This window comes from Bos taurus, chromosome 1, assembly GCF_002263795.3.
Source record: "Bos taurus isolate L1 Dominette 01449 registration number 42190680 breed Hereford chromosome 1, ARS-UCD2.0, whole genome shotgun sequence".
In the NCBI taxonomy this organism is placed as follows: Eukaryota; Metazoa; Chordata; class Mammalia; order Artiodactyla; family Bovidae; genus Bos; species Bos taurus.
The window spans coordinates 124,648,451-124,720,539 of record NC_037328.1 but is presented as its reverse complement, the minus strand read 5'-3'; positions in this window follow the sequence as shown (position 1 = coordinate 124,720,539).

Below are 72,089 nucleotides of genomic sequence, written 5' to 3'. Positions count from 1 at the left end.
TAGTAAAGTAATGCTCAAAATTCTCCAAACCAGGCTTCAGCAATATGTGAACCATGAACTTCCAGATGTTCAAGCTGGTTTTAGAAAAGACAGAGGAACTAGAGATCAAATTGTCAACATCTGCTGGATCATCAAAAAAGCAAGAGAGTTCCAGAAAAAAACATCTAGTTCTGCTTTATACTATGCCAAAGCCTTTGACTGTGTGGATCACAATAAACTGTGGAAAATTCTGAAAGAGATGGGAATACCAGACCACCTGACCTGCCTCTTGATAAACCTGTATGCAGGTCAGGAAGCAACAGTTAGAACTGGACATGGAACAACAATCTGGTTCCAAATAGGAAAATGAGTACATCAAGGATGTATATTGTCACCCTGCTTATTTAACTTACATGCAGAGTACATCATGAGAAACGCTGGGCTGGAGGAAGCACAAGCTGGAATCAAGATTGCCGGAAGAAATATCAATAACCTCAGATATGCCGATGACACCACCCTTCTGGCAGAAAGTGAAGAGGAACTGAAGAGCCTCTTGATGAAAGTGGAAGCGGAGAGTGAAAAAGTTGACTTAAAGCTCAACATTTAGAAAACTAAGATCATGTCATCTGGTCACATCACTTCATGGGAAATAGATGGGGAAACAGTGTCAGACTTTATTTTTTTGGGCTCCAAAATCACTGCAGATGGTGACTGCAGCCATGAAATTAAAAAATGCTTACTCCTTAGAAGGAAAGTTATGACCAACCTAGATAGCATATTCAAAAGCAGAGACATTACTTTGCCAACAAAGGTCCTTTTAGTCAAGGCTATGGTTTTTCCAGTGGTCATGTATGGATGTGAGAGTTGGACTGTGAAGAAAGCTGAGTGCTGAAGAATTGATGCTTTTGAACTGTGGTGTTGGAGAAGACTCTTGAGAGTCCCTTGGATTGCAAGGAGATCCAACCAGTCCATCCTAAACTAGATCAGACCTAGGCATTCTTTGGAAGGACTGATGCTAACGCTGAAAGTCCAGTACTTTGGCCACCTCATGTGAAGAGTTGACTCATTGGAAAAGACTTTGATGCTGGGAGGGATTGGGGGGAGGAGGAGAAGGGGACAACAGAGGATTAGATGGCTGGATTGCATCATGAGTCGATGGAAATGAGTTTGGGTGAACTCCGGGTATTGGTGATGGATAGGGAAGCCTGGCGTGCTACAATTCATGGGGTCGCAAAGAATCGGACTTGACTGAGTGACTGAACTGAACCGGAGATCTTAATTGTGGCACGTGGGCTCAGTAGTTGCACTGCACAGGCTTAATTCCTCCATGGCAGGTGAGATCTTAGTTCCTAGACCAGGGATCAAACTAGCGTCCTCTGAATTAGCAGGCACATTCTTAACCACTGGACCACTAGTGAAGCCCCGGTTTCATAATTTTTATTAAAATATTTTTAAAAGCATAGTTACTTTAGAGTAATTGGTGCTTATTTTGAACAGAATGTTTGTGCTCTCACAAGATCCAAATGTTGAAGCCCTAACACCCAATAAGATGGCATTTGGGGATGGGGCCTTTGATAAATAATTAATGTTAGATGAGTTTTAAGAGTAGGGCTTTAAGATGGGATCAGTGTCCTTATAAGAAAAAACACCAGAGAACTTGTTTGCTGTCTCCCCTCTCACATGCACAAAGAAGATGTCATATGAGCATACAGAGAATGGCTGCCTGTAAGCCAAGAGAAGAATGGTATTTACCTTGCAGCACCCTGATCTGGACACCCTAGCCTCCAGAATGATGAGAGGCATGTCTGTCCTTTCAGCCACCAGCTCTATGGCATTTTGTCTTGGCAGTGGGTGCTTACTATAAAATATTCACTAAATAAGGAAGTATAAAGCAGAGGCCCTGAACTGGAGAGTCTGCAGGCAATGTCAGGCCTGCAGATATGTTTTGTTTGGCTCATTGGTGTTTTGTTTTTTTTTTTTTTTAAGTTGTACTGAGCTATGGAGAAGGCAATGGCACCCCACTCCAGTGCTCTTGCCTGGAAAATCCCATGGATGGAGGAGCCTGGAAGGCTGTAGTCCATGGGGTCGCTAGGAGTCAGACATGAGTGAGCGACTTCCCTTTCACTTTTCACTTTCATGCATTGGAGAAGGAAATGACAACTCACTCCAGTGTTCTTGCCTGGAGAATCCCAGGGACAGGGAAGCCTGGTGGGCTGCCGTCTATGGGGTCGCACAGAGTCGGACACAACTGAAGTGACTTAGCACTGAGATATAGTTCGTATAGCATATAATTCACCCATTTATGATACACAATTCAGTGAGTTTTTTAGTGTATTCACACAGTTATGCATCCATCACCACTATCAGTTTTAGAACGTTTCCATTACTTCAGGCAGAAGCATGTGCCCCCTCCTCCCAACCTCTGGCAGCCACTAATCTGTTTTCAATCTCTATTGGTTTGTCCATTCTGGACATTTTGTTTAAGTGGGAACATACAATATGTGGTCTTTTCAGAGTGACTTCTTTCACTTAGCACATTTTCAAATTCCTCTACATTGTAGGATATATCAGTACCTCATGCGTTTTCATTGCCAAATTATATTCCATTGTATAGATATAATGCAGTTTAGCTTTTCATTCATCAGATGATGGACATCTGGGAGTTTTCTACTTTTGTGAATATTGTGTACAAGTTTCTGTGTGAATGTTTTGTCTTGGGTATTTACCTAGGAGTGGAGTTGTTGAATCATGTGGTAATTCTATGTCAAAGCATTTAAGAAACTGCCAGATTGTTTCTGAAGCACTGTTTTCTATTTCTACCAGAGATGTATGAAGGCTGCAATTTTTTCACATCCTCACCAACACTTGTTATCTGACTTTTTGATTCTAGACATCCTAGTGGGTATGAAGTGATATCTTCTTATGGTTTCAGATTTGCTTTTCCCTGATGGTAAATGGTATCCTTTTTCATGTGTTCATGACTATTTGCATTTCTTCTCTGAGGAAATGTCTATACCTCAGATATGCAGATGACACCACCCTTATGGCAGAAAATGAAGAGGAATCAAAAAGCCTCTTGATGAAAGTGAAAGTGGAGAGTGAAAAAGTTGGCTTAAAGCTCAACACTCAGAAAACGAAGATCATGACATCCAGTCCCATCACTTCATGGGAAATAGATGGGGAAACAGTGGAAACAGTGTCAGACTTTATTGTTTTGGGCTCCAAAATCACTGCAGATGGTGACTGCAGCCATGAAATTAAAAGATGCTTAGTCCTTGGAAGGAAAGTTATGACCATCCTAGATAGCATATTCAAAAGCAGAGACATTACTTTGCCAACAAAGTTCATCTAGTCAAGGCTATGGTTTTTCCTGTGGTCATGTATGGATGTGAAAGTTGGACTGTGAAGAAGGCTGAGCGCCGAAGAATTGATGCTTTTGAACTATGGTGTTGGAGAAGACTCTTGAGAGTCCCTTGGACTGCAAGGAGATCCAACCAGTCCATTCTGAAGGAGATCAGCCCTGGGATTTCTTTGGAAGGAATGATGCTAAAGCTGAAACTCCAGTACTTTGGCCACCTCATGCGAAGAGTTGACTCATTGGAAAAGACTGTGATCCTGGGAGGCATTGGAGGCTGGAGGAGAAGGGGATGACAGAGGATGAGATGGCTGGATGGCATCACTGACTCGATGGACATGAGTTTGGGTGAACTCCGGGAGTTCGTGATGGACAGGGAGGCCTGGCGTGCTGCGATTCATGGGGTCACAAATAGTTGGACACAACTGAGTGACTGAAATGAACTGAATTGAACTGAACCCATTTTTAATTGGATGTTTTTTACCTTTGGATGTGACAAAATCTCACAACTGGATGTGAAATTTGGAGTATAAAGAAAGATGAGCACCAAAGAATGATGCTTTTGAGCTGTGGTGTTGGAGAAGACTCTTGAGAGTCCCTTGGACTGCAAGGAGATCCAACCAGTCCATCCTAAAGGATACCAGTCCTGAGTATTCACTGGAAGGACTGATGTTGAAGGTGAAACTCCAATACTTTGGGCACCTGATGTGAAGAGCTGATTCATTGGAAAAGACTCTGATGCTGGGAAAGATTGAAAGCAGGAGGAGAAGGGGACGACAGAGGATAAGATGGTTGGATGGCATCACTGACTCAATGGACATGAGTTTGAGCAAGCTTCAGGAAATGGTGAAGGACAAGGAAACCTGGCATGCTCAGTCCATGGCATTTCAAAGAGTTGGACCTGACTGAGCAACTGAATTGGAGAAGGCAATGGCACCCCACTCCAGTATTTTTGCCTAGAAAATCCCAATGGGTGGAGGAGCCTGGTAGGCTGCAGTCCATGGGGTCGCTAGAGTCGGACACGACTGAGTGACTTCACTTTCACTTTTCACTTTCATGCATTGGAGAAGGAAATGGCAACCCACTCCAGTGTTCTTGCCTGGACAATCCCAGGCATGGGGGAGCTAGCAGGCTGCCGTCTATGGGGTCGCACAGAGTTGGACATGACTGAAGCGACTGCTGCTCTGCAGCAGCAGCAGCAGAGCAACTGAATGATGATGAAGTCACTTCAGATGTGTTTGACTCTATGTTATTATGGACCATAGCCCGCCAGGCTCCTCTGTCCATAGAATTCTCCAGGCAAGAATACTCGAGTGGGTTGCCTGCCCTCCTCTAGGGGATCTTCCCATCCTAGAGATCAAACAGGCATCTCTTATGTTTCCTGCATTGACAGGCATGTTCTTCACCACCAGCATCACCTGGGAAGCATTCCTTTCTATATTCAGTGAATATTTATTGAACATCTACTGAATGTCACAGTTTTTTTCAGCCACTATGGATAGAGTGTTAACAACTGAGTAAACAAATTGTCTGCTGTTTTGGATTTGCACTCAGAATATATAGGTAAGCCACATCTTTTAAATATAATTGACTCTTGAGCAATGCAGGGATTAGGGGCCCTGAGCCTCCACACAGTCAAAAATTTGAGTATAACTTATGGTTAGTCCTCCACATCTGTGTGAGGTTCTAAACTGTGGAGTGTGTAGTATTATCATGTTTACTATTGAAAACACTCATGTTTAAATGCTCCCACATAGTTCAAATCTGTGTTATTAAAAGGTCAACTCTGAGTCAGTTTGTTACCATTTAAAAAAACTTTTTAGATTCTGCATATAAGTGATATCACTTGATATAAAAAAGAGAAATGGACTCACAGATTTACAGAACATACTTACACTTACCAAGGGGAAAGGGTAGGGGAAAGGGATAGATTGAGAGTCTGGGATTGACATGTACACATTACCATATTTAAAACAGATAACCAGTGAGGACCTACAGTATAGCACAGGGAATGCTGCTCAATATTCCACAGTGCCTTAAGTGGGAAAAGTATTTGAAAAAGAACAGATACACACATATGTATGACTGAATCACTTTGCTGTACACCCCAAACTAACAACATTGTTAATCAATTTATTCCAACATAAAATATAAATAAATAAATAGTAAACTCTAGTTGGGAACTGTTTCATTGTATGGTTGCATGACAATTTATTTAACCAATCACCCACTGATGGACATTCAAGTACCCTCTCCACCCTCCTGCAGTGTTTTTGCTATTAAAAAGAATGAATAGATGGAGAGAGATGAAGGAAGGTTTGGGGATTCGAGTCTCACCACTTCTGTTTCCCTTCTGAGTGTACCTGTGCGCTGATCTCTGTCTTGTTGGGCATGCTGGGCTTCTGTTTTGCTGCTACATCTGGGTTTCTCTTTAACACTGGGATCTGTCACTGAACTGCATGCAGAGGTAGAGCTCTGATTCCTGTTTGACCTGCCCTGGAAGCAACTCCTCACCCTCCAGGCACTTTGCCTTGCTGGTGTGATTCAGAAGATCTGTTTGATGCTCTGCTTCCTGGCATACTGGGACTCTCTTCCTCTGCTTGTAGCTTAACCGAAAAGTCTGAAACTGTCCATTGGGTCTGTGATCTCACATTGCATTTCAAGCGCCAGCAGCCAGTGCACTTCTTTCCAAATCCAAAACTTCCTGTTTTGTTTTTTTTTTTTTTCAATATTGTAATTTTTATTTCAAAACATCCTTGAGCTTACCAAAAATATCCAAGTAGACTTTGTTTTTACAGCACCATTCGAGGGTAAGTTGCCGATTTTTGAACATCTTAGTATATAAATCCCACAGTCAAGAACATTCTCACAGGTAGCCATAACAACCATCAAATTCCAGAAGTTAACACCGACATATTGTCAACACTTAAAGCTGAGATCCCACTGAGTTACTTCAGTTGTGCCAATAATGTAATTATGGCAAAACGACCTACTCCAGACTCACGTGTAGCATTAAGTTGTCACGCCTCTTTAGTCTCTTTCAGTCTGGAGCATTTTCTGTTTTCCCTTGCGTGTCATGACTTTAATGGTCAACTGTTTTGTAGAAGACCCCTCAATTTGGGTTGTCTTTTTAATGACAAGATTCAAGCATCTTTGAGGGGATTCTCTCAGATGTGGTGTGTGTGTGTGCTCAGTTGTGTCTGATTCTTTGCGACTCCGTGGCCTGTAGCCCTCCAGGCTCCCCTGTCCTTGCAACTTTCCAGGCAAAAATACTGAAGTCGGTTGCCGTTTCCTTCTCCATGGAATCTTTTTGACCCAGGGGTTGAACTTGTGTCTCCTGTGTCTTCTGCATTGCAGGCAGATTCTTCACCACTGAACTACCATGAAGCCCCTACTGTGTTTGTTCACACTACATCCTATCGTAGGTGGGTAATATTGAATCATCTTATGTCTTATGATCTTCTCTTTGATCGCTTGATTAAGGTGGTGTCTTTGGGTTTGTCCATCATTAAATTATTCTTTTCTTCTTGCAATTCATAAGCAATTTTTGCAAAGGTAATTTGAGACTCAAATATTCTTTCTTATCAAATTTCTATTTATTTATTTGTTTGTTTTGAACTTATGGATTCTTATTTAATGGATTATTTTCCATCACTCTTATTATTTATTTGGTTCCTCAAATGTCCCAGGTGAGTTCATGGGAACCCCATGAAGCTCATAGCTAAAACTCCCAACCCTTACTCCATATCACCCTTCCCTCTAAGTGTAACACATTCTCTATGTAGCTGGTATATTCTTCTGTTATCAGCTTGCTGTCTAAGAGTGCTTTGTCACCACTGAAAATTTTTATTGATTTCCATCCCAGAAAATATGGATAAATTACTGCAGTTAAGCACTGAATATCAGAGTATGCATACTTTTGGCTCATATCAATGTTTATTCCAGCCTATTGTCATAGTATATACATTAAATTACTTAAAAAAAACTAAAATCTCTTAGTTTCTGAGTACTAATATCCCTTGATTATGATGCAATCTGCTATAAAATAATCAGCTTTTCGTTTGTTGTTTCCAACTTGGAAATATTTACAGTATTTATGTGCATATTTGATTCTAGCTACTTCAAAAAAGATAAAAGGAAAATGTTTATGAAATAAGAGAGCTAAAATAAGAAAGTAGGAATATAAACCATTATCAGAGGAGAAAAAATTATGCTTTCTCCCTGGACTTCCCCTACCTGGCTTTTGGAAACCACCAGTCTGTTTTCCGTTTCTATGAGTTTGTTTGTTTGTTCTTTTTTTAGGTTCCACAAATAAGTGAAATCATGAAGAATTTGTCTTTCTCTGTCTGACTTATTTCTCTTAGCATAATGCCCTAAAGGTCCTTTCATGTTATCACAAATGGCAGGATTTCCTTTTCTTATATCTGAATAATATTCTACTGTAAATGTTGGAGAAGGCAATGGCACCCCACTCCAGTGCTCTTGCCTGGAAAATCCCACGGACGGAGAAGCCTGGAAGGCTGCAGTCCATGGGGTCGCTGAGGGTCGGACACGACTGAGCGACTTCACTTTCACTTTTCACTTTCATGCATTGGAGAAGGAAATGGCAACCCACTCCAGTGTTCTTGCCTGGAGAATCCCAGGGACGGGGGAGCCTGGTGGGCTGCCATCTATGGGGTCACACAGAGTCGGACACGACTGAAGTGACTTAGCAGCAGTAAATGTATATACCGCATTTTCTTTATCCAATGGACTTAGATTGTTTCTTGTGTTGACTATTGTAAATAATGTTGCAAAGATCATGTGGTTACAGATGTCTTTTTGATATAATGATTTCATTTCCTTTGTATATATACTCAGGAGTGATATTGCTACGTCATATAGCAGTTCTATTTTTAATTTTTTGAGAAATGTCTACATTATTTTCCAATACATTGGCTACCTGATGCAGAGAACTGACTCATTTGAAAAGACCCTGATTCTGGGAAAGATTGAAGGCAGAAGGAGAAGGGGACGACAGAGGATGAGATGGCTGGGTGGCCTCACCGACTCAATGGACATGAGTTCGAGTAAACTCTGGGAGTTAACAATGGACAGGGAGGCCTGGCATGCTGCAGTCCATGGGGTTGCAAAGAATTGGACATGACTGAGTGACTGAACTGAACTGATACTATTTTCCATAGTCATTGCACTAATTCATATTCCCACAAATAATGATCAAGAATTATTCTATTTTCTCTACATCCTTGTCAACACTTGTTATCCTTTGCCTTTTTTATAATAACTAGTCTAACAAATATGATTTTCATTTCCCTGATAATTAGTGATATTGAGCTCCTCTTCGTGTGCACTTGTTGGGTGTTTAAAATATCTTCTTTGGAAGAATTTACATTTTTGACAAATTTCTATATAATGCTGACAGCTGCTTCACTTACTGAATTTTGATAAGCACTAGCTCTAAGTGAAGTCGCTCAGTTGTGTCCAACTCTTTGCGACCCCATGGATGGTAGCCTACCAGGCTCCGGGTCCATGGGATTTTCCAGGCAAGAATACTGGAGTGGGATGCCATTTCCTTCTCCAGGGGATCTTCCCAACCCAGGGATCGAACCCGGGTCTCCTGAATTGCAGACAGACGCTTTACCATCTGAGCCACTAGGGAAGCCCATACAAGTTGCCAATTCGTGTACCCAAACTCACTATTATTGTTATTGTTAGGATGAATTTTTAGCCATTGAGCCTCTACCCAGACATTACTCCTCACTATCCCCACCTGTCAAAACTCAATGCTCCTTCTCTTTCATAGCTCATTTCAAAGATGTTTCATCAGTAAAACACCTACTCTTTGTCCTAACTACATGGGCTCCATCCTTCCCTGAGCCCCTATTACTGCTTTGATCACTGATTGCACCCTCTTTATTACCCTATCAGACAAAGATGAAAAACAATTGAATCTTAATCCTTTTTTTTTAATCCTTCTAGATTGTTTCCCTAAGAGTTTAGAGCAGAACTTTCAAATGGGATTCAAGGATACAATTATACCTATGTTGCAGTTTGGCTATTTCTTCCACCCTCATCTGTACAACATCTAATATTAACTATGGTTAGACCCAGTATGTACATTTCCCAAGGTTTTCTATACTGGAAGCCAGCCTCATAGGCAACCTATTATATTAAAAATGTCCTATTTGTTCAATGGTTTGGAACCTCAAATCTCTTCTTTAGCATCATGCTTAATCCTTTCTAAAACAGTTTGTGATGGGAAAGGGAATGTCTTTGAAATAATCCAAATTTAATTAGAAATACTGGATGCTAAAATTTGATTTTTAATTTTTTTTTTAGATGAGAGATGCTTTGTTCCATTCTTTATGCAAACTGGTTCTGCCCTTTCTTCAACCCTCTTTTTCTTTTTGGCCATTTCTCCCTGCCAGCCATTAAATACAGGGGTTAAATTCCCAGAGATTTCATTCTTCATGGCAGTGTGAGGCTTTGGACAGTTACACAGACATTTAATTACAAGAAGTCAAATAAGCTAATGTCTGCCATAGGCATTTGCTGGGGAGGAGTTTTGGATATCCCTTCCCTGAAAGCTCTTTCTGCCTGTCACCTGCTTAGACATGGAGAGTCCTGCTCTCACACAATTTCCTCCAAGAAGGGTAAACATGGGGGTCTCCTAGGAGATGGCTTTTTCCCAGAGTTTGAATACTTGCTTTTCCCACCCTTGTCCAGAGGGGCAAACTGCCAGAATGTTATATAGGGTTAGCTCCTTGGTTATCTAGCAAGGGAAAATGTCACCAGACTGTTAACTGTGGGAAAATATTAGAAATAATATTTTTCAAACTCTGCTTAAAATTTTTTACTCATATTGTTGTTAATTTCTTTCAGGCAGGCAAAATATATTTTTACTTGGAAGTTAGCCATTCATTTTTTTTTGGTAAGAAAGAAAAACAAGTTATTTAAAATTGTTTTGTTATAAAGATTAGTAATCTAAAAAACATTAGATTAACTATACTGTCTCCCTACCCTCCTTCCCCAATATATCATTCTGAATGGCAGATTCTTTATCCTTTGACATAGAAACTTGAGTTGGTTTACTGTATATCAAGCCTTTTGGATCTGAGCTGTGCTCCCATAAAACTTTCCCAGAGTCTAGAAGCCCAGTTTGAAAGGCCTCGGATGCTTTCTCAGTGTAATAAGATCATTTCTACTATATGGTGCCAGATATTTTTCAATCTCAGTCTATTCTTCAATGACTTGAAGATTGTTTATGCAAAGAAAATAAGAAAATAACATGGTTAACTTCTAAGATTTAAAAAGTTTGTTTACAAAGATATAATGAAAATGACCTACATATAAAAGTGACTAATTGAATAATGATAAAGAGTATAATTTGGAAAAAAAAAAAGGTTCATTTTCAAAGTCAGAAAAATACATTGAGACACCTCATAGTTCTGATCATTGTCTCGGATTTAACTTTCCAAGCCACACAATTCTTGAGACAATGTTCAAGTTAGAATTTGAAAATGTAGTTGGTATGAATCACTAAGAGGCTGAAGGAAGAAAATATGTAAATAAAGTCCATAGAGTCCAAAACAACCAATGTGTATTACTTATCCACAAAGAAGAAATAAACTTTAACAAGAGCAATGTAGAACACTGTTGATTAAATACAGTAGTGAACAGCCACTGGGTTAGTATTTGGATACTGAGGCCTTTGGGTGAAAAGTTTACCTAGCATCACATGATGTGGCTGGCGGGGACAGGGACAGGAGGCGGGACTGGTGGTATGTGGAGAGGGATATAGCCCGTACATAGGTAATGTGTGCGCTATGCTGGGTTGTGCTTTTACTGTGCATTCCCTGGTAAAACACTGTTAAACTAGATTCCTTTTGGCCTTTCCAAGGTAGCAGCTTGATGAGAGCAGCCTTATGAAGTGTGTTGGATTCTTTCTTCTCATGAAGTCACACAGAGATTCCATTAGCTGTTTGGTCAACAACTTGGTAGAAACTGGCTCTCCTGAAGGCTTGTAAACAGAAATGAGGCAGAAATACTCTGCTTTTTAAGGGACTGTCTAAGTATAAGTTGCCACTGCTGGGATGCAAATGAAGTTCCAAGAACAGTTAAGCTCTGGGTACCTTAAATGGATATCTTTATTATGTCCTCAGCTTTGTAGTTTGTGTGTGTGTGTGTGTGTGTGTGTGTGTGTATAATTTGTACATCATGGTCACTAAAGGAATAATAATAATAAATTTTAACATAGGCTCCTTTCTCTATCTAATTTTTAAAAACTTTCCAATAGGTATTCACAAGAAAACTTTAAATAATTTAGGACAAAGCTTCATGATCAGATGAAGGCTGAATTTGAATTAGAGGCAGCTTTGGATAGTGAAAAAAGTATGGGCTTAGCGGCTATGCCACCCAGGATTCGAAACATATGGTTTTGTTTTTGAAACTTGTGAGACTTGGGCAAAGGACTCAATTTGTTGACCTGTAGCTTCTTCATTTGTAAAGTTGAAATAATCACATCTTCATCATAGAGTGGTACCTTCATTAAATTCAACATGAATGCTCAGCATTCAATATAATGCAGCCTATAATTGATATTAGTTTCTTTTTTTCTTGGATCAGTGGCAAAAGCTAAATGATTAATTTTTTTTGGCTTTGGCCATTAGGAGCTCTTTTGGTTAGTTCATATATCCTTTTGACATATGCTCATCATTGTGGAGATTATTCTTTTTTTTTCTTTTTGAGTACTTTTTTACTTTCTTGGTCCAGGTTTTATTTTATTTTCTGGCCTAGTCCAGGAATCAGCCATTTCTCCAAGAAACCAAGATCTGGACACTAGATGTATTATTATTTTTTAAATATGTTATTCTTTGCAAATATTTTCTCCCAATGTGGGTTTTTTTTTTTAAATTTTGTTTATGGTTTCTTTTGGTGTGCAAAAGCTTTTGAGTTTAATTAGATCTCATTTGTTTGGTTTTGTTTTTATTTATATTACTCTAGGAGACAGACTGAAAAAGATCTTGGTATGATTTACATCAAAGAGTGTTCTTCCTGTGTTTTTCTCTAAGAGTTTATAGTATCAGGTTTTACATTTAGGTCTTTAATCCATTTTGAGTTTATTTTTGTATATGGTGTTAAAGAATGTTCTAATTTCATTCTTTTATGCATAGCTGACCAGATTTCCCAGCACCACTTATTGAAGAGAGTATCTTTTTCCATTACATATTCTTGCCTCCTTTGTTATAGATTAATAGACCATAAGTGCATGGGTTTATTTCTGGGATATGTATCCTGTTCCATTGCTCTATATTTTTGTTTTTATGCCAGTACCATATTGTTTCAATGACTATAGCTTTGTAGTAGTATAGTTGGAAGTCAGGGAGCCTGATTCCCCCAGCTCCATTTTTCTTCTCCAGATTGCTTTTGTTGTTCAGGGTCTTTTATGTTTCCATACAAATTAAAAAAAAATTGTTATAGCTTGTGAAAATACCATTGGTAATTTAATGGAAGTTTCATTGGATTGGTAGACTGTCTTCGGTAGTAAAGTCATTTTGACAATATTGATTCAACAAACAAGGGGTTAATCTTCAAAAGCTACAAACAACTCAGGCAGCTTAATATTAAGAAAAAAACAAAAACAAACAAACAAACAAACAAAAAACCAAGCCAATCAAGACATTGACAGAAGACCTAATAGACATTTCTCCAGAGAAGAGATTCAGATGGCCAAGAGGCACATGAAAAAATGTTCAACATTGTTAATTATTAGAGAAATGCAAATCAAAATTACAATGAGGTGTCATCTCACACCCATCAGAATGGTCATCATTAAAAATCTACAAATAATAAATGCTGGAGAGGGTAAGGAGAAAAGGGAACCCTCCTACACTGTTGGTGGGAATGTAAACTGGTATAGTTGATATGGAGAACAGTATGGAGTTTCCTTAAAAAACTAAGAATAGAGCTACCATATGATCCAGTAATCCCACTTTTGGGCACTTATCTGGCATAAGCAATACTTTTGAAAAGATACAGTCACCCCAGTGTTTATTGCAATACTATTTACAATAGCCAAGACATGGAAGCAACCTAAATGTCCTTAAACAGAGGAATGGATAAAGGTTGGTACATATATACAATGGAATATTACTCAGCCTTAAAAAAATGAAATAATGTAATTTACAGCAACATATATAGACCTGGACATCACCATACTAAGTAAATCAGACAGAGAAAGATAAATATTATATGATAATACTTATATGTAGAATCTAAAAACATTATATGAATGAGCTTTTTATAAAGAAGAAACAGACTTACAGACTTAGAAATAAACTTATGGTCACCAAAGAGGGAAGGTTCAGGGGGAGGGATAAATTGGAAGTTTGGGATTGATATGTACACACTACTATATTTAAAATAGATTACCAAAAAGGACCTACTATATAGCACAGGGAATTCTGCTTTTCTGTGATAACCTAAATAGGAAAAGAATTTGAAAAATAATAGATACAAGTATAACTGAATCACTTTGTGGTATACCTGAAACTAACACAACATTGTTAATCAATTATTGTTGTTGTTCAATTGCTAAGTCATGTCTAACTCTTTGCAACCTCATGGACTACAGCATGCCAGGCTCCTCACTTCACTGTCTCCTAGAGTTTGCTCAAATTTGTGTCCATTAAGTTGGTGATGCTATCTAACCATTTCATCCTCTACCATCCCCTTCTCCTTTTGCCTTCACTCTTTCCCAGCATCAGGGTCTTTTCTAATGAGTTGGTTCTTCACATTAGGTGGCCAAAGTATTGAAGCTTCAGCTTCAGCAACAGTCCTTCCAATGAATATTCAGGGCTGATTTCCTTTAAGATCAACTGGTTTGATCTCCTTGTTGTCCAAAGGACTCTCAAGAGTCTTCCCCAGCACCACTATTCAAAGGCATCAGTTCTTTGGTGCTCAGCCTTCTTCATGGTCCAACTCTCACATCTGTGCATGACTACTGGAAAAACCATAGCTTTGACTATGTCAGACTTTTGTCAGCAGAATGATGTATCTGATTTTTAATAAGCTGCCTAGGTTGGTCTTAGCCTTCCTTTGAAAAAACAAATGTCTTTTAATTTCAGACTGCAGTCACCATCCACAGTGATTTTGAAGTCCAAGAAAATATAGAATTTGTCACTGCTTTCCCTTTCTATTTGCCATAAAGTGATGGGACCAGATTCCATGATCTTAGGTTTTTTTTTTTTAATGCTGAGTTTCAAGCCAGCTTTTTCACTCTCCTCTTTTACCTTCATCAAGAGGCTGTTTAGTTCCTCTTCACTGTCTGCCATTAAAGTCATATCAACTATGTTCCATGAAATAAAAATTTAAAAATTATATATATACACCTTTTCTTTTATATCAGTTTTAGATTTACATAAAAATAGAGAAATTAGTTCAGGAAATGTCCACATACTCATGACTTTTCCTATTATTAACATATTAATATGGCATATTCTTTATAATTCATGAACCATTATTGATGTTTTATGAGCTAAAGTCCATAATTTGTTCAGATTTCCTCAGTTTTTACTTAATTTCATTTTTTCTATTCCAGAATTCCATTCAGGATACCACATGACACTGGGTTCTCATGTCTCTTCAGGACCTCTTGGTTGTGATAGTTTCTCAGACTTCCATTGTTTTTGATGACTTTAATGGTTTTGAGGAATACTGGTCAGGTATTTTGTAGGATGCTGCTCTAGTGGAATTTGGTTGTTTTTCTCATGATTAAACTGAGATTATGGGCTTTTATGGGAGTAATAACCAGAGGTGCCATTGTCATCATAAAATATCAAGGGTGCATACTATCAGGATGAGCCACACTGTTAATACTGCCTGTGGTCACCTGGCTGAGGTGGGGTTTGTCAGGTTTCTTGACTTCAGAGTTCTTCTCTTCTTCCTCCTTGTTCCTGGAGAACACTGTGTTCTTTGGAAGAAGTTACCATGTGGATCCCACACAAGCAGTGGGGTGTTACACTCCCCCTTTTTGAGGGCAGAGTATCTATGTAAATTATTTGGGCTTCTGTGCATGAGATCTTTAATCATTACTTTTTGTCTTTTTTTTGGGTTTTGTTTTCTGATCTCTGTTTTTCAGTGCTAGAAGTGAGGTGTCTATATTTGGGCAAATATTAATTAAACAAATATATAGGGCTTCACTTGTTAATATTCAGAACAATTGATGATAGATAAGCACTTTTAAGGACTTCCCAGATGGCTCATTTGGTAAAGAATCTGCCTGCCAAAGTAGGAGACAGGGGTTCGATCCCTGAGTTGGGAAGATCCCCCAGAGGAGGAAATGGCAACCTGCTCCAGTATTCTTGCCTGGGAAATCCCCTGGACAGAGGAGCCCGACAAGCTACAGTCCATAGAATTGCAAAGAGTTGGACATGACTGAGCACACGTGTGCGCATGCACACACACACACACACACACACACACACACAAAGCACTTTTAAACTAACATTGCTCAAATCTCAGTTATTAAATCTAGAGGGATATAGTGAGTTTGACTCTGTTTTTCCTACTTGAACATCCATTTCCTAAGTGTCTATTTCTGCTTAAATATATCAGAAATATTCCTACTAATGAAAAGTCACTTTTCATTTTTAATGTCTCTCTGAATTTCTACATTGCTGAGTTTCCTGATGGTTGACCATGAAAAATTAGGCTCTGATCTTACTTTAAAGAATAATTGGCCACTAAAGACATGAGGCAAACTAGACATACTGTGAAGAGCACATTTCCCACAATAATTACTAGGTTGTTTCCTATTAAATGGCAGATCACATTTGTGCAGCATCACATTTAGTATGAGAATACATAGAAGCTGAGAGGAGTTTAAGGTTAAAAGGAAAACAAAGTACTCCCTGAGGTTTTAATCACTAATTACAGGTCTATAAATAGCCATTTCTTAGGTTCAGGAGGCATTTGGTCTCCTGGATATGATTTAGTTTGGCATATGGGCTTGCCAGTTTTTTCTCCTCCTTCCCTTTGTGAACTGCTTGAAATGATCAGAGAGGTCAGACATGAAGACAGGTGGTGAAAATGTTAGGGGGGAAATACAAAAAGTGATTGTCTTGATTTGCCGGCAGTCCTATTTAGTGACCTACAGGAGTTGACCCAGCACTATATTTAGATTTCGCAAGATGATGTACCACAACATACTGTTGATAGGCTCTCATTTTCTGATTAATTATTATCTTTTCATTGAAAAGGTTTATACTGGTTTGTGTATCACCTGGTCCATGCAATATATAAAGAAATTATACATAGTTGATGAGAAACACTGAAACAGAAAATTCAAACCAGACAGAAGTGTAGCTATTTTCTCTTATAATTTTGAACAAAATTTGCTTTGCATTTAAAAATCAGTAAAGAGTTAATATGTTTATGATAACAAGCATAGGTTCTTCTGGAAATAATAATATTTTAAAACTGAATTTGCATAACTGGAATAAAGTGCTGTATGGATACCTGCCAATATTTATACTCCTTGTTTTATAATCATTTTTCTGTAATTTGGGATTATGTCTATTGTTAAGGTCCCACTGGCTCCAGGATCATTATTTGTTTCCTACTATTTGAAAGAAACTTAATACCCAGATACTAGTTCTGTCACCTATTTTGATAGAATCTAAATTCATGTAAAACATAATTGGTTTCAAGGCACTTCCTGCAGAATCAGAAAATCTCATCTTGTGCTTCAAAGGGAGAAGTGGTTGAATGTGAGTTAAAAGTTCCACTCCAATCAGAAAATCATACAGTTCCTTTACTTCATAAAGTTCAGTTTTCCCCTCAAGCTACTCAGTGTTTTACATATATAATTTCATATGTTTGAAGAGGGGCAAAAGTTTAAATTTTTATTTTTACATTATTTAGTAGAAAAAGAGCTTGAGGCCCTGAGAGGTTTAAGTCAATGGGTTTGCCACAGACTAATCATTTTGAATTTTAATCTAGGATTCATTCAGCTAGGATTTCATACCAAGATTTTGAAAACTTTACAGTAATAGAGGTAGGATAGGAATCTTCCATAAGATTCTCTCTCTTTTGCTTCTTTCTCCCTTTCTCCCAACACATTCTGGACTTTCAACATTATAAGAAAACAGGAACAAGCTGTTGATCCAGTACAGCTGAGTTATTTAGACCTCTGTAGTAAAGAAGAAAACCACGGTGACAATCTTAGCAGTATCTTTGAAGTCAAGGATGATATTTATTGGATTTTATTAGATATTTATTTTTATTAGATTATTGGATTTTATTGGATTTTCACCAATTTTTAAGGTGAGTCTTCTAAGGCAAGAAACTGGTTGAGATTAGACAGAATTTATACATAATAATTTCAGTTAGGCTATTATGTCAAGGTTATTGTTCTGAAGCTGTTAGTCTTGATGGGTAAGCTATTTAATTGGTTCTATAATTTCATGTTTACATGAAAGTCACTCAGTCATGTCTGACTCTTTGTTACCCCATGGACTGTACAGTCCATGGACTTCTCCAGGCCAGAATACTGGAGTGGGTATATCATGTTTAAGAAGCTAGTATTTTCTCAAGCAATTAGCTAAGTTATTTCATGCTTGTTCTCATTACTATTTAACATGGAGAAAATAAATTATGCCTGGTTCTGGATCCCTAACACAGGGACCAAGATTATGTTGGTTCCAGTCCGTGGAATCAGTTCAATTCAGTTCAGTTGCTCAGTTGTGTCTGACTCTTTGTGACCCCCATGGACTGTGCCAGGCTTCCCTGTCCATCACCAACTCTTGAAGCTTGCTCAAGCTTAAAACTCTCATTCTTGCTGACTTCACCTCTTCCACCCATACTGCTACTCCTGTGGATTCATCACCATCATCTCTCATCTGGAATGCCTTATAACTTTAAAATTTTTCTTCTTTTGCTTATATTTTTTTCAAATCCATTTTCTACACAGTTGTCAACGAATCACTTTTGTCTCCCACTTAAAGTCCTCTATTACATTTGTTTTTGCTTTTCTTTTTAAAGTAGTGTTAGCTTATTTTTTAGAAATGATAAAAGGTGGCAGAAATACATAGATTATTTCAGTCAATTCATTGATTTTTTAAAATAATGAGTAAGCATATAAAATGCTTTATTTTCATTAGTAAACAAAGAAGTACAAATTCATGAAAATCCATATTGTTTTTTGATTTTCAAATTAGTACAATATTTTTTGAAGATAGTGGTATCTAATGCAGGGGAGAAACATGTTAGCATCATTTCTGGCATCAGAGTAAACTGGTCAACCCTTTAGGAAAGCAATGTGTCGTTTTTTGACAAGAGAGTCATTAATAGTCTTACCCAATTAACCCAGCAATTCTAGTTCAAGACTGATTCTAAGTGAGGAAATGCTCTGTACAAAGAAATCTAATACAATCACATTGCACTTGTTGAGCAAGTGTTATCTGTTGCCTTTCTGCCTGTGGTGTTTTGTTAGCAGAGTCTCTGTCAAGCCCTGGATGGAACAATGCTTTACTCAGAGAAGAGACAGAGCGGGACAGAGCTTCAGTGGTGAATGTCATACCTGCAGGTCCAGTAGGTTCCTTCCAGTAGCCACTGCTGGGCAGTTGGCCTGCACTCATCCTTCTTGTGCTGCAGGAGGACTGTGTCCTCATCCTGCAGGGAACAGATATAGCAGTGGGGCTGACCACATGTCATATGACCCACACCCTTAAGCAGAACAAGGCAGAACCCAACTGTGTCTGAAACAGGGAAAGATATTCCCACATAAGGTCATAAGCCCATCAAGGACTATAAGGTTGTGAGGCTCTTCTGCTCTTGGTAAGGAAAGGTTCCAAGTTCACGGCCCATTCTTTTTTTAAATTTTTATTTATTTTAGTTTTGGCTGGGCTGGGTCTTCGTTGCTGTGAGCAGGCTTTCTCTCGTTGTGGAGAATGGGGACTACTCTTCATTGCGGCACACAGGATTCTCATTGTGGTGACATCTCTTGTTGCAGAACATGGACTCTAGAGCACATGGGCTTCAGTAATTGTGGCACAGGGGCTCAGTGGTTCCACAGCATGTGAGAGCCTCTAGGACCAGGGAAAGGACCCATGTCCCCTGCATTGGCAGGCAGATTCCTATCCACTGTACCACCGGGGAAGTCTCATGGCCCATTCTTATGTGACTGAGAGGGGGTTGAATACTGCATGCATGAGACTGATTTCTTCAACAACACTAAGGACTTCCCTGGTGGTCCAGTGGCTAAGAGGCCAGGCTCCCAGTGCAGGGGTCCTGGGTTCGATCTCTGGTCAGAAAAAAACAAAACAAAATGAAATGAAACACTCAACATGAAACCAAAACTTTTTACAGTGACATAGTAGGTCCTGGCTATCTTCTCTGACTTGAAGTAGTCTTACCTTTGGTCCAGAAGTGTGTTCTGGCCTCAGTGAACTTCCTTCTGTTTTTGCCTTGAAGCCTGTGATGGTTCCCTTAAGTCTATCTAGAGAGGCTCTGCCTCCAGTCTTGGGATGATTGTCCCCTTGCAATTCAGATCTCACCTCAAAGATCATTTCACCTGAGAGAACAGTAGTTTAAGGAAACTACTGAATCCAAAGTATTCCCCTTTGCTCCCATATGTTATATGATCTGATTCTACTCTTTTCATATGATTCTACTTTTTTTTTTTTAAGTGTTTGTTTTATTTAACCACACTGGGTCTTAGTTGCTACATGCAGGATTTTTTGGCTGTGGCATGTGAATTCTTAGTTGCTGCAGGTGGGATCTATTTCCCTGACCAGGGAACACACCTAGGACCCTGCATTGAGAGCACAGGGTCTTAGCCACTGGACCCCCAGGGAAGTCCTTGATTCTACCTTCTTCATATGATTTATCATTATTTGCTCACTAGTCATTTGCTTATTTATTCCCTTCTTCCTTCATATAGAATGTAAACAGGAACCCTCTGCCTTTTTAATGTTATATGCCCAGTGGACTCTTGCCTTCTATAGTTCATAGTATATGTTAGAATATTTGTTTTACTGTGTCTGTGGGGATTTAGGGAAATGCTCTCAACCACTGCAAGTGCTGGTGTACATTGGTACAGTTTAGTAATATCTATTAGGATTGGAAATGTTCATGTTTTTTGATACAGAATTTTTGCACCTAGGTATTTATCCTACAGATATACTCATACATGTGAAAAATCAGGTACATGAAAAGATATTCATGGTACAGAAAAAAGTTAGTATAGTAAATCTGAGGCTGCTATCTTAGAAATATTTGCTTACAAGGTAGCTGTTGGCTGGCTCTGAGAACCTGGCTGGTAATTATTTTCCTGCACTGATATGAAGATTTCCTAAGTGATAAGGCTGTTATGCCCACCTGGAATACTGATCAACTGCTTTCCTTCTAGAACTGTGGAATTTTGGTAGTGGCTAGGCAGATGGTACCTATGTGACCAGTCCTCAGTAAAAACCTTGGTATTGAGTTTGGGTAAATGGTTTTCCTGGACAGAAACGTTGCACACATGTTGCTACATATTTTGCTGCTGAAGGAAGGTGTACACTCTGTGTGTCCCCTCAAGGAGGAAGAAAACATAGGAAGCCTATGCATGAATTTCTTCAGATTCTGCTTATGTCTTTCCCCCTTACTGAACTTGTTATATATCCTTCTGCTGTCATAAACCTCAGCTGTGAGAGCAACTATTCTGAAGGCTGAGAGTCCTTCTGGTGAATCTTGGACTATGTAGATAGTCTTGGGGATTTCTGAACTACTTATTATAAATTACGTTCACAAAAAATTATTAAAGCAAGTAAAATGTCTATGATCAGAGAGTAAGGGACTCCCTTGGTGGTCTGTTGGGGACGTTCAGCTTTAAGGAATCCAGCATGTTGCACTTTTCTTCCTCTGTGTGCCATTCCTCAAGGATTCTCTGTTGCTTATCAGCTCCTATTCCAGAACGAGTAGAGCTGCATGCAGTTCTCAGGACTGAGATCATGGGAAAGGGTACCTGCTTGGATTCCTTTCAGTAACTCCCTTCTGTGACTCTTTTCAGCGTCAGTGACCTTGTATGTATTAGACTATCCATTTTGTTGCAACTGATGGAATTTCATTCTTAGTAATAGCTGAGTAATCATTTTACTAAAGATATATAAGCCTGCATTTCTGCTAATAAAATACCCTTGCTCCTCTAGAGACCTGGGTCCCCTGCGTCCTTCTTTCTGTCTTCATTCTCATCGGAGCGTGGAAACCTACCGAGCTCACTCTCTCACCTGGGCTTTCAAGACCTCCTTGAGAGGACGCCCTGTGCCTCCATGAGCGGTACAAGTCCTGTGTATGGGCTTTATTGGTTTTCCACGTAACCCAAGAGATTCTGCTCTCTCTCTCTCTTTTTCTCTCTTCTTTTTGTTGACTCCAGACCACCAGGTCCTGGTCTGTAAAGAATACCAACAATGGTCCAGTGGCTAGGATTCCAAACTGCCAATGCAGGAGATCTGGGTTCAATCCCCAGTCAGGAAACTAGATCCCACTTGCTGCAACTAAGAGTTTACATGCTGTAACCAAAAAAAATAGAAAGATCCTGCATGCTGCAATTAAAAATCCCACATGCTACAACTAAGACCCAGCACAGGCAAATAAATAAAAATATTAAAAAAAAGAAAAGAGAACTAGTCATAGCAAACATGCAGAAAGGAATACTATGCAGTACTATATAGTACTTCTATATGAGGCAATCCTATATTCTGAGGTGGAATTATTAACAAAATATCTGAAGGGAAAAACCAGAATCCCAAGTGGTTTGTGTAATCCTCTATGCTTCTATTTGTGCACATTCACATCTATATATGCTTGTAAATGTGTAGAATATCACTGGAAAGATATTCAAGAATCTGATAATAATGAGTTCCTTTGAGGAGAGGAACTTGGTGGCTGAGGGGAAACATTGGGGAAGAGAGGTTTTGCTATCTACGTTATACTAATATGTTGGCCACTAATCATATGTGGCTATTTAAATTTAGCTTAGTTAAAATGTAATAAAATATTCAGTTCCTCATTTGTGCTAAGCATATTTCAAGGTTTAATAGCAACATGTGGATAGTGGTTACCTTATTGGCACAGAAATAGAAAATTTTCATCTTTGCAGAACAATGGTTTGGAGAGTACTGATCTATATTCTATTTTTTAACCATTTAATATTCATGCCATGTTCATGTTTTATTTTTTCAAAAAGTTAACTAAAATGAAACAAAATATTAGTTGAATGAATGAATCATGAATGCTGATGGTAGGTTCTCTACTAACAGACTATTCTGAGAATCTCAAGAACTAAGTTGTCACCCATTTTTGTGGTGGAAGTTTACACCTAGTTATATTGCTGTTGCTGCTACTGCTGCTGCTAAGTCACTTCAGTCATGTCTGACTCTGTGCGACCCCATAGACGGCAGCCCGCCAGGCACCCCCGTCCCTGGGATTCTCCAGGCAAGAACACTGGAGTGGGTTGCCATTTCCTTCTCCAATGCATGAAAGTGAACATTGAAAGGGAAGGCGCTTAGTTCTGTCCGACTCTTCGTGACCCCATGGACTGCAGCCTACCAGGCTCCTCCATCCATGGGATTTTCCAGGCAAGAACACTGGAGTGGGGTTCCATTGCCTTCTCCTAGTTATATTAGGTAAGGTAAACAGCAACTTAAATTCTCTCAACCTATTAATCAAAGCATATCTTCATCTTAGGGGCTGAGGCCAATTCCATATCTTAGAAACTTTAGCAAATTCACCAAGGAGAGTGCCAAGAAACACAGAGCTCTCCTTCACCAGTTCCAGCAATTTATGCTATGGGCATTTGGCTAGCTCCAAGACAGGACTGGAAAAGGTCAGCTTTAGCATCATTAGTTTTCATTTTAGTGAAATTTAGTTTAGTTTTCATTTAGTTTTCAACTTTAGTTTCAACATAAAGTTTTCAACTTTAGTTTTCATTCCAATCCCAAAGAAAGGCAATGCCAAAGAATGCTCAAACTACCGCACAATTGCACTCATCTCACACTCTAGTAAAGTAATGCTCAAATTCTCCAAGCCAGGCTTTAGCAATATGTGAACCGTGAACTTCCTGATGTTCAAGCTGGTTTTAGAAAAGGCAGAGGAACCAGAGATCAAATTGCCAACATCTGCTGGATCATGGAAAAAGCAAGAGAGTTCCAGAAAAACATCTATTTCTGCTTTATTGACCATGCCAAAGCCTTTGACTGGGTGGATCACAATAAACTGTGGGAAATTCTGAAAGAGATGGGAATACCAGACCACCTGACCTGCCTCTTGAGAAATCTGTATGCAGGTCAGGAAGCAACAGTTAGAACTGGACATGGAACAACACATTGGTTCCAAATAGGAAAAGGAGTATGTCAATGATGTATATGGTCACTCTGCTTATTTAACTTATATGCAGAGTACATCATGAGAAACACTGGACTGGATGAAGCACAAGCTGGAATCAAGACTGCTGAGAGAAATATCAATAACCTCAGATATGCAGATGACACCACCCTTATGGCAGAAAGTGAAGAGGGACTAAAAAGCCTCTTGATGAAAGTGAAAGAGGAGAGTGAAAAAGCTGGCTTAAAGCTCAACATTCAGAAAATGAAGATCATGGCATCCGGTCTCATCACTTCATGGGAAATAGATGGGGAAACTGTGGAAACAGTGTCAGACTTTATTTTTTGGGGCTCCAAAATCACTGCAGATGGTGACTGCAGCCATGAAATTAAAAGATGCTTACTCCTTGGAAGAAAAGTTATGACCAACCTAGATAGCATATTGAAAAGCAGAGACATTACTTTGCCAACAAAGGTTCGTCTAGTCAAGGCTATGGTTTTTCCTGTGGTCATGTATGGATGTGAGAGTTGGACTGTGAAGAAGGCTGAGCGCCGAAGAATTGATGCTTTTGAACTGAGGTGTTGGAGAAGACTCTTGAGAGTCCCTTGGACTGCAAGGAGATCCAACCAGTCCATTCTGAAGGAGATCAGCCCTGAGATTTCTTTGGAAGGAATGATGCTAAAGCTGAAACTCCAGTACTTTGGCCACCTCATGCGATGAGCTGATTCATTGGAAAAGATTCTGATGCTGGGAGGGGTTGGGGGCAGGAGGAGAAGGGGACGACAGAGGATGAGATGGCTGGATGGCATCACTGACTCGATGGATGTGAGTGTGAGTGAACTCCGGGAGTTGGTGATGGACAGGGAGGCCTGGAGTGCTGTGATTCATGGGGTCGCAAAGAGTTGGACATGACTGAGCAACTGAACTGAACTGAACTGAGCATACTAGAGTAAAGCAGACCTCTTTGCTGTTCTTCCTCCTTCAATAAATAGAGCTTATGTCCTCAAGTAAATTATCATCAATTTTATATACTTAGATTGAGACATGTCAGGAATGATATTTTTTCTTAGTATTAGTATTTTTTAGTTCACAGTTCAGTATTTATTAAGTCCTACTTAATCATAAATGGTCTGTACCCTTGAAGTTCTTTTGATCTAGTGTGGGAGATGGAAAAAGGGAACAGACTGTGTTGATATATTTTCATTAAATGATGCCTGTGTAAAGGTTTGCTCAAGATGCCCTGGGATATGGGGCAAGGCCGCCTGATCCATCATGAGGGAAGCATAAGGCAATTTTAGGTACAGAGATGGGGGAGTATACTTTAGGCAGAGTCAAAGACAGGAGATTGAGAAGGAGTCCATCTTGTTGGGAGTCCCACAGTAGTTAAGTCCTAGAGTCCAAAACTAACTGTAGAGACCAGGGCAAGGAGTGACAAGAAAGGCAAATAACAGTGAAGTGGTGGGAGGCCTTGTGCTGAATGCTAGGTAGCTAGATTTATCTGTATCTGGCAGGGGTCTGGAAGCCTAAAAAGGGAGGAGTGTCAGATGCATCAGATGCATATTGATATGGATTTAACAAACCAAAATATCTGCCTTCAATGCAGGAGATTCCCGGGTTTGATTCCTGGGTCAGGAAGATCTCCTGGAGAAGAGAATGGCCACCCACTCCCCTGGAGAAGGCAATGGTATTCTTGCCTGGAGAATTCCATGGACAGAGAAGCCTGGCAGGCTACAATCCAGAGGGTCGCAAAGGGTTGGACACGACTGAGTGACTAATACTTTACTTCACTCCTTGAATGCATGTTGATACGGGTTTAGAAAAGCAAAACCTGGGCAAGATGACTCAGTAGGGCACTGCTGTCACAGTCCAGATGAGACTGAAGCTAATGAGGGCCTTTTCCTTTTTAAATTTTTTATTTCTTTTGATGAGGGCCTTTTTAAATGATTGACTTTCTGTGAGCATTTATCTCCTCCCTGTCTCACTTCCTTCTGCTTCCTCAACTGTGTTTCTTGAGGTCATTTTTCAAATAAACTTCTTGAACCCAAATCTTTGTCTTAGCATCTGCTACTGACAGAATCCAAAGGAAGAAAGGTAGTATATGGTGAGTAGAGTCAGTGCAGCTCAGAGAACAAGGAAGAGGACTGAAGATCTCCCCGCTGGCTTCCTCAACGTGGAAGTCATTAGATACTTTTGCAAAGGCAGTTTCAGTGAAGTTGTTTCAGTAGAAACCAGATTGCAGAGAACCAAGGAGAGATTTTGAAGTGAGGAAGAAAGAAATGAATATCATATCCAAAATGTATGGCAAGTGATAAGGTGAGATGTAGAAGGAGACACAGATTCAAGGAGTTTTCCAGAATAGGTGAGGTTTTTATATATGATCCTATCATTCATATAACAACTTCTCAAATAATCTTATCCTGGTTGAAAAGACACCCATATAGTAAAAGAAAGGCAGTGAGCTGGAAATAAATTAGATTATTGACCGCATAATTTGAGTTTCTGGATCCAGTTTTGCCCGAGGCTTCCAGATTCACCTCTGTGGCATGACTTTTGAGTTAAGTAATTTTCCATTTTGTCCAAGTCAGATTGCATTAGGTCTTTGTAACTTGCAAACTATGAGTAGTCCAAATCTTTCTTCTATAAGACTAATTGGAATACATTTCTAGTTTTACAAAACACACTCACACACATATACATGCACACATAGAATCTATTCAAAGTGTTAAAATGATGGAAGAACATGTAAGGAGAAAAAAAGAAAGTGGTATAAAACAGACCAAAAATAGTTCATAATTGATGAAGCAAGGAGCTTGAGAGGATGGTAGCTGATGAAAGCCAGAACTTGAGTAAAATGATTATTTCTAAAAATACTTTTAAGAACTTCTTAGTATGAAGTTTTGAAACATGCAGAAAAGTTGAAAAATCATAAAGTTAGCAATCATGTATCTATCACCTAGAGTCTACAATTAATGCTTTGCTACATTTTCTACTTTTGCTTTATTACATATCTCATTTATCCATCCTTCTATCCATGGAACAAAGCATCTTGTATTTTTGATACATTTCAAAAGAAGTTGCAGATATTTGTGCTTTTCACTTCAAAATATTTCAGCAAGCATATCATTAACTTGACTTCCAAATTTGTTCATAGTTATAAATACCAAATACTTAGGAAAAAACTTACCCATAACACTTCTGTTATTCTAATGAACTATCTCTTTGATCTTTTAAAATTTAAGCATCATTATTATTTTGATGCTTTATTATACATTTAAAGGATTTTTTTTACAAATTCCTCATATTTCAGAGTGTGATCCATTAGAAAATTTTCTGCAAAATATAAATTAGACTTATTCAAGTAGGTTTCTAATGTGATACCTTATAGATGAGTCAGAAATAGTCACACAGAAGAGTATGAAGTTTGACATATGTTTACTGTAGTCCTAAAAATCAATTGCAGGGACTTCTCTGGTGGTCCAGTGATTAAGACTCGAAGTCCCCCTATAGGAGGCATAGGTTCAATCCCTGGTCAGGGAACCAAGATCCTACATGTCATGTGGCGTGGCCAAAAAAAAAAAAAATTAATTGCATACCAGGGGCCCTTTCATTATTATATTACCAATAGCCTTGCAGGGGACCATGCTTGAGTTTCAATTAATATTTTCTTTGATAGGTTACTGACCCTGGAATGCATGGTCAGCCTAGGCCTACTAAGAGCTTTGACTTTGTAACAGAGCCTGGTTGAATATTTTTTTGGAAAATATGGAAATTTAAATATTCCATACAAAAATTCACCTTAGTTCTTGTCCTAGCCTTTTACTGTATCTAAATACTTTGTTCTCTGTAATGTACAGCATAGAGAACTCCAGTCAATGCACTGTAGTGACTTGAATGGGAAGGAAGTCCAAAAGGGAGGGGATATTTTATGTATGACTGATTCACCAGTAGATACTGTCACAACCTTGTGAGTGAAAGTCGTTCAGTCATGTCGACTCTTTGTGACCCCATGTATTATACAGTCCACAGAATTCACCAGGCCAGAATACTGGAGTGGTAGCCTTTCTCTTCTCCAGGGGACCTTCCCAACTCAGGGATCGAACCCAGGTCTCCCGCATTTCCAGGTGGATTCTTTACCAGCTGAACCACAAGGGAAGCCCTCACAACATAGTAATGCAACTATATTCCAATATAAATTAATTTAAAAATACTTTATTCTCTTTATATTAGTAACCCCTGCACTCTGCATTTCATTTCTGGATCTCTGAATATTTATTTCTTGGTCTGGTGTCATTCAATAAATTGCTGCTGAATCCTCCTGGGTGCTCAGTAGCCCACCATTGTCCCCTCCTCTTGACCTCACAAGGGCTTACAGTCCAGCAATATGGGGCTGAAAAGAAACTCCAGTTCTGCTTCATTCACTCTGCTCACATTTACGTGATTTTTTTTTTTTTTACCTTAAGTCGTATGTGCCACGTGTCTTAGTGTCCTCTTTTCTGTGATAGATTGAAAAAAAAAAAAGTTCTGTTGATTGCACATATGTAAAAAATGTGTGGTCTCTGAAAAATGGTCTAACTGGTCTCTCAGAATTTGAAAGAGTGTTCTTCTCATTCCTCTGTGGTTTATTCCTCCAACTGTTCTCTGGATCCCAATTTTCTTCTCCTTCCTATGGGACTTGTACCAACAACACCTATGCCCTTTCCCTCCCGAAGCTTCACTGTAACCCTATCTATTGTCCATTTCCTATCAGCACTTAATTATACACAGAGCACTCCAGTATTCTTGCCTGAAAAATCCCAAGGACAGAGGAGCCTGGCGGGCTACAGTTGAAAGCATTGCAAAGAGTCAGACATGACTGAGCGACCAAGCACACACATCGTAAAATTTTTTGTTTTAAAACTCTTTCTTTAGCCTCTTAGTTCCCTCTGGGAACCATTTTGCCTCTTATCCCTCCTTCTTCCAAGACTTATCCATACTTGCCATCTCTCTTCTTTATCTCATTTAGACCTACATGGACAGGTGCAAGTACAAAGGATTATCACATCCTTTCTAGACGTCGGCCAAGACCAAGAAGGTTGCAACAAGCAGCACCCACTAACACACACACACACACACACACATACACACACTTTTAACATAAAGGAAGCCTGAATTCTAACTCAGGCAAAATGGCTCTTTGGGACATTAGTCTGCCGGGACATTAGTCTGCCATTCTTTTGATCTGCTGGTCTCTGAATAAGGCTGCTATTTGTTGTGACAAAATCTTGTCTCTCGAGCAGTGTGAGCTTAGACTTGGTAAGAATACTACTTAAAAAGGAAAGGCCCCTAAAGCTGGCTTCCCATATCCTAAAATTCTAGCTAGCGAACAGTGACCACTTTTTCATTGACAGGAATTTTAAAATGTTTTTGTTGTGGTTATCTCACCATTTTTTTTTCTCTTCAGCATCCAACTTGGATAACAGAAAAATGACAATTTGGTTACTTCTACTCCAAAAGTGAATATCAACTGAATTGTTACATATTTTTTCCCAAATAATTCTTAATTAATAGGTGGATATATCATGGCTTTAGACATATGTTTGTCTGCAGGCACAATACTAAAATTGAAAATGAAAAAGCCAGATTTTCTTAACTTCCCATGATACTTTAGGAAACGTTCTTAAAAAACAATAACTTTTTCAAAATCCAAGGCCCCTTCTTTTTAAAAATCATGACATGAGTGTTTAATATGTCCCTGAGCTACCTAATAGTGTTCCATAAATTCTTTGCTTTCATCAAAAAATTAATTACATCACCTATAAATACAAGGATCTTATAAAAAAAAAAAAAAACTACTCCAAGAAGTTGCTTTAGGTAAAATCTTCACAAGAATTTGTTTTGTTTTCTTTCTTTCCAAACAGAACTTTAAAATAAATTTGGAGTATGGAACAGAGTATAATTGTGACATCAGTGTGCCTATCAAAAGTTGAATTCTGTGTCAGAAATGATAACAGCTCTGAAGCATAAAACTATCTAGTTCTGTCCTGATTACTAATTAATCAGGTGCTAAAGGCATTAAAACAGTGACCCTGTTTCAGCAATGGAAATTAAAAAGTCATGCTTGAGATTTAAAGAGACACTGGGTTCTTCTTCCCATTCCTGACACCTCCAGAAGGTTAAATGTAGCATTAAAATAATTCCCTATCAGGTGTGCATGTATGCTATCATTTGTCTTATTCTCGATGAAGCAGAACTTAACAGAGAGAGCATCATTTTCTGAATGCTCAGTTTTGAATTCTACTTTAAAGCGTCATATATCATGATCAAGTGGCATTTACTCTGGGGATGCAAGGATGGATTAACATCTTCAAATCAATCAATGTGATACAACACATAAAAAAATGGAGGATAAAAACCATATAGTCATGTCAATAAGCATAAAAAATGTATTTGACAAGATTCAGGACCTATTTACAGAAAAAACTCAGTATAGAAGAAACATAATAAAAGCCAGAGGTGACATCATACTTCATGATGAAAAACTGAAAGTTATCCATTTATCCCATCAAAAGCTATCTAGGAACAAGATACAGAAGATAATCACAATGGTCTGATCACTCACCTAGAGCCAGACATCCTGGAATATGAAGTTAAGTGGGCCTTAGAAAGCATCACTACAAACAAAGCTAGTGGAGGTGATAGAATTCCAGTTGAGCTATTTCAAATCCTGAAAGATGATGCTGTGAAAGTGCTGCACTCAATAGGTCAACAAATTTGGAAAATTCAGCAGTGGCCACAGGACTGGAAAAGGTCAGTTTTCATTTCCAATCCCAAAGAAAGGCAATGCCAAAGAATGCTCAAACTACTGCACAATTGCACTTATCTCACATGCTAGTAAAATGCTCAAAATTCTCCAAGCCAGGCTTCAGCAATACGTGAACCGAGAACTTCCAGATGTTCAAGCTGGTTTTAGAAAAGGCAGAGGAACCAGAGATCCAATTGCCAACATCCGCTGGATCATGGAAAAAGCAAGAGAGTTCCAGAAAAACATCCATTTCTGCTTTATTGACCATGCCAAGGCCTTTAACTGTGTGGATCACAATAAACTGTGGGAAATTCTGAAAGAGATGGGAATACCAGACCACCTGACCTGTCTCTTGAGAAATCTGTATACAGGTCAGGAAACAACAGTTAGAACTGGATATGGAACAACACACTGTGTCCAAATAGGAAAAGGAGTACATCAAGGCTGTATATTGTCACCCTACTTATTTAACTTATATGCAGAGTACATCATGAGAAGCGCTGGGCTGGAGGAAGCACAAGCTGGAATCAAGATTGCCAGGAGAGAATATCAATAACCTCAGATATGCAGATGACACCACCCTTACGGCAGAAAGTGAAGAAGAACTAAAGAGCCTCTTGATGAAAGTGAAAGAGGAGAGTGAAAAAGTCGGCTTAAAGCTCCACATTCAGAAAATGAAGATCATGGCATCTGGTCCCATCACTTCATGGGAAATAGATGGGGAAACAGTGGAAACAGTGTCAGACTTTATTTTTCTGGGCTCCAAAATCACTGCAAAAGGTGGTTGCAGCCATGAAATTAAAAGATGCTTACTCCTTGGAAGGAAAGTTATGACCAACCTAGACAGCATATTAAAAAGTAGAGACATTACTTTGCCAACAAAAGTCCATCTAGTCAAGGCTATGGTTTTTCCAGTGGTCATGTATGCATGTGAGAGTTGGACTATAAAGAAAGCTGAGCACCAAAGAATTGATGCTTTTGAACTGTGGTGTTGGAGAAGACTCTTGAGAGTCCCTTGGACTGCAAGGAGATCCAACCAGTCCATCCTAAAGGAGATCAGTCCTTGGTGTTCATTGTAGGACTGATGTTGAAGCTGAAACTCCAATCCTTTGGCCGCCTGATGCGAAGAGCTGACTCATTTGAAAAGACCCTAATGTTGGGAAAGATTGAGTGCAGGTGGAGAAGGGGACGACAGAGGATGAGATGTTTGGGTGGCATCACCTACTCTATGGACATGGTTTTGTGTGGACTCTGGGAGTTGGTGATGGACAGGGAGGCCTGGCATGCTGTGGTTCATGGGGTTGCAAAGAGTCGGATATGACTGAGCGACTGAACTGAACTGAACTCCCACCACTCTTATTCAACACTGTATTGGAAATCCAGGCAAGAAAAATATTAGATTTTCAAATTGGAAAATAATTGAAATTGTCACTATCTGTGGATGGCATGATTTTGCATATAGAAAATTTTAAAGACACTACCAAAAACCATAGGAAATAACAAGTAAATATGGTAAATTGCAGGGTACAAAATCAATATACAAAAATCTGTTGTATTACTATACATTAACAATGAGCTAGCAGAAAAATAATAACACAATTCCATTTATAATCTCAATAAAAAGAATAAAGTATTTAGGAATACATTTAACCAAGGAGGTGAAAAACCTGTACACTGAAAACTATAAGCCATTGTTGAAAGAAACTGAAGAAGACTCAGAGAAATGGAAAGATATCCCATGCTCATGGATTAGAAGAATTAACCTTGTTAAAATGTCCATATTACCTAAAACAATTGGAATTTAGTGCAAATTCCTGTCAAAATCCCAACAACATTTTTCACAGAAATAAAACAAAAATTCTAAAATTTATAGAGAGCTACAAAAGACTCTGAATAGCCAAAGCAATCCTGAGAAAAAAGAACAAAGCTAGAGGCATCACAATCCCAGGTTTCAAACTATGTTACAAAGCTATAGTAATCAAAATAGCATACTATTGGCACAAAGACTGATTTATAGATCAATGGAACAAAACTGAGAGCCCAGAAACAAACCTGCTGCTGCTGCTGCTAAGTCACGTCAGTCGTGTCCGACTCTGTTTGACCCCATAGACGCAGCCCACTAGGCTCCCCCATGCCTGGGATTCTCTAGGCAAGAACACTGGAGTGGGTTGCCATTTCCTTCTCCAATGCATGAAAGTGAAAAGTGAAAGTGAAGTCGCTCAGTTGTGTCTGACTCTTTCAGACCCCATGGACTGCAGCCTACCAGGCTCCTCCGTCCATGGGATTTTCCAGGCAAGAGTACTAGAGTGGGTTGCCATTGCCTTCTCCAAGAAACAAACCTACACATATATAAATAATTAATTTATGATAAAGGAACAAAGAACATACATTGGCGAAAAGAGTCTTTTTAATAAATGGTGTTGGGACAACTGGGCAGCTACAGGCACAAAATGAAACTAGACCACTATCCCATATTATACACAAAAATCAATCCAAAATAGATTAAAGACTCAAATGTAAGACCTGAAACCATAAAACTCCAGGAAGAAAACTCTGGCAGTGTGCTGTTTGACACTGGTCTTAGCAATATCTTTCTGTATATGTTTTATCAGGCAAGGGGAACAAAAGTAAAAATAGACACATGGATTGCATGAAACTCAAAAGCTTCTGCACAGCAAGAGAAGCCATCAACAAAATAAAATACCTCTTACTGAATGGAATAAGATATTTGAAAATCATATTTCAATAAGGGATAATATTCAAGATGTATAAACAACTCTTATAACTCAACAACAACAAAAGTCAAACAATCGGATTAATGAGCAGAGTTGTTAAAGAGATATTTATCCAAGAAAAACGTAGAGATGGACAATAGGTACATGCAAAGATGTTCAACATTATTAATTAGTAGAGAAATACAAATAAAAACCAAGAGTTATCACCTCACACTTGTTAGAATGACTATTATAAAAAAGCAAGAAATAAGTGTTGGAAAGGATGTGGAGACAAGGGCATGCTGTGCACTGTTGGTGGGAATGTAAATTGGTACAGTCAGCATGAGAAACAGATTTCTTGAAAAATTAAAATTAGAACTACTATATGATCTAACAGCCAAGATATAGAAAAAATGTAAGTGCCCATCGATGGATGAATAGATAAAGATATAGTGTACACACCACCCCTCCCCTCCCCCCCCCTCCCCCCACACACACTGGAATACTCCTCAGCCATAAAATGATACAGTCTTGCCATTTGAGACAACATGGATGGACCTTGAGGGTATTACGCTAAATGAAATGTCAGTTGAGAAAGACAAATATCATATGCTTTCATGTATATATTAAATATAAACAACAAACAAAAACAAACACATAGATACAGGGAACAGAGTCGTGAGTACCAGAGGGTCAGAAGGGGAAGAGAGACATGGGTCAAGGGGAAACTGTATGGTAATGATGGGAAATGCATTTTTGATTGTGAGCACGTCGTAGTGTTTATAGAAGTAGAAATATAATGTGTACATTAAACTAATGTTCAGTTCAGTTCAGTCGCTCAGTCATGTCTGACTCTTTACGACCCCATGAATTGTAGCACGCCAGGCCTCCCGTTACTCCAATTTAAAAAAGTAGTTGAAGGAACACTTTGTCCTTCTTCTCTCTCTCCATACTACCAAAAGGTTAAGTGCAGTATTCTTTTTAGAGGTGTGTGTGTGTGTGTGTGCGCGTGTGTGTGTAAGAGAAAGAGAAAGAGAGAAAGAGAGAGAGACAGGGACAGAGAGAGAATTTGTCTTATTCTCACTGAAGCAGAATTCAACAGAATGCGGTTTTCCAAAGGCTCAAATTTGAATTATAAATGATATCCTTGAATGGGTTCCTAGAGATTATGAAAATTCTATATCCATGTTGACAAAGAAGTGAAATTTATCTTAGTAGATAAGATTTTATTTTTAGGTAATGTATGTTCATTGGTAAAATTTGAAAAATTATCAAAAATAGAGAAGAAAAAAATCACTCATGATGCTAGAGCTTTACGTTTTTGGTGTCTATTTTCTGTATATTTAGTTTTTATTGGTGGATAAATTTATTAAATCACATTAAGAAGGCTATAACCTGGTAGTTATGTAAACCTTTTCATGACACTAAATTTACTTTGTCATATAACATAATTACTGGGTAGTATTCAATTGCATAATGTACCAAAGTTTATTTACTCAATCTCTTATTGGATTTTTAATTTTTTAATTTTTATTTTATATTGAAGTATAGTTATTTTAAAATATTGTGTTAGTGTCAAGTGTATAGTAAAGTGATTCAGTTATACAATAGATATAAATATATCTATTCTTTTTCAGATTCTTTTTCCAAATAGGTTATTTATAAAGCATTGAGTGGAGTTCCCTGTGCTATACAGGTCCTTGTTCATTATTTATTTTAATATAGCAGTGCATATATGTTAGTTCCAACTTCCTAATTTATCCTTTTCCCCTTTGGTAACCATAAGTTTGTTTTTCAAGTCTGTTTCTATTTTATAATTAAGTTCATTTTTATCATTTTTTTAAATCCCACATATAGGTGATACCATATGACATTTGTCTTTCTCTATCTGATTTACTTCATTTAGTGTGATAATCTCTAGGTCCATCCATGTGGCCACAAATGGCATTATTTCATTCTTTTTATAGCTGAGTAATATTCCACTGTGTATATATCCATATATTCTTTATGCACTCCTCTGTCACAGGACATTTAGGTTGCTTCAACGTCTTGGTTATTGTAAATAGTGCTACAGTAGACATTCGGGTGCATGTATCTTTTCAGATTATGGATTTCTCTGTGTATATGCCCAGGAGTGGGATTGATGAATCATATGATAGCTCTATTTTTAGTTTTTTAAAGAACCTCCATACTATACTCATAGTGGCTGTACCAGTTTACATTCCCACCAACAGTGTAGGAGGGTTCCCTTTTCTCCACACTTCTCCAGCATTTATTTTTTGTAGACTTTTTAATGATGGCCATTCAGACTGGTGTGAGGTGATAGCTCATTGCAATTTTGATGTGTATTTCTCTAATAATTAGTAATGTTGAGTATCTTTTCAGGTACTTCTTGGCCATCTAAATGTCTTCTTTGGAGAAATTTCTGTTTAAATCTTCTGCCCATATTTTGATGGATTTATTTATTTATTTATTTATTTTTATATTGAGCTCCATGAGCTGTTTGTAGATATTGGGGATTAATCCCTTCTCAGTCACATTGTTTGCAAATATTTTTTCCATTCAGTGGGTTGTTTTCTTATTTTGTTTATGGTTTCTATGGCTGTCTAAAAACCTTTAAGTTTAATTACTTCCTATTTGTTTATTTTTGTTTTTATTTTGATCAATCTAGGAGGTGGATTGATCAATTATTTGATCAATTTAGGAGATGGATCTAAAAAGATCTTGCTGTGATTTATATAGTAGAGTGTTTCTGCCTGTGTTTTCCTCTAAGAGTTTTATAATATCTGATCTTGCATTTAGGTCTTTGATCCATTTTGAGTATATTTTTATATATGGTGTTAGAGAATGTTCTAATTTCATTCTTTTACATGTGGCTGACCAGTTTTCCAAGCATCACTTATTGAAGAGAGTGTCTTTCTCCTATTACTGACTTTTAGACTGATTCCAATGTTTCACTGCTACAATGCTGCAGTAAAGATCCTTTTATATAATTATTTGTGTACATCTCTATGCAATTCCTCAGGATAAATAGTTAGAGACTGAGTTTGTAGGTTAAAGGGCAAAAATATTTTTAAAACTTTTAATATATTGCTATTCAGAAATATGTACCAATTTCATGACTGTCAGCAGCAAATAAAGGGATTCCTTTCATTAACCTTCAGCAATATTGGATAGTAGCTTTAAAAAAAATCTTTATCAGCAGATAGGAGAACATGGAATTTTATCTCAAATTGCATTGTTTTGCGTTCTATTAAAATTGACACCTATCAAGAATTCCTATGTAATCTTCATTAAATTGTCTATTAATGTTCTTTCTTTTTCCCTTTTGATTGTTCAACTTTTAAATTAATGAGTAGGATACTCTTTACATATTAAGGGTATTAGCATCTTTATCTTATATAATGCAATTGTTTGTGGACTTTCATTTACACTAGAATTTCGTTTGCCCTTTTCTGTACTTTGAAATTAGAATGTGGGTTTTCAGTTATAATAAATATGTAACCTAAAGAAAGGAATTTACTTTTTCTGGTACTCAGTTGCCTCATCAGTAAAATGTATGTGGGGAAAGAGGGATGGGAGTGGTTGGGAGGAAGAACTAGACAGACTAGATGGAATGATCTGTTCCAACTCTTCCAGGTCTAAAATTCTCTGATTTCATTACTTCCCAATTCAATACTAATTACTGCATATAATCAAGCCATATGGCACTTTTTTGATCTTGTATATTTTGGGCAAGCGTTACCATTGCTTATTAAATCACAGTGCTACAAATTCAGGGTTAATTTTCTTTTAATGAAGAAACTTCTGCATGCCTCCAGGGCTTTATTTTCTTCTGTTAAACTGTTATGAACCATTTCCATTTAAAACCCACCAATAGCTTTAATGAGTTAGGCCTGCCACTTTCATAAAATTGCAGCTAATGAATGACCTTGCAGACAGAAATGGGCAACATAATTAGAATTACCAAAGTTTTCTTCTGACTCTGAGCCAGTTTAACTTTTACATCATGTGCATGGACACGCATATAAGGCCTCTGAAAATAATGTGTTTGTGGCTGCAATGTTAATAAAAGAGACAAAAGAGTTAATACCTGAAGCCATCAGCAGTCGCCTGCTTTACAAAAAGACACTGCAGCTTGTTGACAAGTGGTTCTCATGTTCTCATGGTGATTTACAACTACTATGTTTGAAGATGTGTATATTTGTAGATTTATATATTCTATGGCATATTCTCTAGTTTTACACTTTAGTAGGAGTAGCCTGGGGAAGTCCCAAAGCACTTGCCTTGTATCAGAACAGCATTCTTTGCATCATAGTATTGGCAGAGTATTGAACAGGCAGATTTTAAACCTCTGTGTGGCCTACCTTCGTATATCACTGGAGACCTCTTGGACAAGCCAAATGATTCTCCTTATTTTTAGGGGTTTTCTCTTTTTCGTTTTTGGCATTACATTAAAAAAAAATCTTAATCATCACGAACTCTCTAGAAGCTGGCATTTCCTGCAGAAAGTGTCTATTAAAAACTCTGAGGGACTTTCCCGGCAGTCCAGTGGTTAAGACTCCTTCTTACAGGGATGTGAGTTTGATCTTCGGTCGGGGAACTAAGATCCCACGTGCTATGCCAAAATTTTTTTTAAAAAGAAAAAAGATCCCTAATTTCAGGTTGTTTTCATTAAGGTACTTGTTTCCTGTTTTGCTTTATTCATGATAGTTTTGCAAGATCCATCTTATGGTCAATTTTCCCAGAAAATCTTAACTTTATAATTACCTGGAACCAGCAGTTTATTTCTACTTAAAATGTTTCCTCCTGTGCCAAATATCATTGAGGGAGGGGCTGGGACTTTCTCTTCAGGAAATTACTTCTATGAACTGAAATAGAGTGAATTTCTATTACTTCTGTGAATGTTACTCTCAATCCAATATAATTGTTTTTACATTTTTTTCTTCCATTACTAAATATTTGAAGACAGTTCTTGCTGTTTTTTTTAGGTTATAAGCTAGTGTGTGATAAGTATGAATTTTTGAAAGTTTTGTGATGTATGTTTCTTTGTTGGTAAGTTCTCCTCCACTGTCCATCACTGTGGACAGCTAGCTTAGCCAACTAAGCTAGAGGCTGGAAAAGGAAGATATAGTGCAAGGGAAGGAAGCCAGGAAGGAAAAGTAAGAGGAAAGCTCCTGATAGCAGTTTCAGAGGGCTCGTGGAAAGAAGAAGAGAGTGACAGGTGAGAGAGACAAGAGAAACTGAGCCCAACTTTTCTTTGGCATTCAGCCTGGGCAAGGGGATTTCACAAGCCAAATGGAATGATGTGGCCAATATTTCCCTTTGACTGATTCTGGGATTCTAGGAGAAGGCTGCCTCACAGCCTGCCTTCCTGCTGACCTGGTTCTGGTCACAGTTGAGAATGCCCATGGGACAGCATGGGAAGACCACCTATGTTGGCTCTTTGAGTTGCCTTTGGCTGGTGTGTGATCTAAATAGATCTGGAGGTCCTTACATGCTCCTGTGGGAGGTGGAAATAAGCTATCTGGCTGGACACCTTCCTAGCACAGTGGTGACAACAATGGTATTAAATGCTTATATCGCACTTATATGCGCTGTACTGCTAAAAGTATTTTACCGCTATTAATTCATCCTCATAGAAACTCTGAAAGGTAGATACTATTATTATTATCCCCCCTCCACATTTTAGAGATGTGGAGACTGAGGCACAAGGGATATTAAATTGCTTGCCCACAGTCACATATAGTAAGCAGTGATCTGAAAATAATCTGATGTCATACTCTAAGTGATGATCATTCTTCAGAATTAAGTGGTCCTATGCCTAGTGTTAGCCATTCAGTCATGTCAGACTCTTTGTGATTCCACTGACTGTAGCCTGCCAGGCTCTTCTGTCCATGAAATTCTCTAGGCAGGAATTCTAAAGTGGGTTGCCATTGTCTTCTCCAGGGGATCTTCCCGACCCAGGGATCAAACCCAGTTCTCCAGAATTGCAGGTGGATTCTTTACCATATGAGCCAGTAGGTAAGTTCAAAAGTGATCCTATAACCAAGGCATATAGGGCAAGCCCCAATACTTTGGCCACTTGATGAGAAGAACTGACTCACTGGAAAAGATCCTGATGTTGGGAAAGATTGAAGGCAAAAGGAGAAGAGGGTGGCAGAAGATGAGATGGTGAGATAGCATCACCAAGTCAATGGACATGAATCTGAGCAACTTTTGGGAGACAGGGAAAGACAGGGAAGCCTGGCACACTGCAGTCCATAGGGTTGCAAAAGACATGGCTTAGACTGAACAACAGTAACAATAGGGCAAATTGCCAGGGCCAGACCTCAGGATGCCCCCAAATCAACAAGTGTCAGTTAGAGATTCCTGTGGAACCCTGACTGAATGAAGAGGCAGTTAAGTGATAGACTAATCTTTACTATTCAATAGGAGATGCTGGAAGGTTCAGTGATGACAGGGGTTGCGCATGGAACATGAATACATATACATGAGTCCCTTCACATGCTGCTCCAAGAGCCTGTCATTCTCTGTTACATTCCCACTGCCAATTCGAGGAAGGAAGTTCAGTTCAGTCACTCAGTCATGTTCAACTTTTGCAACCCCATGGGCTGCAGCATGCCAGGCTTCCACGTCCACCACCAACTCCCAGACCATGCTCAAATTCATGTCCATCGAGTCAGTGATGCCATCCAACCATCTCATCCTCTGTTGTCCTCTTCTCCTGCTTTCAATTTTTGCCAGCATCAGGGTCTTTTCCAAGGAGTCAGTTCTTCACATCAGGTGGTTGAAGTATTAGGGCTTCAATTTCAGCATCAGTCCTTCCAATGAATATTCAGGATTGATTTCCTTTAGGATTGATTGGTTTGATCTCCTTGCAGTCTGAGGGACTCTCAAGAGTCTTCTCCAACACAACAGTTCAAAAGCATCAGTTCTTCAGTGCTCAGCTTTCTTTGTAGTCCAATTCTCACACCCATACATGACTACTGGAAAAATCATAGTTTTGACTAGATGGACTTTGCTGGCAAAGTAATGTCTCTGCTTTTTAACATGTTGTCTATGTTGGTCATAACTTTTCTTCCAAGGAACAAGTGTCTTTTTGGAGCCCCAAAAGTAAAGTCTTTCACTGCTTCCATTGTTTCCCTATTTGCCATGAAGTGATGGGACTGGATGCCATGATCTTAGTTTTTTGAAAGTTGAGTTTTATGCCAGCTTTTTCACTCTCCTCTTTCACTTTCATCAAGAGGCTTTTTAGTTCTTCTTCACTTTCTGCCATAAGGGTGGTGTCATCTGCATATCTGAGGTTATTGGTATTTCTCCCTGCAATCTTGATTCTAGCTTGTGCTTCATCCAGCCTGGCATTTTCCATGATGTACTCTGCATAGAAGTTAAATAAGCAGGGTGGCAATATACAGCCCTGAAGTACTCCTTTCCCGATTTGGAACCAGTCTGTTGTTCCATGTCTGGTTCTAACTGTTGTTTCTTGACCTGCATACAGATTTCTCAGGAGGCAGGTAAGGTGGTCTGGTACTCCCATCTCTTTAAGTATATTCCTGTTTGTTGTGACCCACAGAAAGTAAGGGAAAAGGGTAAAGAACAGCGTTTATGTAAGCACAATTGTGTGACCTAAGCTGATGGTTCAGCAATGAGTTTGGCCTGGGATTATTCTTTCAAGCTAAAATCTAGTCATTTTCCCTGCCATCCTGTGGGTGGGGCTCAAGAGGGGAGTTGAACCTGTTATAGACAGGGTAAAGTGAAAATCGCTCAGTTGTGTCGGACTCTGTGACCCCATGGACTATACAGTCCATGGAATTCCCTAGGCCAGAATACTGGAGTGGGTAGCCTTTCCCTTCTCCAGGGGCCAACCCAGGGATCATACCCAGGTCTCCAGCAGGGTAAGGTAGCAACATTTGAGTGTAATGTCAACACCCAAAAGACTGAAGTCATTTTCTTTTTCTGGACACTAAAGGTACTGGGGTATAGGTTTGTCATCATCCATGGGGGAGAAAATAAACCCTAAAGTATTATTATTATTTTCCATTAACCAGGGTGAAGTATGACTCAACCAAAATTATCTAAGTGTTTTTGTTTTGTTTTCTCTGTGAAAATTGCTGTAATTACATGAGTCCAATTATTTACAATTACTGAAGTGCATTTTTATTTTAAAGTGACCATTAGAACACAAGTCTCTGTAGCCACACAATTTATTCTGATGGCTAATGTAAGAGCCAATTACCTTTCTATTTCTGAAAGAATATAAAATAGTAAATTATATAAGACAGTGGCTTAATTTAAGAATTGTATATATTTGTCCTTGACAAAGACTCTCTCAAGGGTTAAGGAGATGGTCCAGGGAGTGGGTAGACAGTGCATGAAGGTAAGCCAGAGCCTGACTCAGCAGGGTATTATAAATGCCCAGGGTGCTTTCCGGTGAAAAGAAGTGCTTATTCACACTTTGGCATTCTCAGACAGAATGTACTTTGACTTACTTGAGAGCAGTTTGGACCCTAGACAGACCTGGGGTTAAGGTTTTGATGTTAATTGGATTATGGTCTGGGAAATTTAGGGGTTAGGTGCAGTCTTTCCTGGGCTTTATAGAAGTTTCTAACACTTTCTCATGGAATGTCCTAAGCTTTAAGCACTGCAGGACTATCTTCACTATGACTGTAGGGCTGTGTATTGAATATGTTCGTTTCAATTAATTCAGTGTTTCAGTTCAGTTCAGTCGCTCAGTCGTGTCCAACTCTTTGTGACCCCGTGAATCGCAGCACACCAGGCCTCCCTGTCCAACTCCCGGAGTTCACTCAAACTCACATCCATCGAGTCGGTGATGCCATCCAGCTATCTCATCCTCTGTCATCCCCTTCTCCTCTTGCCCCCAATCCCTCCCAGCATCAGAGTCTTTTCCAATGAGTCAGCTCTTCGCATGAGGTGGCCAAAGTACTGGAGCTTTAGCTTTAGCATCATTCCTTCCAAAGAACACCCAGGGCTGATCTCCTTTAGAATGGACTGGTTGGATCTCCTTGCAGTCCAAGGGACACTCAAGAGTCTTCTCCAACCCCACAGTTCAAAAGCATCAATTCTTTGGCGCTCAGCTTTCTTCACAGTCCAACTCTCACATCCAAACATGACCCCAGGAAAAACCATAGCCTTGACTAGATGGACCTTTGTTGGCAAAGTAATGTCTCTGCTTTTGAATATGCTATCTAGGTTGGTCATAACTTTCCTTCCAAGGAGTAAGCATCTTTTAATTTCATGGCTGCAGTCACCATCTGCAGTGATTTTGGAGCCCAAAAAAATAAAGTCTGACACTGTTTCCACTGTTTTCCCATCTATTTCCCACAAAGTGATGGGACCAGATGCCATGATCTTAGTTTTCTGAATGTTGAGCTTTAAGCCAGCTTTTTCACTCTCCTCTTTTGCGTTCATCAAGAGGCTTTTTAATTCCTCTTCACTTTCTGCCATAAGGGTGGTGTCATCTGCACATCTGAGGTTGTTGATATTTCTCCCGGCAATCTTGATTCCAGCTTGTGCTTCTTCCAGCCCAGCATTTCTCATGATGCACTCTGCGTATAAGTTAAATAAGCAGGGTGACCATATACAGCCTTGACATACTCCTTTTCCTATTTGGAACCAGTCTGTTGTTCCATGTCCAGTTCTAACTGTTGCTTCCTGACCTGCATACAGGTTTCTCAAGAGGCAGGCCAGATGGTCTGGTATTCCATCTCTTTCAGAATTTTCCACAGTTTATTGTGATCCACACAGTCAAAGGCTTTGGCATAGTCAATAAAGCAGAAATAGATGTTTTTCTGGAACTCTCTTGCTTTTTTTGATGATCCAGAGGATGTTGGCAATTGGATCTCTGGTTCCTCTGCCTTTTCTAAAACCAGCTTGAACATCTGGAAGTTCACGGTTCACGTATTGCTGAAGCCTGGCTTGGAGAATTTTGAGTATTACTTTACTAGCGTATGAGATGAGTACAATTGTGCAGGAGTTTGAGCATTCTTTGGCATTGCCTTTCTTTGGGATTGGAAAAAAAAAACTGACCTTTTCCAGTCCTGTGGCCACTGCTGAGTTTTCTGAATTTGCTGGCATATTGAGTGCAGCACTTTCACAGCATCATCTTTCAGGATTTGAAATAGTTCAACTGGAATTCCATCACCCTCACTAGCTTTGTTCGTAGTTATGCTTTCTAAGGCCCACTTAACTTCACATTCCAGGATGTCTGGCTCTAGGTGAGTGAACACACCATCATGATTATCTTGGTCCTGAAGATCTTTTTTGTACATAAGTACATTTGTTTAAGAAGGAACACTTGTTCAATTATTATAAATGATTAAAAAAGAAAAACCTTTGCCATAAATAAGAGGTCATAATCAACATAAGTACCTTTAGATTTCCTGCTTGATGTGAATAAGGATTGAAAGAGAATTGGAAAGGCAATGACACTAACTCAGTGTCCATGTACCACTGAAGACCATCTGCTATATTATTTAATATCATTTCCAAAAAAATTTTTGATGACTGGAAATACCAGCCTAGACGAAAATATACATTCTTCTACCCAGGATTAGTCCTACCTCATCCAGCTGGAGGTTCTGGAGCACTGCTTGAGCTATACTAGCGATGAAAGGCTTGGGGGCAAACCAGTGGTGGGCTTTCAGTTGAAATCTAGTTTCATAGCATGCAAAAATGCCTCTTAGCCAGCACAATCTGTGGAGTGGTAATTCACAAACTACCCAGGATCTTCTCTTTAAGGTGAAAAGTATGCAATTAAAGGGAATACAGACATTTTTATTTGGGTGTGCTGACTGGATGGGTCTTTCCAGGTGGTGCTAGTGGTGAAGAACCCGCCTTCTAGTGCAGGAGATATAAGCGACACGGGTTGGATCCCTGGGTTGGGAAGATCTCCTGGAGGAAGGCATGGCAACCCACTCCAGGGATCTTCCCTGGAGAATCCCATGGACAGAGGAGCCTGGTGGGCTATAGTCCATGGGGCTGCAAAGAGTCAAACACCACTGAAGCAACTTGGCACACACACCCACACATGCACACGTGCACGTGTGTGCACGCCAACCAAAGTGCATTGCATTTCATGACATGAACAAGACAATTGTCTTTGTGGACAATGAATGGAATTGCTGGTGGTCTTGAAAGGAATATGATCACTGTCTGGAATCATAGTGTGTGACACTGAAGAAGTTAGGGATGGTATTAGTTTCATGAAGTTTCTGTAACAAAAGACCACAAACTTAGTGGGGTTTTAAAAATTAATTTCTATTGGAGTATATTTGCTTTGTAATGTTGTGTTAGTTTCTCCTGTACAGCCAAGTGAATCAGCTATACATACACATAGGCATGCATGCTAAGTCTTCATCTCCATCAAGGAGGGAGTCTAAATCCTTAATTACATTTCAAAGACATTTTCATAAATACTTTACATATATAGGTTCTAGGCATTGGGATATGGATAGCTTTGGGAGGGTTTGCTTTTCAACCAACTACAGGGAGGGACTGTTATCTGACTTAGTGGAAAGGTAAGGTTTGTAAAGCACCCTCTATGAACCAGACATGGTGCTGAGCACTTTGTATATCAGCTTATTTAATCCTGAGAAAAGTCTCAGGAGGTATTGTTATCCACATTTCACAGATGACAAAGCTGGAACAGAGAATTTGAGAACATGTCCAAGATTACAAAACCAGCAACTGGCACATGCTTTTAGCAACTAACTTTCAGTAACCATATCGCATTATATTTACAACCTCACTGATCTTATGTTATCTAGTGAGCATATTCTGTTCTCCTGGGTGCAATGGATCCATCTAGTGTCTGCTCAGTCTCTTTGTTCTCTATTGAAGGCACCTTTATTTTACACTGCCATGACAGTCTAGGGTGAGGACAGCCATGATTTTAGACGGAGATCTGTAGTCCTGACAATCTTGAATTCATGGGTGAAGGTAGACTTCCTTAAACAAAAAGAAGGGGGAAAAAAAACAACTTCTCAACCTGGGAGCTAAAGCACAGCACATTATCTCCTTATTTAATATCTAAGCTGCTTCAGAGTTCATCATGTATTCAGCGGTGTAGTTGAATTAATCAATCATAATGATACGTTGTTTATCTTGCCTATAGGAGGCAGAAACATTGCAATTATTCATGTTCACGTGCACTTTATGTGGTCCTAAATTATTTTTAGTAGATGTTGGAATTGCTGCTCAGAGGGGAATTTACCAAGGCTCTTAAATATGAACCTGTCCAACAGCTTTACTTGGATAGAACTTTCGCAAGGCCTATGAAACAAGCATTCAGGCAGGAACAAACTTGCCTGGGACATTTCATTTAAGGTCTAGGTTTAGGGAAAATGTTAGCAAGGATTTCCCCGTATCCTCTTTCAATCCAGTTGAAATTAGAAAGCAAATGACGGTGAAATCTTTTACCACCATCAGGTTAGGTGTAGTTTCCTAATTGCCTGTGTCACGTGGTAAGCTTAAAGAGGGAGAGTGACAAAGAAATAATTCCCTGCAGACCAAAGGTAGGTTGACACTGTTTAAAATGCCTGTCAGGGCCTGGTTTCTGAATCCCAAATATAATGCTGCTCTACATGGGGAGAGGAAAAGAAGTGAGCCTGGGCATTGATGTGGGCGCTTTCCACTGTTACATAATGGAGAAAGAGATCATTGAAAAAAGCATTCAGCATTTTGCTCCAAATATGAAAAAGTTTAACAACTTTTTTTTTTTTTTTTTTTTGCAGAGGTGAGACTAAAACACAAATAAACAGATTTCGGCCATCGTGCACATAGTTAAAAGACTCTTTACGCTTAAGATTCAGAGCTGTTTTCTTTGGAAGGCTGTATTTTCCCTTTGCAAGCTTGGTGAAATAAAGGTGTCTTCTCTCCAAAGCCCCTTCCTCCTACCTCCCAAACTTCAACTCCAGGCGGTTTCCCCTGATCTCGAACAGCTGCTCCTTTGCAGTTCCTAATGGTTTGTCTCCTTTCCAATTCCTAAAGGTTTGTGTCATAGCTCTGTATTTATCTTAGACACTCCCCTGGGTTGAGCTTATTATCTTATTGCTTTGCCACTGCAGAATTTTTTGAATACAAGGGAGCTGCCGCTGACTGTGAGCTATGAGTGGAAAGTCCAGAGTTGCAGAATCTCATGAATTAGGGCACCAGATGCCTAAGTAAGATAAACCTGTTACCCCACTAGCCCCTGGGATGAGATTTCTCTCTTCTAAAGGCACCGTCTGCAGAGTTAACAATTTAGATTAAATTAGTTCAGAACACAAGAAGGCAATTTTCATTTGTAAAGGGATTGAAGGATTTTTTTTTCTTCTTTCTCTAAGCTAGACCAACAATCTAAACACAAAGATGAAATGAGATTTCTTTTAAATGGCTTTCAGTAATACAAATAATAATATGAAAGGAAAGCTCTTGGGATGATGCTGAGCAGCATCTGATCATGGCATTTTAATAACTGTAGGTAATAAATTTAAGGTTTTAATTTGCAATGCTGGTATTTTAACAGCTTTACAGAAATATACGATTGGGAACTGATGATACCTGTTAGGACACTTCTTCCAAGAAGACTAGCAGAAATATTGATGTATCAGTCTCTAGGGAGATATCCTAGGGCTACACAGAAGAGAACCATGAAGGAGATAGTCTTTGGTTTAGAATAACTTACATACCTAATGCATGTTAATCTAAAAAATATTTGGCTGAATGTTTAATACTGGGGAAACTCCTATTCATCCTATAAAATATAATCAAATGCATTTCATGGTAATGAAATGCTCATGTTTAATGAAGTTTTTTCTTTCAATGTGGAGTTAATATCCTAGAGTTGCAGAGGATGAGATGGTCAGATAGCATCACTGACTCAATGGACATGAATCTGAGCAAACTCCAGGAGACAGTGAAGGACAGGGAAGCCTGGCAATCTACAGTCCTTGGGCTCGCAAAGAGTCAGACACAACTTGGTGACTGAACAGCAACAACAACAATGTCCTGTTTTAGAATTACTTTGTCCAGTGAATCTTTGAGTGAGTGATTACTCACTTAAATATTCTATGGAGTCTTTCACAGACATTAGGAGAATGGTGACAAAATGTCTGCTCCTTATTTCCATTTGCTTAAAAAGTACAATGATTAAAAATAAACAGTATAGAGAGTCTAACACAGAACACACAGAAGTCGCTCAGTCGTGTCCGACTCTTTGCGACCCCATGGATTGTAGCCCACCAGGCTCCTCGGTCCATGGGATTTTTCAGGCATGAATACTGGAGTGGGTTGCCATTTCCTTCTCCAAGAGAGTCTAACACTTTGAGACAATTCATACTTTTCCGTGGCTCGGGTGACTTGTGGAGGAAGTCATGCAGTCTCTGGTTACCACCTGCTCCTTTGGTCATAGATTAATAACATCTGACCAAGCATGAAGGCATGCTGAGGCCATCTGCCGTACACATAGCTGGTGGGTTTCAGCTTCCTTAAGTAGAATTCTGACTAATAGTCATTCTATTGGGCGGCGTGACCCAGTTATTTTGATAAGAATTCAGTAGTCATCTCAATCAAACCAGAATTACTTAGTCTGCTTGGTAGTGGTTAAAGTATTAGCCAGCTGTGTAATTTCAATGATAATTATGAGCTCGCTTCTGAGTTTCTGTAGTGATAGGATGTCCAGTAAGATCTTTGGATTCATCTCTGTGCTTTGATGTGGTGTTCAAAACTGAGAAAAATATACCAAGAACCTATGTATTTTAAAATGAATTGGATCCTCTTTCCTCCACACTGATCCCTCACCTCCCACTTGCTTTACCATACAGACTCCATCACCTTCACCACCATGATCTTCATAATTGTGACCACTGGACCACTACTCTCTTTAAGATTTCTTCATGCTCTGGCCTTTTGATGCCAAGGAGCCATGAGCTGATTCTATGGATGATAAAGAATGATGGGGTTACAGAGAAGGATGCTCCCCTGGTCTAGCATCCTTAGTGTAAGGGTTCTTATGAGTTGGTGATACAACCCTCTCCTCACCTTTCTCCTCCAGAATATAGAGTGGTCCTCAATGTCATCATTATTGGCATTCCAGAGAAATTCCACTCAATAGTCAGAGAGTGGGAGAAGGGGGCAGGATTCAACAAAAATGACATTAGCCCAAAGATTAAAAGCACTTATTCTAAATGTAAGTAGCTGAGCCATATATCAAAAACAATTCATCTCACAAAGCAGTTGAAATTTTTTCACTCCTCAAAAATTAAGAGGACTAGAACTGATAATCTTAAAATTATGTTATAAAATTTTATGGTGGTGTTCTTAGAACCACTGATCAGACCTCATACATCCCTTCTTCATCCCACGTGGAATAAGACTGATTCAGTTCAGTTCAGTCGCTCAGTAATGTCTGACTCTGTGACCCCATGAACCACAGCATGCCAGGCCTCCCTGTCCATCACCGACTCCCACAGTCCACACAAACCTATGTCCATTGAGTCAGTGATGCCATCCAACCATCTTATCCTCTGTCGTCCCCTTCTCTTCCTGCCCTCAATCTTTCCCAGCATCAGGGTCTTTTCCAATGAATCAGCTCGTCACATCAGGTGGCCAAAGTGTTGGAGTTTCAGCTTTAGCATCAGTCCTTCCAATGAACACCCAGGACTGATCTCCTTTAGGATGGACTGGTTGGATCTCCTTGCAGTCCAAGGGACTCTCAAGAGTCTTCTCCAACACCACAGTTCAAAAGCATCAATTCTTCGGTGCTCAGCTTTCTTTATAGTCCAAATCTCACATCCATACATGACCATTGGAAAAACCATAGCCTTGACTAGATGGACCTTTGTTGGCAAAGTAATGTCTCTGCTTTTGAATATGCTATCTGGGTTGGTCATAACTTTCCTTTCAAAGAGTAAGCATCTTTTAATTTCATGGCTGCAATCACCATCTGCAGTGATTTTGGAGCCCAGAAAAATAAACTCAGCAACTGTTTCCACTGTTTCCCCATCTATTTGCCATGAAGTGATGGGACTGGATGCCATGATCTTAGTTTTCTGAATGTTGAGCTTTAAGCCAACTTTTACTTTCATCCTCTTTCACTTTCATCAAGAGACTCTTTAGTTCCTCTTCACTTTCTGCCATAAGGGTGGTGTTAGCTGCATATCTGAGGTTATTGATACTTCTTCCGGCAATCTTGATTCCAGCTTGTGTTTCCTCCAGCCCAGCGTTTCTCATGATGTACTCTGCATATAAGTTAAATAAGCAGGGTGACAATATACATCCTTGACATACTCCTGTTCCTATTTGGGACCAGTCTGTTGTTCCATGTCCAGTTCTAACTGTTGCTTCCTGACCTGCATACAGGTTTCTCAAGAGGCAGGTCAGATGGTCTGATATTCCCATCTCTTTCTGAATTTTCCACAGTTTATTGTGATCCATACAGTCAAAGGCTATGGCATAGTCAATAAAGCAGAAATAGATGTTTTTATGGAACTCTCTTGCTTTTTCCATGATCCAGCAGATGTTGGCAATTTGATCTCTGGTTCCTCTGCCTTTTCTAAAACCAGCTTGAACATCTGGAAGTTCACGGTTCACATATTGCTGAAGCCTGACTTGGAGAATTTTGAGCATTACTTTCCTAGCGTGTGAGATGAGTGCAATTGTGCGGTAATTTGAGCATATTTTGGCATTGCCTTTCTTTGGGATTGGAATGAAAACTGACCTTTTCTAGTCCTGTGGCCACTGCTGAGTTTTCTGAATTTGCTGGCATATTGAATGCAGCACTTTCACAGCATCATCATTCAGGATTTGAAATAGCTCCACTGGAATTCCATCACCTCCACTAGCTTTGTTCGTAGTGATGCTTCCTAAGGCCCACTTGACTTCACATTCCAGGATGTCTGGCTCTAGGTGAGTGATCACACCATCGTGATTGTCTGGGTCATGAAGATCTTTTTTTTGTACCGTTCTTCTGTATATTCTTGCCACCTCTTCTTAATATCCTCTGCTTCTGTTAGGTCCCTACCATTTCTGTCTTTTATTGAGCCCATCTTTGCATGAAAAGTTCCCTTGCTATCTCTAATTTTCTTCAAAAGATCTCTAGTCTTTCCCATTCTATTGTTTTCCTCTATTTCTTTGCATTGATTGCTGAGGAAGGCTTTGTTATCTCTCCTTGCTCTTCTTTGGAACTCTGCATTCAAATGGGTATATCTTTCCTTTTCTCCTTTGCTTTTTGCTTCCTTTCTTTTCACAGCTATTTGTAAGGCCTCCTCAGACAGCCATTTTGCTTTTTTGCATTTCTTTTTCTTGGGGATGGTCTTGATTCCTGTTTCCTGTACAATGTCACAAACATCCGTCCATAGTTCATCAGGCACTCTCTCTATCAGATCTAGTCCCTTAAATCTATTTCTCACTTTCCACTGTATAGTCATAAGGGATTTTATTTAGGTCATACCTGAATGGTCTAGTGGTTTTCTCCACTTTCTTCAATTTCAGTCTGAATTTGGCAATAAGAATTTCATGATCTGAGCCACAGTCAGCTCCCAGTCTTGTTATTGCTGACTGTATAGAGCTTCTCCATTTTTGGCTGCAAAGAATGTAATCAATCTGATTTTGCTGTCGACCATCTGGTGATGTCCATGTGTATAGTCTTCTCTTGTGTTGTTGGAAGACGGTGTTTGCTATGACCAGTGTGTTCTCTTGGCAGAACTCTATTAGCCTTTGCCCTGCTTCATTCTGTACTCCAAGGCCAAATTTGCCTGTTATTCCAGGTGTTTCTTGACTTCCTACTTTTGCATTCCATTCCCGTATAATGAAAAGGACATCTTTTTTGGGTGCTTTGCTGGAACAGCTGTGAAGAGATACCCCACATCCAAGGTAAAAGAAACCCAAGTAAGACGGTAGGAACTGAGTGAGGGCATCAGAGGGCAGACAGACGGAAACCACAATCACAGACAACAGGCCAATCTAATCACACGGACCACAGCCTGGTCTAACTCAGTGAAACTAAGCCATGCCCTGTGGGGCCACCCAAGACTCACGGGTCATGGTGGAGAGGATTGACAGAATGTGGTCCACTGGAGAAGGGAATGGCAAACCACTTCAGTATTCTTGCCTTGAGAATCCCATGAACAGTATGAAAAGGCAAAAGACAGGATACTGAAAGGGGAACTCCCCAGGTCAGTAGGTGCCCAACATACTACTGGAGTTCAGTGGAGAAATAAGTCCAGAAAGAAAGAAGGGATGGAGCCAAAGCAAAAACAACACCCAGCTGTGGATGGGACTGGTGATAGAAACAATGTTCGATGCTGTAAAGAGCAATATTGCATGGGAATCTGGAATGTTAGGTTTATGAATCAAGGCAAATTGGAAGTGGTCAAACAGGAGATGGCAAGAGTGAACATCGACATTCTAAGAATTAGCGAACTAAAATGGACTGGACTGGATGAATTTAACTCAGATGACCATTATATCTACTACTGTGGGCAGGAATCCCTTAGAAGAAATGGAGTAGCCATCATAGTCAACAAAAGAGTCTGAAATGCAGTACTTGGATGCAATCTCAAAAACGACAGAATGATCTCTGCTCATTTCTAAGGCAAACCATTCAATATCACGGTAATCCAAGTCTAAGACTGATTACCTGTGCATTAAGATTTGGGAATCTGGGCCCCTGATGACATCACTCAAGTGCCATTCCAGCCCCAAACTGCCTTTTCTCAATTTTTTGTTGTGTAAAACAATGCACTCATATAGTGAAAATACTTTTAGTTGTTTTTGTGAGATCAATTCTGAGATCAATAAGGCAGTTCTGAGATCAATAAGCTAATTGTACTGAGCATTCAGTTAGTATTTTGTAACCATCTCCAGTTTAAACTGTTTCTATCAGATACTTGAAGATTTTAATTTCTTTTAATGATGGAGTTTTTAGCACCCCTGCAGATAAAATTGCTTTAGTGTTCTCTTATAAATGTCTTGTTTTTAGATGACCAATCTGAGCACAGTATTTATAATTCACCCCTTCCTTATAAACTCATCACCAAGAAAAGGTGATTCCATAAATCAAAATGGGAAATACTAAACCAGAGAAACTACTCCATCATTAACAACTAGCATAGTTAATCACGATGATTTTTTTAGACTAAAGGAGGATAATGTTCTCTTATACACTAAAGTCATTAACCTAATCTCTTTGCTAATTTTAGATAGACATTCATTTCTTTTTCACCTTAATAAACCAAATACAATATTTCCTATAAAACTGAGTGACTGGCAATTTTAACTTTGAAATAAGACTTGGATTTGAATTGCATTTCAACAGTGAAATAGATTTAATAAGTAAATGTTTGTCTTTAAAAATGTGATTGAAATGTTCTAGTCTTCTATATATTCACATTTTGATAAGTATCAGTGGATTGCTAAAATAAATTGAAATTCAACTGTAGTCTTCAAACAAACACAAAAATCCTTTGGAATAAGATTCTGGCTTGAAATTTGAAAATGTTGAAGACATATTTGGTTGAAAGATGTAGTGGAAACATGTTACCTAGGTTACATGAATTTATGATCAAAAATATAAAATGGATCTTTTAAAAGCATATAATCCATCCTCCTCCCATTTAAATACGTCTGAAGTCTGTTGCCAATTTGATGACTCCTGCTTTATAACATCACTCATATTTTTTATATCAAAGGGAAAACATGTTTTCAAGAGTTAGTATCTCTGTTCCATAAAGATACAATGGCTTATTTATAACATGAATTTGTATTATAGGTCACCAGAGAGAGAAATCAGGCTTTTTTTTTTTTGAAAGGGTTCTTATTTGGAAATAGAAGAAGTATGGATTTTTTAACCAATATATTAAATTTCTATGTAATAGTTTACACTTACATAAAAGATGCATAGATTAATGAAAGGTATGTAGCCTTTGAGGCCAGACAGGCTTGCGTGGAATTCCAGTTCTTGTAATCCACCTGTGGCTGACACATGTTTAGCTCACCCAACTGGCTTTCCCAGCTTCCTTTTCTCTCCCCAGCTTCCCACAGAGAAACTGAGAAAGTAAGATTCCTTCTTCCCCATCCTCCCTTCCCAATAAGTTCTGTCCACGAAGCTGTACAGGGAAGCTTCCAGGGCACTTCTAGGAAAACTTTTTCCTTAAAAACACAGAACAACATGAGGAAAAAGTCATTTCCTGTTTTGCAGCCACCTCGACTTCTTCCTGTATTGCATCTGTAAGTGGGTGAAGCCATTGTATTTATCTTCTGACCAGGAATCAGAGAACAAGAAGATGCCAGGACCCCAACTGGCATTCCCATCTGGTTGAATCATTGACCCAGTCCTGGGGTTATCTGCTTTCTGATTCCTTGCTGCGTGGTTAAAAAAAAAAAAAAAAAAAAAAGTACTTTCATTGCTTGTATCCAAAAGCATTCCTTACCGATGTACAACACATCATTATGGGCAAACATGTTAACTTTTCAGAGCTTCAATTTCCTTTTATGTAAAATGGGACTAATGATTGCTGTTCTGTAAAAATTCATTGAACAATGCATTTTTACAGACAAAGCAGCAATTCACTAATAAATACTTCTTGAGTTATGCTATTGGATTTGTGCTGCTTTAATCAACATGAAGAAGAGAGAATAAGGACCTTCTAGTTTGCTTCAGAAACTTCAGCTTCTTCTTTCTCATTATTTAATTCTTCCAGCAAATCTACAAGTAGGCTATGATTTTCCATTTACACATAAGGAAACCAAAGCTTAGAAACAGAGATCCTTCCAAGATTACACAGTTTGAATGTGTTGGAGCTGGTGTTTGTGCCCTAAAGATCACCCTACGTGCCTTAGAAGATAAGAGATCTCTGACCCTGGATCTTGAGAAGGTGTCAACTTAGAGAAAGAGGATTTAAAATTCAGCCAGAGAAGTCCAAGGTGAGTGCCAAAGAGAGATACTGAGAGTTCCAGAATGTACATATCTAGGGATGCCAGTGGGAGGTGAAGTGGAGGACTTGGCAGCAACTGGGATGGAGTGCAAGAAATATGACTGAGAAACAGGAGCCAAGAACCAGGGTCCAGAAAAGCAGAAAAGGCTGGTGGCTGATTCACATGTTTTCATGAGCTTAGTTGGTAATATGAATGTGTGAGTCTAGTGGAAGCAAGAAGAAATGGATGTGAAGCAAGAAGAAATGGATGTGAAGCAAGAAAAAATTGGAGAGGAGGTACATGTCTCAACTGAAGTCATTAATTTTTTTTTTTAATACCATGCTGACCAAATAAGACACATCCTTGGGAAATATTTTCTTGCTGGCCATTTACTTGCAGCCTTTCAGAAAGTAATATAGCACGAAGTTTGCAAATGATTTCAAAGCCCAAGCTATTTTCCTTACCACGCATTATTTGATATTCATTTACTCCTCCATTTACTCATTGGTTTTACCAGTCAGTAGCATTATTTAGTATCTTTGGGCCACATGCTATGCTAGATTCTGGAGATACTGAGACTCCAGAATGGAACAAAACACAATCCCTGTTCTTAATAGAAAGAATATTGTATTTATATGTGGGAATAATCAGTGAGAGGCCTTAGAATAGTTCTTTTACAGAGTGCCCAGATGCACAAAGGACAGAGCCACCGAGTCTGCTATGAGTGATCACGGGAGACTGCTCAGAGGAAGTGAGATATTACTGAGTCTGTATAAATAAATAGGATTTTGCTTTTATTGTACATTGTGCATTGTGTGAGGGCAGTAGTTGGAGTAAAGAAGATTAAGAAGAAACTGCTTTAGTGAATAGATGAGAATAGGTGGCCCAGATGGTAAAGAATCTGCCTGCAAAGGGGAGACTCTGGTTCATTCCTTGAGATGGGAAGATCCCCTGGACAAGGGAATGGCTACACACTCCAGTATTCTTGCCTGGAGAATCCCACGGACAGAGGAGCCTGGCAAACTACAGTCCTTTGGGTCGCAAAGAGCTGGACACAACTGAGTGACTAACACTAATAATATTATTTTATATATCCAACTCTCTGGTTTAAGTAATTCATTTCAAGCATAGGAAACTGTATATGTAATGGACAAGAGACATTAGAATGGGCGAAGGAGTGTTGCTTTTGGGGGTACACAGCGTTGAAGGAGGGCCAGATAATACAGGGCTTTTATGTCCGCAAGTTAAGGCATTTGAATTTTATCCTGCAGGCATTTGAAGAATTTTAGTTAGGAAAATTCATGTGCAAATTAGTATTTAGAAAACTAGCTCTTGACTCTTTGTGAAGGCTGCATGGAGAAGGAGCAAGCTTGACAACAGGGAAACCATACAAAGGTTTCTTCCATAGCATGGGTGAAATATGAACAGGGATTGGACTAGGATATGGGAAAGAATGGAACTGACAGGAAAAATAGGGAGGAAAGTGATGGGCTATGCTTATTGTTCAGAAAAGGCAGGAAAGAGAGAGAAATCTAGGGTGGTGGTTGTCAAACTCTTGTGAGCAACAGAACTACCTGAAAGACCCCTAGCAGTTTGGGCTGGTGGTTACTTTGCATTTCTAACACCTTTCTAGCTGATTCTGCTGGTCTAGGTACCACGCTTTGAGAAAGTCCGGTCTGGGTAACTATAAGGCTCTGCCTTGGGTGAGTGAAGGCTTAAATTTATTCTACCATGAACTTTAGAAATTGAGACAAATGCTGAATTGGCAATATATCTTATTAATGAGTTATAAGCAAGTCATACAAAAATATGTACTAGATAGGGAGTTGATGATTTGTTGAGTCTCCTATTCTAATACGGACTAATATCAAAAGGTTTTTTAAGACCACACAGTTTTTATTTTCCATAAATGATACAGTCATTGAGACGTCTATAATTAGGAATATAGAATAATTTTATAGTAGTTATTATAAGTATAAACAGGCAAATAATAAAAAAAATGAAGTAATAATTCATGCCCTGTAGAAAATATTTTCTGAGAGAAATAAGAAATGTGATTTTCTCAGAAAAGCATCTTAGAAGTAAAGTTTGGCTGGAGGATAATAAATGACACTATTGTTTCCTGAGGCTTTTGTAGATTTCTGCTGTAGTCTAGAGTCCTCAACTCTTTGCTTCTGCTTCACTGTGGGTTAGTCCAGCCACTGCAAACATATTTGGGTGTTTGATGGTGCAACTGTGGCAGTGACCCTCCACCAAAGACTGACTGAAATCAGAGTCTCTGGGGAGAGAAGCTCTGAATCTACAGAAACAAATTCCCAGGTGAGGCATAGTCGCACTGAAGTTTGAGAACTGATGGCAGAACTATTTGGTTCACAGGGAAAGAGGCTTTCTTCTCTCAAGAGACATTCCTGCACTTATATTGTGGGTCCAGCTTGTGTGCCTCCAATGTTGTCTCTTTACTCCCCTCCAGTTTTATTGAGATTTAATTGACACATAATATTGTGAAAATTTAAGGTGTACAATATATATATGAGACACATATATATTGTGAAATTATTACCACGGTATGAGTAATGCTCTGTAGCTTCATGTGATCACTTGTGTGTGTGTCTATGTGTGCATGTGGTGAGAACATTTAAGATCTAGTCTCTTGGCAGATTTCAAGTATATAATGTAGTGTTATTAACATTGTCTCTTAACAAGCAATTATGGTAGGTGTTCATCTCAGTCTACAAACTCTGGAGCTTAAGAAGCAGCTCTTTTTATCTCTCTTCATTCCTCTCTTCTTCCTTCCCTCCCTCTCTCTCTCTTCTTTCTTCTCTTCTCCCTCCCTTCCTTTCCACCTCTTTGCTTCATTTCCCCTTGGTTGAAGCTTGGTTACCCTCAATGTTGGGGAGGGGGAGAGAAGTATAGCTTTTATTTTCAGTAATGGCACAAGTGTTGCCCATAGCACTTTCACTCACGTCCAGTGGGTGAGAACTCAGCCTCCTCGATTCAAGGGAGCCTGGATAACGTCCTGGCTGGGCAAACCCATGGCCAGCTGAATTCTCATAATTTAGAAGGAGGGCAGAACGGATTTTGGAGGACTAACTAGCAACCTGCCATGCTCTCTTTACATTTTTCTTTCCTTCTAATTTTGGCTAGCTGCCTCTCTAGAAGTTTACCTGAAGATTTAACTTACATTAAGCGATTTTTTTCCTCAAAGCTTGAACAATATTATTTCAAGCCTGTTTCTTGAGGATTGAAGAGATGCCTGGGAAAGCACTTAACTTGCATTCACCGCCAAGTTTAAGAAACATCTAGGCTTGTGGGGGAACCAGTGAATGTCCTGACAGAGGTCTGTGTGCAGAGGGAAGGACCTCCCCAAGGACATCTCATCCTAAAGCAAGAAGCCTGCCAAGGCCAGCAGAGCCTGCTAGCATCAGAAGGGTACACCCAGCTAGTGCAGGGTGTTGATTGGCCCTAAACCACTGATGGCATGTTTTGGGCTCTTGGGGGGAAGAGCAGTATGCAACTAACACCCAAAAGAACTTTGTAATATTTTTGGACCCATGACACATTGCTTTTTGAGAACATTCTAGTAGTTTTTAACATGAGTGGGAGCACTGATTTTTCTCCCATTGTGCACACATTTTGACACCTAAGAAATCCAAGAGCACACATGTGTAGGACTGTTGAATCTGAGGGGCTTTCAGAGAAGGGGTCCTCCTGGTGGAAGCAACACAAGGCAGCCTGAGTGTTTGGTGAAACTGTCATTTGCATCACAGTGAAATTTGTGTCCTAAAGATGCTGGTCCCAGCTGAGGATGGAGGATGGCTGTATCCTAAGAAGCACAGCAGATGATCAAAAGACCAAAGCAGAGCTAAATAACAACAGTGTCATTGGAAGAATTGATGCTGAACCTCCAATACTTTGGCCACCTGATGCGAAGAACTGACTCATTGGAAAAGACCCTGATGCTTGGAAAGAATGAAGGCAGGAGGAGAAGGGGATGCCAGAGGATAAGATGCTTGGATGACAACATCGACTCAGTGGACATGAGTTTAAGCAAGCTCCGGGAGATGGTGAAGGACACGGAAGCCTGCCATGCTGCAGTCCGTGGGGTCGCAGAGTCAGACACGACTGAGCGACTGACAACCACTGGGTGCCGCTTGGACAGAGTGAATAGTCCGGAGGGTCCAGCACATGTGAGACCCTCGCTGGGGACACTCCTGACAGGGAGTTTGTCATAGGTTAGGGCTCTTGTGCAAGCTGACAGTAGCCACAGACAGCATACTTTAGATTCCCTGTGTGGCTTAGGCCAGGTGAAAAATATTCCCTTTTACTGGTAAGGAAAGGACTTCTACTCGATAAATTCCATATTTGAAAGCTCTGGAATTAGAACTTGAAAATATCTCATAATTTAAATTGTACTGGTTTGTACTAAAGAATACTTCCCAGACTGATCACATGCCTTAAACAATTTGAATTAGTAGAGAAGGAGCAACACTTTAAGATGAGATAGTATGTGAAAAATAACTAGACCTGGAGAGACACTAACAACAATCTTCCCTCCTGTGGGCCCTCATAACACTCTACATTTCTCCTATGTTGTTGTTGTTCAGTCACTAAATCATGTCTGACTCTTTGTGACCCCTTGGACTGCCGCATGCCAGACTCCTCTGTCCTCCACCATCTCTCAGAGTTTGCTCAAATTCATGTCCACTGAGGGGCTTCCCTGTTGGCTCAGTGGTGAAGAGCCCACCTGCCAGTGCAAGAGACACAGGAGATGCAGTTCAATCCCTGGGTCAGAAAGACCCCCTGGAGGAGGAAAATGGCAACCCAGTATAGTATTCTTGCCTGGAAAATTCCACGGACAGAGGATTCGGTGGGCTATAGTCCATGGGGTCTCAAAGAGTTGGACATGACTGAAGCAGCTGAGCATGCATGCATGCATGTCTATGGAGTCGGTGATGCTATCTAATCATCTCATCCTCTGCTGCCCTCTTCTCCTTTTGCCTTCACTGCTTCCATTTTCCCCCCTTCTATTTGCCATGCATATCTTTTGGCCTTTTCATACTCTCCATGGGGTTCTCTAAGCAAGATACTGGGGTGGGTTGCCATTTCCTTCTCCAGGGGACTATGTTGTGTCAGAACCCTTTACTGTTATAAGTCTGTCTTGGGTGGCCTTGCATGGCATGGCTCATAGCTTCAATAAGTTATGCAAGCTCCTTCATCATGATAAGGTTGATTCATGAAGGGGATTTCTGTTGCTGTTCATCGCTTTCAGCCTTTTATTTTATTTGATTTATAAATGTTTAAAGCTGGAAGATATCTCTGAGATTAATTATAGACAAGGACATGTTTAGTCAAGCTCAGAGAGATTAATTGCTTAATTAAGATCACATTGTTTCTTATGCCTGCTATTGTGTTATAGTGTCCTCAAGGGCAGGCATCATGGCTCACCTGCTAGGCCACACTATACAAAGCTCAGTGCTTGTTCATTGATGGTACTCTAGGAATCGGCTGAAATGAGCTAAGCTGGATCTTATTTATGTGAGATGCATTTTATGTTGGGAATTAAAACAGAACTAAAATTTTGTGAGAAACCATAAAAGTATTAAAGGCCCATTTCTATGTAAGAAACTAGGACTTGGATAAAATTTGAGCAAAGATATATTTGTATTAGTTGTTCAGTCGAGTCCCACTCATTGTGACCCCATGGACTGTAACCCACCAGGCTTCTCTGTCCATGGAATTCTCCAGAAAAGAGTACTGGAGTGAATTTCCATGTCCTTCTCCAGGAAGATGTATTTACTTATAGTTTATTTATTTAAATTGGGGTATAGTTGATTTGGGCTTCCCAGGTGGTTCTAATGGTAAAAACAAAACCAAAAAACGTGTCAGTGCAGGAGACATAAAAGATACGGGTTTGATCCCTGGGTCAGGAAGATCCCTTGGAGGAGGGCATGGCAACCTACTCCAGTGTTCTTGCCTGGGAGAATCCCCATGGACAGAGGAGCCTAGTGGGCTACAGTCCACAAGGTTGCAGAGTTAGACACGACTGAAGCGACTTAGCATGTATGCACCCATAGTTGATTTTCCATGTTGTTTTAATTTCAGGTGTACGGCAAAGTGATGTACATATATATATATATACACACATATATATATATACATACTTTTTTCAGATTTTTTCCCTATAGGTCATTACAACATATTGAGTATAGTTGCCTGTAAGTCCTTATTGGTCATCTATTTTATATATCATAGTGCTGTGCCGTACTTAGAGTACAAAGAGTTGTGTCCAACTCTTTGTAATCCCATGGACTATAGCCTGTCAGGCTCCTCTGTACATGGGGATTCTCCAGGCAAGAATGCTGGAGTGGGTTGCCATGCCCTCCTGCAGGAGATCTTCCCAACCCAGGGATTGAACCCAGGTCTCCCACATTGCAGGCTGATTCTTTGTTGTCTGAGTCATCAGGGAACCCCAAGAATACTGGTGCGGGTGGCCTATCCTTTCTCCAGGGGATCTTCCCAACCCAGAAATCAAATCGGGGTCTCCTGCATTTACAGGTGGGTTCTTTATAAGCTGAGCTACAAGGGAATCCCATATATAGTAGTATGTATATGTTAATTGTAAACGTTTATGTGGGCTTCCTTGGTGGCTTAAATGGTAAAAAAGAATCCACCTGCAACATGGGAGACCTGGGTTCGATCCCTGGGTTGGGACGATCCTTTGGAGAAGGGAACGGCTACCCACTTCAGTATGCTGGCCTGGAGAATTCCATGGACAGAGGTGCCTGGAAGGCTACAGTCCATGGGGTTGCAAAGAGTAGGACTTGACTGAGCAACTTTCATTTTAAGCATTTATGTAATTCTTACCAGATGTCAGGCATTGTTGCAACAGTTTTACAAACTTTCACTCCTTTGGCCTTCATAATAGGCCTAAGAATTAGATCCTATAATCTTCACTTTATAGATAAGGAAAGGAAGGTATGGAAAAACAAGTAACTTATCGTGGATCACACAATGAACAATGATAGAGCTGGGATTCAAACTCAGTCAGCCTGGCTCCATGCTGCTTCTCCAGGGGTGTGGACTGCTTGAGAAGTTCTGAGCAATTCTCTCTCCCTCTCTTTAAAATTATTACTGATGTGCAAGGCTTCCTCTGGCAATTTCTCTAGCCTGGTCAGAAGCACCACGTGTGGTTCCAAGAAGTCGACATTGCCACGGCTGACATATATTCAAGTCTGTGTCAGCACAGGATGAAGCACAGCCAAACACGACTCAACTCATGTGGGTCTGGGACAGGTGCCCTGATCGAATCCTTGGGCAGGATCAGCACAGGCAGAAACTTGTGTGACTTCGCTGACACAGCTTGCCAACCTCAAGAGACTTTTGTGGTGATCAGAGTGGCTTGGGAGGAAGTTAAGACATCAGGGTTTGTAACTTTCTTCCTGCATCTTGCAGGGATTATAATTCATTCTGGGGAAAGCGCTGGAACTTCAAGCATTAGATCTATGTCCTTGAATAACTTTTCTTATCCAAGATTTGAACAAAGTACAAAAGTGGTTAAACTGTCGTTTAGACTTGCCAGAGAACACAGAAGTGACTGGAACAATTTGCCATAAAAGGAAAAGTACTCATTTCCAAAACTTTTACTGAAATGATTGCTTTACTCAAATTTCAGATTTTCCCCCAAAAGATATAAACCTAGCCAGAGACTCTTGGTTCAAACTGAGGTTGTTTTATCTTAATGACATGTGTGGATTCTACAGTAGAAAACTGGGGAGATTTTAAACCTCACATGTAGACTGGAGTTGGTATTTAGTGGGTTAGTGGGAAATAGATTGAGAATAAGTTGTGGATGAATACCAAAACTTGAAAGAAACCTTGAAATGTTCTTTGATGCGATTGTCATGAAATATCAGCTTTCAATATCCTTACTTAAGCTCTTTTGAATTCCTAGGCTGTTGTGATTTGGCCAGTATAAAGAAAGGAGTCACTCATCAATGTGTGGCAATTTCCAAGTCAAAGCCCTGCCTTGGGACAGACTATTTGTCATCTGCTCAGTTGTTTCACAGAGACTCAGTAAAGGGAGCATCTTTCCCATTATAAAGAGGAAATTCCATTTTAAAAAGCTTTATAATTGGATACAGTGTAAATCAACCCTGAAATAATATTAGAACCAGATCAGATTCTCAGGTTAAAATCATTACCTTGGGACATGGTCAACAGTTTGATGACAAAAGCCCACTTCCTGGGATTTATAACCTGAGAGACTTTCACTTTGTTTGGAAACAAATTAAACAAAAAGATTTGAGCCAAAATGTGTAGCTGCAAACAATATGTAGGGCTCACATATTTTCCATTTGTTTTTCAAGATCAAAATACATATTGAATTTCAACGAGATGTCAGATATAATGTTGTATAGTATGGTACAATGAGAGATAGTTCCGACCCCAAGAAGTTTACAAATTAGATTAATTTAAGGAATTGTTGCATAGTTTTTACTTTTTTGTGTCAATGGATCCTAGATGGGTTAGGATTAAATTCAGCTGAAAGGGACCAAAAACTTCAAATAACTATGGTTAAACTAGGTAGTAGTTATTTCTTCTTTCCTGCAAACCCAAGCAAACTGTAACTAGAACATGATCTCCATGATCATCAAGGATGAAGGATTCAAATTGATTTTCCTTTCATCTTCAACACTAGATTTCCATCTCATATTCCAAGATGGCTGATCAAGTCCTAGCCATCATGATGATGGAAAGAAGATGAAGATAAACTCTTCTTATTTAATAACATAGTCATCTGTTGATGCCTTGATGCAAGGCAAGGTGGATAATCCAACTTTTTTTCTCAGCTAAAAATGAAGGTTGATAATCATCATTCTATATGACAGACATCTTCAAGAATCTTTTCAACTACCAGGAATAAAAGGAACAAAACAATTACATAAAGACTAAACAATATGCTACTAAAAAAAAAAAAGAGTCAACAATGAAATCAGGGAATACCTCAAGACAAACAACAAGACAAACACAAGCTCAAAAAATCTATGGGATACAGTAAAAGAACTGAGAGGGATGTCCAAAGAATATGGGCCTTCCTCAAGAAACAAGAAAAATCTCAAAGAATCTTTTTAAAATGATAAGACGTCTTTTGAAAAATTCACATATGCACACATACATATATGATTTTAGGATTTTTTTCAGACTCGCCCTCTGCCAGAGTCTGACCAAGATCCCTAGGAATATGAAAAATATATAAATAACTCTTTTCATCAGCACCACCTGTGTCACAAAGAGGATTCTCTAGGAAGCATATATGAGATGGAGTTACAAATTTTAAAGGTTTTGTTGGGGGGAAAAATACTTGTAAAAATAAAACGGGAGGGAATAGGGTTGGGCAAGTGGGAGGCATTAGATAACTATGCAGAACTAAGAAAACTGTGCTAATTAAATGGAGGGACTTTTGGGCAAAAAGCAAGGACTTTTGCCTTTTAGAGAAGTCTCAGACTGGGCAGAAATGGCAAGGCCCCACTGTCTTGCTTAATCATTCATCTGTGGCTTTCCTGGTTAGAGAGAGACCTTGAGAGTAATGCTTACGGGAGGTCTTAAAGGAGGTAAAAGCAGAGACATCACTTTGCTGACAAAGGTCCGTCTAGTCAAAGCTATGGCTTTTCCAGTAGTTATGTATGGATGTGAAAGTTGGACAATAAAGAAGACTGAGCATGAAGAATTGGTGCTTTCAAATTGTGGTGCTGGAGAAGACTCTTGAGAGTCTCTTGGATAGCAAGGAGATCAAACCAGTTAATCCTAAATGAAATCAACCCAAATATTCATTGGAAGGACTGATGCTGAAGCTCTAATACTTTGGCCACCTGATAAGAAGAGCTGACTCATTGGAAAAGACTCTGATGCTGGGAATGACTGAAGGCAGGAGAAGAAGAGGGTGACAGAGGATGAGATGGTTGGATGGCATCACTGACTCAATGGACATGTGAAGTGAAAGTTGCTCAATCATGTCTGACTCTTTGTGACAGTCCATGGAATTTTCCAGGCGAGAATACTGGTGTGGGTAATCTTTCCCTTCTCCAGAGGATCTTCACAACCCAGGGATTGAATCCAGGTCTCTCACTCTGCAGGCAGATTCTTTACCAGCTGAGCCATAAGGGAAGCCCAGGAATACTGGAATGGGTAGCCTATCCCTTCTCCAGCAGATCTTCCTGACCCAGGAATCAAACCAGGGTCTCCTGCATTGGAGGCAGATTCTTTACCAACTGAGTTATCAGGGAAGCCCCAATAGACATGAGTTTGAGCAAACTCCGGGGAACAGTGAAGGACAGGGAAGCCTGGTGTGCTAACAGTCCATGGGGTCTCAAAGCATCGGATCAACTGAACAAGAACAAAAGAGATAAAAGCTAGAGGCTATCTAGTAATCAAGGCTTGCAGCTGGGCAGGAGTCCTTTCTTGAAGGGATCTGAGTGGTGTGTCTCATTTTCTGCAACAAAAAACTACCATTCAGAGGTATGAGTTACCATAGGACCATCAAAGCCTGCTGTGGGTCTTAATGTCACTCTTGTAAAATTATACCTCTGTGTTACCACTGAAATTCACTGAGATTTTCCTCATTCATTAATCTTGCATATTGAGTTCATGATGAAGCCAGGTAACAATGCCTTTTGCCATTTTTAATGAATGGCTCAAGAAAGGAGCAGGACACCATCACTGCAGGATAACAAAATGGAGGAGAAGCTTCAACATATCAGCCATCTGTGTCTGAAATGTCATCTCTACCATTACCTACTAATCTGAGAGGAGCTAATGTTGGTCAACAGATGAGTCATGGATATTCCCCATTACCTGAGAGCAAGTTTAATGGTAGCAGTTGCTCTACCAGACCAAAGAGTGACATGCCAACACTCTAGGTCCTGTTCAGGAAGGAAGAACATAAATTCTACTTATTGACAAAATAGCTTGATTACTCAAAGTGATCAAAATGGAGCACAGTTAGTTTTGTAGAAGTTCGGCTCAATTCCTGTCATGAGTTCATGATTATTCACATAACTTATAGCCTAGAAGCTGTTGCTGCATAACTTATCCGTAAGTGATGAGCTTGCTCAGTGCCAGGAAGAAGTCCACCATAACAACATGTTAACCCTCTAGTGAAAATGTGAATTTGCGATATTCAGTGTCATTTTTTCTTTCTTTTTGGGCAACAGGTACTAAAAGTTGATTTAATTATACTCTTCAATTAATGGCGCACTTATTAAGTAACAGTTGTACTCTGTGGCTTCCTTTATTCTTAATTTTATTATCCTTCGGTCAGTCTGTATCTTTTTAAAATCTGTATGGTTATTCTGTGTGTATCTGTATTTTAAATTTTATGCACGTTATCAAATTTTCAACTTTTAAAGATACAACACTATGTTTTAAAGTTATTCTCATGTTGCTCTACATCCATCCAGTTCCTTACATCTAACTGCTGCCTAGGACTTCAGAGCATGTGTCCATATGACTTTATTGACCCCTGTGCCTACTGGTAGATCTCTTAGGTCACTCTCAACTCTTTGATGCCACCATCAGTGCTTTTGAGAGTCACATCTGCTGTGATAAGATACAGGAAATGTAAGCCATAACTCAGTGCCATTAAAGCACTCTCAGAGTTGAACTACAGAAACTGTTGAAATGGTAAAAAATCTACCAGAGTGGTACCTAACAGTGGGTGTTCTGGCTCTCCTCAGGTCAGGAGACATTAGACAATGTCTGGAAACATTTTTGATTGTCATAACTGGCATCTAGTGGGTGGAGGCTAAGAATGCTGTAATGAAGGATAGCTCTCTACAACAAAGAATTATTCAACCTAGAATGTCAGTAGCATGAGATTGAGAAACTTTCTTATAGCACAATCACATTTAATTCTGTAAACATATTCCCTATATACATTCTTAAAGTTTTTTTCTTTAATTTTTTAATTAGAGTATAATTGCTTTACAATGTTGTGTTCGTTTCTGCTGTACAAGAGTGTTAATCAGCTATTTGTACATATGTATCCTCCTCCCTCCCTTCCCAGCCCCTCATCTCATCCCTCTAGGTCATCACAGAGTGTCAGGCTGGACTCCCCGGGTTATATAAAAGCTTTCCATTAGCTAGCTATTTCACACATGGTAGTGTATACATGTCAACGCTACTTTCTAAACTCATCCCACCCTCTCCTTCTTCCACTGTGTTCACAAGTCCATTCTCTACTCTGCATCTATTCTTATCCTGAAAATAGATTCATCAGTACCATTTTTCTAGGTTCTATATGTATGTGTAATATATGATATTTGTTTTTCTCTTTATGACCTTCACTTTGTATGGCAGACTCTAGGTTCATCCACCTAATTAGAACTGACTCAATTTCATTCCTTTTCATGACTAAGTAATATTCCATTGTATATATGTGCCACGACTTCTTTATTCATTCATCTGCTGATGGACATTTATGTTCTTCCCATGGCCTGGCTACTGTAAATGGTGTTGCAATGAGCACTGAGGTGTATGTGTCTTTTTGAATTACAGTTTTCTCAGAGTATATGTCCAATAGTGGGATTGCTAAGTCATAGGGTGGTTTTATTTTTAGTTTTTTAAGGAAACTCCATGATGATTTATCAGTTTACATCCCCACTAACAGTGAAGTTTTGTCCTGGTTTGTTTTCTTGTTTCTGCTTCCTTGCTGTACTGTTACACTGACATTCCTTTCCTCGTTTGTCCTGCTTTATTCATTAACTTTGATTTCTGCTCTGTCTTGTTCCTCAAACTGTGGTCACCTGTTTTGACTGGGATCAATTCTTGGCAATTTCCACTGGTCTGGGAACTAAGATCCCACATGTTGTGCAGTGTAGCCAAAAAAAGAAAAGAGATTGTGTCATAATAATTTAGTCCATGGGTGGCCAATACAAAGGTGTCACAGAATTTTCCCTCAATGATAACATTATTTTTATGAGACTGAATGACAAATAGTATTATCAGTATCCCTCTAATCCAGAAATATCAAGGGTTCATATTTTGACTAGATGTCTCACCTCTTAAGGATGTTTCAGAAACTATAAGGTGAACATGACAATAATCATTCTTAGGACACTACAACTGTCAAAGTTGTTCCAATCCACTTCGTAGATTTGGAAACATCACTCTAAATACCTCAGGATATGATATCTGACTATCATATATAGATAATGTTAGATCAAGGTATAGAAGTGTTACAGGAGCTGGGGAGGCTGAGATTCATTGTTTCTAGTCCTGAGGTGGGGGTATTTCTAGGCCAGTCTATAAACTGAGGAATGACCACTTTCCTCTGTCTACCTGAAGCTCTGTGGCAGACAAGTGCTTGGCTGTACTCCAGAGAGAATGCTGTCTCAATGAATTAGTGCTGAGTCACATGAAGCTACCCAGGGGAGTTTTATGAAACTTCATAAAAGCCTGACCAGTGGTTTTTTTTTTTTTTCTTTTTCTTTTTTTTACCACTATTGACATAATCTGACAGAAGTTTTGAAAAAAAAAAAAATAGAGTTGATTCCTGGGGCAAAGCTGGAAAATGGAGAACATCAGGATATACCCAATTATGTGATATTAGGGAAGACAAATCTTGTGCTCTTACTCAATATTTCCAGGGATATTAGAGGCCTAATTTTTCTGGTTCACTTTTAGTTTTGAATCCTGACTTCTAAATTTTCCATTCTCTGTTGTGCATTTCATGTACAGCCTTTTAAAACTTGGCATCACCAGGCTGGGCATTATCTACATCCCTTTATTTTTTGAAGTGCAAGGAGATATGACATAAGTGTTGCCTTCTTGCAGGAAAAATGAGGTACAAAGTGGTTAAGAAACTTGCCGAAAGTCACCCAGCTAGTGAGTTAGAAAGAAAACATCATGGATCATGTTCTCAGGGAACTTATAGTCTTGGGACAAGGCATACAATGACTATACAAAGTTCCAAGAAGTGCTGGAAGGGAGGGATGGAGAGTGATAGGATAGTTGCTCTGCCTGGTAGAGGAACAATGCCCTTGGAGAGGAAAGACTGCCATACACTAGAGTCAAGGTGTGAAAGACAAACAGACACTCAGAAGTTAGGAAGAAGGTGGGGAATATGCAAACAAAGACCCGGAGGCAGGAAAGTATGGCCGCATTCTGAATCACCAACTATGGGAAGTAGCAACAGTAGCCAGAAGCTTGCTTAGATAGAGGTGTGCCATGCTGAGGCTTTATACTGTGGGCCTTTGGAGACCATTGGAGGACTCTGAGCAGGGGCAGGGTAGGGCTGAATTTCTAGGTTATTCTATTTCAGTGAGTTCTCTGCTCACTGGCAGTGTCCTTATTCCCTACTGAAGCCTGTCACTGATGTGCTATGAAACCTGAGTCTATGATCTCAGGAACTGTCCAGCATGAGCTGACTCACTGTGAGAGTAAGCACCATATCAGGCATGCCATCATCTCTTCCTCAGTGACAAGGAAGCCACCCACGTCATCAACTCTCTGGGTGTTTTGCTTTCCCAAGTCAGAAGAAGACAGCTTTAGGGATTCAAGTCGATTTCCTTCTAACTGAATCTCCAACTTCCCTTTGGAAATAGAATTGTGCCCGGCTCTTTTGAGACCCCATGGACTGTGGCCCACCAGGCTCCTCTCTCGGTAGGACTTCCCAGGAAAGAATACTGGAAGAATAACCATGGAAGAGAGAAGGATCACTTCCACCAATACCTAGGTCCTATGATACATGTGGTGCTGGCCTCAGCCAAGCCTCTGTGATCTACCCAGTCATAGTCTCTATTCATCTCCCTTAAAGACTTTGGGATTCAAATAGCAACCACTTCCTTCTATTGCAAGTGTCTCAAAAATGAGGTTCCTTGTTCACACTACAGCAGTTAGAGGCATAAAGTGCTCTTGAGAAAGACTCGCTGGTTCTGAAAAATAAGGTTCTTTTTAATATTGTGAGAATATTCAAGAACTGATAAAGTTTCTGTGAATTCTGCCCCTTAAAGCCCCCACCCCAAATTCTAAACTGAAGCACTAAGCAGCAATTATCTAAAATTCTCCTAATCATTTTGCCATAAGTAACCTTTCCCCAAACAGTCTAATGGCATAAAGAGTTTTCCTTCAAAAGAAATGTTCCAAACTTCATTTCTAGTATTTTTCCCGAGATGGTTGAATTATCTGAAATGTACATAAGACTTATAAAATGGAAATAAAATTACCTTAGTAAGATTTTCAACTCATATTGAGTTTCTGAAGTCATATTTCTCCTCTGGGACAGGTCTGAGGCAAAATGATACTATAGGAAACATTTGCGCATACCTCGTTGGCAATTTTTTTTCAGGGATATCTGCTTTCAGATTTTATACCTTAGTGTGGCTGTACAGTCATGTAGTATCTCTCACAGGTTAATTCTCATTTTGAGACAAATTGCTACATCACAGGATCCAGATTTTCCCTAGCTGAGACTCGATGAATCAAGCAGTGGAGTTAGATGAATCCTGCCTGTCTTTAACGACTATCAATGTGCATTTGTTAACTAACCAGGGAGTGAGAAGTTGCTAGGAAAAAAAAAATTTGAATCGTGTTCACAAATTGCCTTTAGACTTATATAGACTGCCTGATGAACTTGGGAACCAGGAAGCTAAATATCAATAATCAAATTGTTCTAAATGTGTGAGAGGATTTGATGCCTATTTACCTCTTCCACTAAACTGAGCTCCATGAGGGTGAGGACCATGTCTCTTTTCTTATCCTGATATTTTGCATACACAGTATTGGGCACTTAGGTACAGGCAGAGAGAATAGATGGCCTGGAAACTAATTGAGAGTGACACATGAGAGGAAAGGGAACGGGTGTTTTAGTCATCTCAGGCTGCTCTAACAAAATGCCCAAATCTGGGTCGCTTAAACAATAGAATTTTATGTTTTACATTTCTGGAGGTTGGAAAATCCAAGGTCATGGTGCTGGTCAAGATGGTTCCTGGTAAGAGCTCTCTTCTTGGCCTGCAGATGGCTGCCTTCTCACTGTGTATGGTGGTGGTGGTGTAGGGAGAGGGGAATGGAGAGAGGGAGGGATCTTCCATCTTCCTGTTCTTCCAAGGCCACAGTCCTATTGAATTAGGGCCCCACCCTTATGACTTCATTTAACTTCAATTATCTCCTAAAGTGGGCTTCCCTGGTGGCTCAGCAGTAAAGAATTCACTTGCAAAGCCAGAGATGTGGGTTTGATCTCCTGGAGAAGGAAATGGCAACTCCCTTCAGTATTCTTGCCGGGGAAATCCTATGGAGAGAGGAGCCTGGTGGGCCATAGTCCATGGGGTCTCAAAAGAGTCAGGCACAACTTAGGGGCTAAACAACAACAACAAACCTCCTAAAGACCTTATCTCCAGATATAGTCACACTGGGAGTTAGAGTTTCAACATACAAATTTTGGGAGGATATAAACCTATAGCAATGGGTTTCAGAGAAAGAAGGACCTGAGGTCAAATAATGATAATGTACTTATGCTCTGTATGATCTCAGGCAACTTAAAGTTTCTGAGTCTCAGCTTCTTTATATGAAAATAAAGATAATAATAGATACCTACAGGTTTATGAGAAGGATAAGTAATATAAACAACACTTGACTCAGGACTTAGGGAAAGAACTCAACAAATATTTGCTCCTTTGTTTATCTTTGTGGGCTTTCTTAGGACTGTCTTCAGATGGGACTGAGGCATGCCTGGCAAACACGAGGATGGGATGTCCAGAAGCCCCTTTACATGGGGATCCTCAGTGAGGAAGAATCTGAGTTCAAGAAGCCTGACTGTTGAACATCATACAGGGAAGAGGAGTTTGAGTGATGACTGATTTATCTGAGCCCTCCTTTAACTTGTACTCAAGTACTGTGGTGACCAAGGACATGAACAAAGAACAAAGACGTTGTCAGTAAAAACGATGATGAGAAATTTCACTATAAAACCTGTGAATGAAATATTAATAGCTTTACATGGATATTTCTATAACAGAATGGAGAACAGGAGTGGGGAAGGAGAGAGAGTATATGTATATATATATATGTGTGTGTGTGTATATATATAGATATATATGTATAGCATATGGATATGCTATAATACAACAGAACAAAGTCCGAGTCTAGAATCTTGAGTTCTCTGGTTCGCTGGTGAAAATGCTCAGTGAATATCTGATGAGAAATGGTGGTGCCCTTCTGACCTGACAATACCTAGTATATACCTGGCAGGAAGGAACATTCGAGAATTTGTGCCCAGATCGAAGCATACATTTTTCAAAGAAAATCTCCTAGAAATACTGTAGTTTCTTTTCAGGTGGATGGAATCCAACCTGGGCAGAAAAGGGCTAAAAGATAGGATGTTCTGGATGATGATTATTAATATGACTTCTTTGGGGCTGGTAAGTCTAGAGGTCTAAACTGCCTGGAACTTTTATTGGCTATTTGGTGAGATATATGGAGAAAAGAGCTGGATCTGCAACCAGAAGTCCCACCTGGAGCAAACTCAATTCTGCTATTTGCTAGGTATATAACGCTCTTTTTAAAAATGCAAGGCCTAACTTACTTATATGTATGATGATGACCATGTATTATCCTATAGGATAATGCTATGGATTGAGTGAAATAAATCATGAAACACTTGCACCTTGTGGGTCATGAACATGTTTATTGAAATGAGTTGCCTGGGTAGTAAGACTCATGGAATTTTTCCATCCCTACCTTCCACTAGCTGTGTCCACTTCAGCAAGTCTTTAATAATTGCTGACTTATTACTAGATTCTACCTTTAAGCAATCTGTAAATACCACCAATTTCTCTGATCTGTTTCTACCTTGCCAGATTTTATTTATTTATTTATTCATAATTTGTTCCGTAGCTCATTGGTAATAGGGATTGGTTGTGAGACTGTAGCTGCATTGCACAAGTAGCATTTTTGAGTGAATCCCCATGGTGGTCCCAAGAAAGTGAAT